The following is a 72,089-nucleotide window of genomic DNA, read 5'->3' as shown; positions in this document are numbered from 1 at the left end:
GTCAGAGTTCCAGAAATTTTCTGCCTGGCCTTCCACAGCAGCCAGGGATGCTTGACATTAAGCTGTTTTGTATTCGTAAACATTTGCACTTGGAATTCAAGTTCTGCTTGAGTTCGTTTCCAAGCCAAAAGGCTCTGCATAATATTTGAAGAGAAAGTTCCTTATTGCCTGTCACTATCCTGTCTGGCAGCATTTCTCAAGATGTGATCAAAGGGTTGTTCTGAAATATGAATCAAATGTTCTCTCTGGAAACAATACACAAAGTTTCGATGTTTCGATTTTCAATATTTCTGTTGATTTCTTGCTGTAAAGCAATCTATTGAAATGTTGTCTATGCTCAATTTATAGGCAACAGTGCAGGCAAAGTAAGTTAACATCTTATAAGCGTTCTGTGTGTTATCGTGGAGTGTATGTTCGTGCTGATAGAAAAATGAGATTTCTTTGCTTATTGAATTTGTTTTGGCTGTTTGGTCATGTGACGGTCATTGGAGATGCTGCAATTCGTGAATCTTAGCGCAGAATATCATGTATGGTGATAAATTGACAGTAAAGGGCCGCTTGCTATATTTCGAAATTCATAAATTGCGTTTTCGTTCAAATGCACACTACTTGTATTTTTGCCGCTCCCTGAAAACGTTTACGGTCACTCATAGGATAGCAAAATATTTCAAGTAGAACCAGAACCCAAGAATTGCATTCAAGATTTTCCGTTCTCAGATGGATCTCTGTGTTATGCATATGAGCCACTTGTGACTCACCTCTTCTTGCAAGATATCATTTGATACATATTGTTCAAACTTCACACACTTTAATTAAAATGGCGGGGGAGAGGAATTGCTCCATGGATGTGACAACTGACGAAAAAATACGAGAAACAGAATGGACGAATCACTGGCATCATGACTCAATATACCTGTACCAGTGTGGCTGAAATAAAAACGGTCAATTGAGAATCATGTGTGCACAACCCTTTTAGTCTCATCTACCCGAAGCATATTGAAGTCCAAACTGTGAATTTTCTCTGACCGTGTAGTGTATCCGGGTACATGCGGACTTGAACAAGCACTTTATATGGTGGATGATCTAACCATGTTATTTGGAGTACAGTTCGCTTCACATTGTTCCTCGTGTGGTCTATTCAAGTCGCATTGAGATGAAACGTGAGCACCTTCCATCGATTAGATTCCACCGCAATCAATTGGATGTCCAACAGAACGTTAAGAGCGGGATGTGGTAATCAGAACTCAGAGTTCAACGCATGGACGGATTGAGGATAGCTGGAAGGAGCACAGTTTGTAACGAGGATCATGCATCTTAAAAAGAAACACGAACTGAAGCAATCGCTGGATTTTGCCATAAGGGGCAAAAACATAATTACCAGGGCTGAGACACGTCAGCAGTTCATGGAAGAAAAATATTTGCTCAAGCAATTGACCAAAGACGTTGGATTTACAACCATCGCAAAGTGGAAAGGAGACTGTACAAAATTACATTTTTTTTCCAACTACTTGTCAGTTTCCACTGGTTAACAAAACTCTGCTCTTTGATATCATACGTGGTTTTAATTAGTGTTTTTTTTCCCGTCTACCAGATTCAAAAAGAAATGATTCATGGGTCTCAGTTTCATTTTCTTGTTTATATTAGATTCCATGAGACTTATATTTTCATTGTAAGTCGGCGTTGTTACAGACGCTTGGAAGTTCAGGTGTGACAACACCACACATTCGAAACATAGACTGCGAGTTTGGCTTTGAGTTTTGACAACTTAGATTAGCATGTTCGATTCTGAGGTTTCAGTATTTGATTGAGTTATGATGACGTGCATCAATTCGGAGAAAGCGAGAACGATTGATATTGGAGATCAGATTCGAAAAGATTGACCCTGAAAAAGCATAGCAGGTCAAACAGCATCTAAGGAAAAGGAGAATCACTGTTTCAGGCCTTAGCCCTTCGTCATGAATGTATGTGGTGAGGATTTGACAGAAATGGGAAGGTGGGTCCAGGGATGGGTGAAGATAGCTGCGATGGCGATAGTGGACGCAGGTGTGGGGTGATAGTTGAAGGTCGGAGGGGAGGGTGGAATGGATAGGTGGGAATGAAGATGGATAGGAAGGCCAGTTGAAGAGGATGGTGCAAACTTGGACGTTTGGGTCTGGGATGCAATAGCCAGAGTCGAGATTAGGAATCGAATGAAGTCGATGTTCAGCAAGCACATGGTATCAACACCGACTACAGTAGTTTCTTACTTTCTCCTCCACCCACCTCATCCCAGATCCTAACCTCCAACTCAGCACTGGCCTCTTCGAGCCTCCTACTTGGCCACCTTCCTTCGCACCTATCCGGTTCACCGTCCCTTCCAACCTTTCACTATTATCACCCACCTCCATCCACTATTGCCATCACAGCTACCTTTCCCCAACATCCACACCCACCGTCCTATTTATCTTTCCGCTCCCTTGCCCCATCGCACACATGCTCAATGAAGGTCTTATGCCCGAAGCGTCGATTTTGCTGCGCCTTTGATGCTGCCAGACCTGCTGCGTTATTTCCAGTGCCAATTTTGCGATGCATTTTAATTTGACATATTTCTGCCAGACCTTAAAAAATAAGAGTTAATCCGATCGAGGCATTCAATGCATTCACAGTAAGAGCTAGTGTAGATGAAGACAAACTGCTTCGACTGATCTAAGATTCTAGAAAAAACAAGTCATACCATTGTCAACAGAATTTTGCGAGACCTTTCAAGAGATATGTCAGAAAGTATGTCAGCACACGAAGGGGAGTAAAGGTTTGGAAGTCTCTTCCACAAATTGCAGCTTATTGTAGCAAAGATGTTCCTTTTAAACATGAAAACACACACAAACACAAATAGAGTCAGCAATACACACACACACACACATAGTCAGCAATACCTCCGTTTGTGCCAGAGATGATGCAATCACAATGTATTCTGTGGAATTTTCACATCGCCAAAATAGCAAGTATTTGTTAAATACAGGCAAATTGGCCTCTGGTTCACTTTTTACAATTGCAGACTTAGATAGTGCTAGGAAAAGAATATTGTTGATATTTTGTTGCTTTGAGTAATCTCACACCAAACAGACCAGGAGTTTCAGCAAAATTCAGTGGAACAATATTCTGTCCTGATTTGCTTGAAGAACGCTATGTGTGAATGTAAATAACATTGTCCACACTCTTGAAGGAAGATGGGATGAACTTCCACAAAGCCACCGAAGTCTGACATGACATTTTTAATGTCTGTCACCCGAAACTTTCAGGAAATTTTTCAATTTCAGGACAACATTAATGATTATTGCGGAGATAGTTAACTGACAAAATATACTTAATGTCGGGACTCAGAAAATATTGCAGCTGTAGAACCTCTTCACAATATATGTTAAAAGTTGATAGCAAATTACTCATAAGTCATTTGTCAAAATGGTATAAGTTTGCCCAGCAAATGGACATTCGTTTAGCAGTACTTGTAAACTCATATATCTTTTTAAAGTGTATAAATACTTCGTGTTTGTTTGGCAGTCCTTGTGAATTTCAGCAAAACATGCTGCAGGTGGTAATCTCTGTTTCCACTGAGCGGCGCTGGTGCAGTGACTGAAAGGTTATGGCAGAACTCTGATTATGCTTGTAATATATCATTCTCCTGGATGGTTGTAAGCCCGTTATTTTTCTATATCAAGCATCTACTTACATACATCTACAAATATCTGTTAATCTATCTATCTATCTATCTATCTATCTATCTATCTATCTATCTATCTATCTATCTATCTATCTATCTATCTATCTATCTATCTATCTATCTATCTATCTATCTATCTATCTAACTATCTATCTACCGATCTATCTATCCTTCGAGCAATCTATCCATCGAGCTATCTCTCTATCGAGCTATCCATTTATCTAGGCAAACGCCAATGGAGAAACTGAGCAGATGTGGCAGAAAGTATGGAGTGCGATAAAGAGAGATTAAAATAACGTGCATGTACAGGCCAATCTGACTTCCATCAGAGTCTCTTCAGAATTTAAAATCGAAACGTGATCATTGTTTCTCTTGCACTTGGGACGCTGCCAAACCATCGTGGGTTTTTCGGGCATTCCGCGAGCTCTCTTTTCACCTAAAGAGCTATCAACACTTCCTATCATAACCGACAGTTGCTCGAGTCCATCAGCAGTGAAGCGCTCTGTGACCATCAGTGACATGAGTAGCAAACTCAATGTTATTTCCACCCTCCACTAAGCACTGTCCAGCCACAATGTGAGGCATGAACAAACAGACGAGTCAGTGGTTATTCATCACACAGATACGGTGGACATTACCTCCATATTCAACATGCGAAGTGGACAGACAACTGACTGTACACATCATTCATAGAGAAATGATGTGGGCTTGTTACAATCTTCTGTCAAGCTGTTTGTGAATGTCACGACACACGTCAATCACTATGGCTGGCCGAGGTCGGAATCAACATTTGAATTCCGGTCTGGAATTCCTACCTCACTGCATTATTGGATCAGTGGAACAGAAGAGACTGATTGAGCATGCAGTCAGAAGCCTTAACATTATGTGTATCACCTTGAACTACTTTCTTTCTCATTCATCAGCGGGGATAAATAAGGGTGGAGTTGGTAACCAGGTGTTCCGAGGGAAAAAAAAATCCATGCAGTCGGAGAAAGGAATGCAGTGATCTTTTAATCTGTTTTACAAACTCTTCCAAATTGCAGAGCCATCTTTCGAGAACCGTGTCCATGAAAAGCAAGGTACCTCTGTTCCTGCTCTGCCCTCAAAGTTGTAATACTGATCCTGAATTGTCTCTACAAAAGAGCAATCACAATTTCAGCATGCATCATATCTCTCATTTTCCTTCCTTATTTTCTTACCTCAATCCTTGGGCATTCAGGGTACTTCGGATAGCCCATTTTCTTTCTCCTCAGTCGGTATGATACTTTCCCAAGGGGCACCTCAATCATTTCCTCTAACCATGCTTTGTTGGGCCTACCCAAGTGCATGCCCTCGAACATACTTGGCAGAACCCCATAAGCCACTAATCAGCCCATCAATTCTATATTAGAGTCGTCGAAATGAGAGAGAGTAGGATCTTAAAGCACGAACGCCTTCAGCTGCTTTCCATAATCCTATTCAGATAAGCAGAAAAATGTGTTGCTGGCAAAGCACAGCAGGCAAGAAGGCATCAAAGGAGCAGGAGAATCGACGTTTCGGGCATAAGCCCTTCTTCAGGAATCAGGATAAAGTGAGGACTGCAGATGCTGGAGATCAGAGCTGAAAAATGTGTTGCTGGAAGAAGGGCTTATACCTTTAATTGCTTTAATTGCTGGCCTCCCTCTGCTAAACCTTCTACCAATTAAAGCCAAAGCACTGTATGTCTTCTTAACATCCCTATCAAACTCGGTGGCAAATTAAAGTGATCTATGCACATGGACACTGAGATCTCTCCATGCATCCACACTACCAAGAATCTTATTGTTATCCCAGTACTCTCTATTCCTGTTAAACCTTACAAAATGAATCACCTCACAATTTTCTGTACTAAACTCCATTTGTCAACTCTCAGTCCAAATCCGCAGCTTATCTATGTCTCTCTGTAACCTGCAATATCCTTCAGCACGAACCACAAATTTACCGACCTTAAAGTCATCTGCAAATTTACGAAACATCCTTATAAGCACTCATACATGTAACTTAACAATATCATGACAAACGGCAGTTGCCCCAAAACAGATACTTGCGGGTCAGCACGAGAAACCGATCTCCAGGATGAATATTTCCCATCAACCACCATTCACTGTCTTTTTTCAGCTCGCCAATTTCTGATCCAAACCGCTAACTCTCCCTCAGTTCCATGTCTCCGTATTTTCTGCAGTAGCCTACTGTGTAGAACGTTATCAAACGCTTGACTGAAATCCGTTTGCGCCTTATCAGTCACTTTACCCTCATCCACCTGTTTGGTCATCCTCTCAAAGTACAGAATATGAAGCACAACCTACTCTTCACAAAACGTTGTAGACCATCCCAACTCAAACCATTCATTTTTATTTTATTCAAAATCCTAATCTTTTCAAACACTTTACCCACCTCTGAAATAAGACACACTGGCGTATAATTACCAGGGTTTTCCTTACTCGTCCTATTGAACGAGCAGGCAACATTTGCTATTCTCTAGTCTTCCAGCACAATTCCTGTAGACAATGAAAACATAAAGATCCAAGCCAAAGATTCTGCAATTTCCTCCCGAGCTTCCCAGTGAAACTGATGATCAATCCCATTCCCCCTGGGATGTATCTATTTTCACAGTTTCCAGAATCGCTAACATCTCTTCCTTATGCATCTCAATCCCATCTCGTCTAACAGCCTCTACATCAGTGATCTCCACGACAATGTCGTCCTTTTCCAGTGTGAATACTGCCAAAAAATATTCATTTAGCTCTTCACCACACAAAATGTCCCACTATTGTCCTTGACTGACCGAATCTTATTTTCGTCATCATTGAAAGCCTGACATACCAGTCGAAAGCTTCAGGGTTTTCTTTGTTTATACCTTCCAACGACTTTTCATGTCCTCTCCTAGCTCTTCTCAGCTCTCTCTTTAGGTTCTTCTGGCTAACTTATAACTCTCATGCGCCCAACTGAGTCTTCACGTCCCATGTTTACATATGCCTTCTTCATTCTCTTCACAAGAGATTCCAGACACAAGTTCCCTCCAATGTCCCTGACCGTCGCAACACTCTCTCTGATCATTCCATTATTCCTTAATTATTTTTATAATGCCTATGGGATTTCCCTAAGCCTTCATGCCAAGGATTTTTTATGCCTCCTCCGAGCTCTCCTCTGTCCATTTTTTTTCATTGCCAGGTGCACTTGGATTGTCCAAAGCTTTGCCAGAACTTTCTTCCTCACCATTAACTAAGCTCTTCATTCGCCTTGACGAGGAGCATCTCTTTTCTCGTCACCCAAGGCTCATTCACCTTCCAATTCCTTGCCTGTTTGTTCAGGAAAATGTAATCCAACATTCGCAACAAGTGTTTCGTAAAATGCCTCCACATTTCTGTTGTGCCTTTCACGGAGAAGAATTGCTCCTAATTTATACTTCACAGTGTCTGTCTAATAAGAGTACAATTGTATTATTTCCAGTACTGTCTGCTCCGAGCCGTCTGCATGGTTATCGTAGAGGGCAGGCCGTTGTAGTCACCGTCAACTAAATTCTCGCCCAACAAGAGACTTGAGACCTGGTCTGGCTCGTTGTCGAGAACCAAATCCAATATGGCGTCTCCCCACTTGTCTGAACGCCACATTGATTCAGGAATCCTTCCTGGACACTGATAGAATTGACTTCATCTCGATCATCTTCACGAAGGAGTTTCTAATCGATATTAGGAAGTTGATGTTCCCATAAAAATAACTGATATGTCTGCAACTTTCCAAGATCAGCTGTCCAATCAGTACTTCCGTCTCTCTTCTGCTATTTTGGGTCTGCAGAAAACACCCATTAAAGTGATTACTACTTTACTGTTACTGATCTCGACCGATACGAATTCATTATACAAAACCTCCTCAAGAAACACCTTTTCTACCGCTATGATGCACACTCTAAGTAAGAATGCTACTCCTCCATCTGATTTACACCTCTCCATGTTCTTTTTAAAATATCTCCTTGAATATACAGCAACCATTCCTGCCCTGTGAAATCCGAGTCGCTGTTATGGCCACAACATCGCAGTTCCAATATTGATCCATGCTCTAAGTTCATCACTGTTATTCCCAACACTCCTTGCATTGAAACATACACACTTCAATCATTTCTTTGTCCTATCAATTCTGAATTCTTCCTGACAGACACTCTGCATTCTATTTCGGCTCGTTCAACAACTACCCTCTCGTCTGATTCATAGCTCCGATTCGCAATCCCAGCTACATTAGCTTAAACCCTCACGAAGTGTTACAGCAAGTCTTCTGCACAGGATATTATTTAGATTCAGTTGCCCTTCAGTTTAAAGGCAAACCATCCTTCGTGGATCGGACTCACCTTTCCCAGAAGGCACTCCCATGAACAACGTAACTCAAGCCCTCCCTCCTGCACCAGCGCTGCAATCATGTTTTTATTTGCACTCGCTCCCTCTTCCTCGCCTTACTAGCACCTGGCTCTGGTAGTTATCCTGTAATGACTATTCTACACATCCTGCTTTTTACCTTCAAAACCAATTCTCCAAAATCACCATTTTGATCCTCATCCCTTTTTGTAGCAATGTCTCTGGTGCCAACGTGCCAAGACATCCCATTTCTTGACATCTAGGAGGCAGCCTTGAGTGACTAATTAACTCAAACTAATTGAGTAAAATTTCACAATCATTCTGAAGAATGTGAACTTTTCTTTGAAATAGACGCAGAAGACATGCAGAAAACGGAGTTTTATTCTACTCGGCACGGTGACCAAAGTGAATCTAGAATCATTGGGTTTGTGACTGTACTGTGAGATTAAGAGAGATACGCTCTTCCCTGTTGCTCTTGCAGAGAGCTCTGAACACAGCAGATTTGGAATGTTTGCTCTCTGATGAAAATAATCTCGATTTCTTCAAACTCTTCATAGCTGACGTCCTCCATACCCAGCAACATCTTGCTAAAACTCCTCTGCACCTTCTCCAAAGCATCCACGTCCTTTGGCAATGTGGCAACCAGAAATGTATATAGGATTTCAAATGTGGTCGAAACAAAGTTTTATATAAGTTAAACATGACTCGCCAACTCTTGTACTCAATGCCCGATCCAATGAAAAACATCATGCCGTATACCATCTTAACTACTCTATAGAACTGAACACACATAAATTCCTCTGCACATCAATATTCCCAACATTTCCCGATTCATTATGTAGTTCATTCTTGAAGTCTGTTGTGAGCGTCTGTCTCTGACACATGGTGGAAGGATTCCATTCTTCCGTAGCTACAAATATTCTTCCAAACTTTGGACACCTCCGGGCGAGAGACACTAAGACAAGCCAGGAAATGGGAATCCTGTGCCAACCGCCTAAGCGCCACATACGAACAACTCTGGTTCCTGCATGAATGCCGAAAGAATCGAATCCTTCCACCATGTGTCAGATACAGCCCACCAGTCAACAATCCACAAGCCAGGGACGCAGCCAGACAGAACGGACTTAGGATGATCCAGGTAATGATTACAGACGCTCACAACAGACTTCACAAATATAAACAAGAAATTGCGCACCAAAAACCGTTAATTTCAAAAACCATCAAACAGGAATGGACCCGGACCATAGAACAGGCCGTTACCATAGGACAGAACAGGACCACACACTGCAAAAAAAGGGACTAAAAGAAAAAAAGGCCAAACTAACACACAACGAAGAGGACACCACAACACACACCTGGGTTAAAAACCACTCCCACAGACAGCTCACAGATACGGAAAGAACAATACTGGCCAAGGGATTCAACTACAACCACAGGGACGCCAAGACAGCAGACTTCCCAGCAGCACTAGAATGCACACTCAGGAACAATGCACTGACAGAAGAGGCACAACAAACAGTGAGACAAAGTAACATACCTCTGATAACAAGGAAAAGACAAACACATAAACTCAACACCAAGGGGAGAGAAGCACTAAAATCCCTAATAAACGGTAAGAACATAATCATACTACCAGCAGACAAAGGCAGAATGACAATCATCCTGGACAAAGCAGAGTAGATCCAAAAAGCGCACAAACTACTTGCATATACCAACACCTACAAAAAGAGGGTGTTTGACCGCACCCCACAGCTCACCAATAGGATAAACAACATACTGAGGACACTACAAAAAACGGACAGATAACCAGGTCTGACCTACAAAGAATGAAACCTGAAAGCAACAACACCCCCAGATTCTATGGACTACCTAAAGTGCACAAACCAGACATCTCACTAATACCAATAGTATCACTACCAGGGACACCATCACACAAACTGGCTAAAGAACTCCAGCATAAACTGAGACACCTGATGAGCGGATCCACACAATCTATACAATCAACACAGGAATTCTTTGACATCCTCAGAAATATACACACAGACAAGGAAGAAACGATGGTCTCATTCGATGTAACGGCACTGTTCACCTCTATCGACAAAACCCTAGCCAGAGAAACAATAGCCAACCTGCTGGACATACAGAAAAGACAACAGGACGTTGAACCTATCAACAAAGACGGCATACTTAAACGACTGGACCTGTACCTCACAACACACTTCACATTGAATAACCAGATATACGAACAAATCAACGGAACACCCATGGGCCCACCGAACTCTGGACTCAGAGCAGAAAGAGTAATGCAAAGGTTAGAACAAACAGTCTTACGGCAAATTCAACCCAAACTCTGGGTCAGATATGTGGATGACACCTTTGTAATTATTAAAAACACAGAAATAGGGAATCCACACCGGATCATCAACGCCACACTCACAGGAACCCGATTCATAAGAGAGGAAGAAAAGGATAACCAACTCCCATTCCTAGACGTGATGGTACAGAGAACACCGAACGGAGAATTCAGCACAAAGCTATACAGGAAAGCCACACACACAGACCAAGTCCTGAACTATGAAAGCAACCTCCCCAACACACACCAAAGTAGTTGCATGAAGACACAATTCAAAAGGGCCACAATACACTGCAGCACGCCAGAACTGCAAAAGGAAGAATAGGAACATATATACAAAATATTCGCCAAAAGCGGATACCCGCGCAATTTCATCAACAGATGCGTGAGGGAAAGACAACAGAACTAGGACATGTCGCAACCCAAAGGACGAGCCACACCACCATACAATAAAACCATTTCTGAACTGACAACCAGACTACTGCGACCACTAGGACTCATAACAGCACACAAACCAACAGCCACTCTCAGACAACAACTCACCAGAATGAAGGACCCGATACCCAACATGAGCAAAACCAATGTAGTGTACAAAATCCCATGCAAGGACTGCACAAAACACTACATAGGACAAACAGCAAGACAGCTAATGATCCGCATCCATGAACACCAAATAGCCACGAAACGACACGAACAGCTATCTGTAGTAGCCACACACGCAGATGACAAGCAACATGAATTTGACTGGGACAACACTACTATTATAGGGCAAGCCAAACAGAGAAGAGCCAGGGAATTCCTACAGGCATGGCACTCATCCACAGATTCCATCAAACACATCGACCTGGACCCAATATACCGGCCACTACAGCGGACAGCTGGAACTGACAACCGGAAGCGGCAGAGAGAAGCCAATATAAATGCCGGAGGAAACATCACAGAAGCGCTTCACAGGAGGCTCCCAAGCACTGAGGATGTCACCTAGACAGGTGACGAAATGTTTGCATCACAAATTCCCAGTTCTCTAAAATGATCCCTAGCTTTTACTTTCACCTCACGTCTTGTGCTTCCGCTTATTTGTCGAAGTTTGGATCAAAGCTGTCATGAATTTAAGGTTAATTACCGAGGCGAGTAATTCTGAATTGATGACAAACTCTTACTTTCAAAATGATATTCCTTCAGAGGGAATATATCACTTCCTGTTTACCTCTGAAGCAAGGGCCCATGACCAAGATTTCCGATCTTGTATATTTTACAGAGAAGATTCACAGTTCAATCAACACCATTTGCATTTCGTGACAAACGTGTAAACAGGGTGGGGGTAGGAAAGACACTGAGAGATAAATAAAAGTTTGGGGTTGGTACTAGGGTAACTAATTTGGAAGGCGACATTTGGATGCAGGTGGGGATTTATTGTGAAATGTCGTTGGAGAGGGTGTAGAGGATAGGTGGGAAGGAAGATGAACAGGAATAACATGTCAAGATGGCAATGCCGAATTGGAGCATTGGTTCCGGGATGAGGTGCAGGGAGGGCAGCTTTGGAAACTAACAAATTCGATGTTGATATTGTGTGGTTGAACGGTCCCAAGGTGGAAGATGAAGCGTTCTTCTTCCAGTTGTCAGGTAGTTTGTATTTCGTGGTGGAAGAGGCCCTGAACGTGCTTGTCCTTGGAGGAGTATGAGGGTGTTTTGATTGGTCGTCCACTGTATGGTGGCATTTTTTCCTGAGATTTTCCCTAAAATGCTCCGGACGTTGGCGTCCTGTCACCAATTTAGTCGAGACCACATAATGAACAATGGACAAAATTGTTGAGGTGGGTGGATCTGCAGGACAATCTCTGCTGGGTGTGAAAAGATGCTTTGGGTCCTTGAACGGAGTTGAGGGGGAAGGATTAACACCTCTTGTGGGGGCACATGAAGGTTCCAGGTGTGGAGGGTGGGTTGGTGGGAGGCGACTCCTTAACTTGGGAGTCACAGAAGAAATCCTCTCGGTGGAACTCAGACAGGGGTTGTGAGGGAAATCTACCTCTGGTGGTGAGGTACGATTAGAGGTGGCAGAGATTTAAAACTGACTTAAGATGGTCGTGTGTGTATGAAATAAGTTGCTAGAGGCAGTGGTGGAGTCTGGTACAATTATAATATTTAAAAGGTATCTTGATGAATACGTGAATAGGAGGAGTTTAAATGCATATGAACCAAATGCTGACAAATCGGACTAGATTAATTTAGGACATCTGGTTGTCATGGGCGAGTTGGAACGAAGGGACATTTTCTTTACAATACATCTTTCTGACTCTCTGACTCGAACTGTGAAGTTTTTGACTTTGGGAGGTACATGCAAGAAGAATTAATACAGTAACGGGCAGGACTCTTAGGAGCATTGATTTGCACACGAAACGTGGGATGCAAATCCATTGCCTGAAATTGGCAGCAAAACAGATAACGTGGTAAAGAACACATGCGAAACGGTTGCCTTCATCAGTCAGGACGTTGAAAGGAAATGTTGGCAAAGTATGCAGCAGCTGTAAAAATAAATTACTTCAGTCACACTTGATGTGATGTGTGCGGCTTTGTTTGCTGCACCACAGGAAAGACATAGTTGTCTTGGAGAGAGCGTACAAAAACTTTACTAGGATGCTGCCTGGATTAGGGTGCATTTGCCATGAGTAGAAGATAAAAAAAACTAAGGCCGTTTTCACGTGAGTGTTAGAGGCTAAGTAGTGACTTGATCGAGGTCGATGAAATTAAGAATGGCATGAACAGAGTAAATTTTACGGTCTTTTTCACGGGGTAGAAATATCAGAAACCAGGCTTAAGATGAGAAGGGTAAACTTAAAGTGGGATATGTGAAGCAAGTTTCTATTTTATATAAAGAATGATAAATGCCTTTAACACGTTGCCAGCTGGTGAGGAGGTGTTAGAAACAGACCCGTTAGCAACGTTTCAGACAATTTGGACAGAGACATGAGTACACAGGATGAATGGGATCATTTCTGAAACGCATTACATGTCTGCACAGATACGAAGGGCCCATGGGTCTGTTCCTTTGCAGTACTGCTTTGTGTTTGAAATCATAATGGAGGAACATGTAGATGTGACTGGGAAAGCGAGAATTGAAGCAGTCGATTCGAGTCTGAGATGGAGAGGGAGAGGAAGAAGAGACAAGTGGAAACGTGAAGAAAGACAGAGAGAGAGAGAGGAGAGCTAACGGATGTGTGAGACGAAGTGATGAGAGGAGAGATGAATGATCGGTGGACCCTTTGCCAACATCTTTTACAGCTCCAGCATCTTTCAGAGTGCTGAACACAGAATGGACTGTTGGTTAAAGTGTATTTATAGCTCTTCTGAAAGCGTCATGACCAGATATTTGTTCATCATAAGGATGGATCAGTCTTTTATTAAATATTATAAAAAAATCCTCTCTCAACTTGTCTGGATGAGGGTGAGATTCAAAATCGAAACAGTATTGTTAGTCAAAACAACAAATTGGGTCCCCATAAAGTTGGGGTGGGATATTGGAGTTACCCTCCTCCGATCATTTATTTATCTGAACCTCACTGTTCGATGTGATCAGCCATTTACATTGGCCCAAGCAGATTCCGACCTGTGCCGTGCACTCCCCTCAGAGCATCCTCTGTTGGTCAATTTCCAGGAGGTCGGATTGGTTGGCCGAGGGAGGGTACTCGGTAGAATGTAAGCAAGGGATCCCCCGTTCCCAGGTCTGTGCGTACTTAGTGAAATCTTGCAGAGATGGAGTCAACAGCGAGTACATCCACGGCCAGTCCTTTCGGACCGTGGACACCACTGCACCATCATCACTGGAGTTTGTGTCCTTCTAGTGGGACAGGGATAGACCTTGAAATGCTTCTAATCGAAGCTTGGACTTGGCGGTAAGCAATGGTTCTGAATGCTGTCTGTGTTACAGCTAAAGATGTCAGTACACTCCTGCCATTTCCTAAAATCCCTCCTCTGCCTTTCTGTCAGCATGAACAAACACACTGAAAAAAGAGTAACAACCAAGGATCTGCAATCAATGTTTTAATTTTCTTACCGCCTTCAGAATGTAATCATTTAGAGGTGATTAAATTGATGCAGTGGATCTGAACCTGAACAACAGGGAATACAGTTAGTATTAGTCGCAGGCTCAGAGTGGCATAAATGTGGGACAATTCTCAATGTCTCCATCATTACATTTTACAGCAAACCAAATTGTTGCTGCAAGCCACACGGATGCGAAATTCTTCTGGAGCACAGGTATTCCGTCTGCATGTTCCGTTTATTATTGTACAAAAGGAGCTCAAATCTGGGCAACAGAAAGTGAGACATTATTGACGCATCCGTCGAGACGATCAATCCTGATGCCTGCTATCACTGATATATATGCAAATCAGAATGCTTTACAATATTCCCATTGTCTTGCTACCCAGCGATAAGAAGAAGAGAATAATTGGATCACAGTAAAGTAATGGCACAAGCAGAAAGAACTTTCATTCCAAAAGCACTGTGCTGGCCGAAAGATTAAGTCTCCCATTCTAGCTCAACAGTCCAGGACCTGATGTGTATTATTGCAGTTTCCAGAGTTCCCCATTCAGAATCAAATTCACTTCGTGTGCATCTCTTCTGGAGGGTTTTCGCTCTCCCAAACTTTGACGCATTGATTTTCTGACTCCCTCCACACTCTGAATGAAAACGTTTTTCCTCACATCTACTTTAAAATTGCTGCCCGTTACCGATATCTTATGCTTTCGAATCATTGTTCCACCAATGAAGCAAATAACCTGTCTACCCTATCTCTGCCTCTCATAACTTTATACATCTCAATCACATCCGCTCTCAATCTCCTTCTCTGAAAGGAAAAAAAAAGCTGAGACTGTCAAAAAGGTATGGGGTGGCATGGCGACTCAGTGGTTAGCATGCTGTCCCACAGCACCCGGGACCTGGGTTCGATTCCAGCCTCGGGGTGACTGTGTGTGTGGAGTTTGCACATTCTCCCCATGTCTGCGTGGGTTTCCTCCGGGGTGCTCCGGTTTCCTCTCACAATCCAAAGATGTGCAGGTCAGGTGAATTCACCATGCTAAATTTCCCATAGTATTTGGTGTATTAGTTCAGGGTAAACATTGGGAAATGGATCCGGGTGGGGTACTGTTCGGAGGGTCGGTGTTGAATTGTTGGGCTGAAGGGCCTGTTTCGATACTGTAGGTAATCTAACAATACCCAGCCCTGGCAAATCCCCACAACCGCTCCCCACCCACTTTAGTAAAATTACAAATCTCATATGACGTATATTCTAGAACTGCACACGATATAATCACTCTGGACTGAACAATATTTTATGCTGTTTCAGCATCACTTTTCTTGAAGTTTGCAACTCAGCTAATAAAGGCAAGTATCATATGAACCTTCTTAAAGGTTTGATCTGCCTGTCCGGATATCTTATGACGTCCGTGAATATGTACACCAGTTTCCTTGTGATCATCAATGATTTCCCAGTGGCCTTGCAATCTATATCTCTTGCTTTGCTGGGCCTGCCCAAGTGCATCCTTTTGCACTGGTCTGATAGAGTCCCATTTGTTACTAATTAGCCCATCATATCCATGTTACAGTCATCGATATGAAAGGGCATAGGTCTTTAAGAACGGAATGGCCTTTACTTGCTCTTCCGTATGACTATTGTGATAAGCACTCACCTGGAAAGAAACCCTTCGCAATCACTGAAGCAGAAGCAGTCATCGGCTCAGCCAGAATCAGAAAACACATGAGAATAACCATTGCTCTTTGCATTTTCTCTCTGAGCTCCTCAAAGTCGCAATGAGCTGACTGGAGCACGGGTACTCTTTTCATGGAGTCAGCGGCCAATCCGCATTTACTAATCATTTACAGACAAAAGGGATTAACTTCACGCCTGCATGTTAAGGTGAACGCGTGTTAAGCAAATTCATAACCACTCGTCTATCCGTGACATCACTTTCATGGAACTGTGTCCCTGAACTTGTTCGACAACAACCCTAGATGTCCCACCACCAGTGTAGTTCCTGCCCTAACTTGGCTTACAGAAATACAATTAATTGCTTTTCCGAAATTGAGCTCCACCTGCCAAAAGTAAAACTCCAAAGACTTGAAGCCGCTCTGGACCGAGTATGTGTTTATGGCTTTTTATGGATTTGTTTGTCTTTGTTCATTGTACACCTGCTGCACAATGTACACTGCACTGTTTGAAGAACCAATTTGATGAGATTTTGACGTTGAATATCAATGAGTTTGACGACGGTCCCCACCAAAAGAAAGTGACGTGTTGGCTAATGCCCAAGGACAACTCAGCTACCACAGCTCACTGAAGAATGGCAGACAGGATGGAGACTAGCAGCAAGGCTGTTCCTCTTTCGAGGTGAATGTTTAACGAAAGTGTCCGTCCTCTCGGTTTTGCTGTCAGTTTAGGTAAAAGAAATACCTTACACGTACATCAATTTATCGATGGTAGAAATCTCTTGCTGTTCACATATGGATAGTTTGTCTCACCACAGCAGTCACTAAGACTCCGAGACGTTCAGAGCGGAGATTGAGAAACACATTGCCTCCTCTCTTTGGTTTCCTGGTAATGTTACAGGCCATCATTGATAAGGATACAGGAGAGATTGAATCTCACTGCTTTAAAGCTCAGGCTATACCCAATTAGAAATCGTTCTTTGAAGCAACATCCCGCCATTCTCTCTGTAAATCTGTAAAATATGGTGCTGGCGAAAGGCTCAGCAGGTCATGTAGGTCTGAGGTACAAGAGAGCCGATATTATCAGTAGGATCTTATGCAGGAACCTTCAATCTGTCTCTTCGGTCTATCCTGATTCTATATCAGATACTGGCGGCTATGTGTCGTAGCATCGTGCTTGTGTGATGATCCAAAACCCTTCCAAACGCAAAGGTGTCACTCTCATGTTCGAACCTATTCTGAAGTTGCGTCTATGCAGTTTAACATCTTCTTTCATGGTTTACTCAAAGTATGAAACTCCTACACACCTCGCCCCGAAAGTGTCTATCCTTTGTCAATTCTATTTCACATCTTCATGGAACCCCTCGCTGACATATGATCATATATCATTTCCAATTCCGCCACGGTCTCGTCCGGTTTAATCTCGTTCAGTTGGTGATTCCTAAGAAATACCTGGGGTCCTTTAATTTGTTGGCCTCCTGAATCACTGTAACATAATGCAGAATATAAAAAGAAAGGAAAATTGAAGCCTGGCTTTTGCTGCAAACGGACTGAATTATATAAAGATAAATTGTCATTACAATTATAAAGATTTCGTGAGACCACAGTTGGACTTGTGTGTCCAAGTTCGCAACGTTTTCTTGAGGGAAGATGTGGTGGGACTGGAGGCAGTTTAGAGGCGATTCACCAAGTTGCTTCTACACATGAAAAGGCTGTAAGAAATGGAGTGTAAGTAGCCTGGGCTTGAACTAGAACCTCATGATGGAGTTCAGAAGAATGAGTTGTAATCTGATTGAGATACTTATATTACAATGGGAACTGATAAAGTGGACAGTGAACAGATGATTCCTTCTTCGTGGGGTAATTTCGACCAAGAGGGCTGGCACACAGAGTCAAAAGAGGTAGTTTAAAAACTGAGATGAGAAATAATTGCTTCTCTCAAAGGATTGTGATTCTGATGAGCTCACTTCCCCCAACGCAGTTGGGAGAAAATAGAATTAGAAAGTATACTCGATTTATAATTAGAAATTGTTGTCAAGTGTGTTCATAGAGAAACAAAGTGAGAAGTGTATAATGTCACCATTCCCAGCGCCATCTTAGATACAGTGGTGTCTAATTAGAACATCTTATATATAAAGAAGAAAATAAGGAAATATAATTAAAAGTTTATTACGAACACCTTTCTTACAACAAAACAGCAAAATTAACAAATAATGTCGGAAGTTCAACATTGAACTTCAAGGAGCAGTGATTACATTGTCTCTGTTTAAAGGTCAGAATTGTAGCACTGGAAAATTACAGGAGGTCAGGCAGTATCAGAGGAGTAGGAGTGACGATATTCAGGGATAAACCCTTGATCACAATTGAGATATTCCTGACGAAGGACTTATGCCTGAAACGCCGACATCTCTGTTCTTCGTTTACAGCCTCATAGCTGTGCTTTTGCAGGACTTCACTACTTGACACTGATCTCCAGAATGTGCACTCCTAACTTTCTTATTGGAGGAGCTTATTTCCTGGCATTTGTGCAGGTCGATTTTGCCTTGCCTCCTGTCAGCTCAAGCCTGTGTACGGTCCAGATCTTTTTGCTTTAAATGTGGACTGCATCACTAACTGAGTAGTCAGGGCTGGTGCTGAACATCGTAAAATCATTGGCTAATACCAGCACGTCCGACCTCATGACGAGCCCCAACCAGATCACAAGATTGGATCACTGTCCCCTCTTACGAAGAGGAGTTGCGTTTGGTCCTGAACTCGTTGCAGTTTTTAAGAATACAATGGCACTTTCTTGAAACATGAAAGGTTCTGACGGACTTGAAAGGGTAAAAGTGGAGAGGCTAAGTTGGTTTGGGCCTGTGTTTAATAGCAATTAGGTGAATGAGATGAAGCCTTCTTGTAAAATGCAAGACTCTCAGGAGACTTGATAAGGTACATGTAGAGAGGTTATTTCACTTGTGGGAGAATCTGAATGGTCATCATTTCAGAATAAGGACCTGATGGGCTGAAGAGCATCTTTCGTTGCTTCTGAATATGTGAGTTTCTCCATGAGATACGATAATAGAACAGAAATCCCGATGAATGCAAGGAGTTTCATTCACACCAATACAGAAAACTGAGTTCAAGTCTCTCATTGGCAGCGACACAATCGAGGAGAAATTGCATTTCGCTGCAAGCACAATCTCCTGCTGGTCACTTTTCCCAGTTGGATGTCACGAGTATTGGAAGCACTTCCCGTTGCATCAACCTAATTCTCTGTACACGCTCTCAGTTTGGTGCTTCTGTTGTCAATGCCACAGTATAAGGGTAGACATAGGATAAGAGAGAGAATAATAGTTAGAATGACAGAATGTTGTGCCATAGATAGAGGCCGATTGGCCACTTGTGCCCGCATTCCAATTCGATTCACATGAATGATTGTCCTGCCTTTCCCTCCCAGTCCTGCCTGCAGAGTCAATCCTAATAATCGTCCATTCATCCTCCTGAATGCATCCTTCAATGCTGCACAGAACTTTACTTCTGAAACAGTCAGTCACAGTGATCTAAGCTACACGGAGTGGCAGGAGTGTGGGACATTCTCCTTCAACTTGACTCACCTCCACCGCCCTGGAAACCACAGTACTGCCACGTAACAATGAAATACATGCCACACAGACACTCGCATGGAGGCAGAACAAAGATTCACTTGCGCTGATCCCAGGTAGAGGGGGACTGTCAAATAAGATGAGGTTGAGTTGTGTTCAGCCTGGTGTCATTGGAGTTTAGACTCTTAGTGACTCACAATTGAAACGCACAAGATTCCTCCTTGACTTGACAATGTAAAAGTGCAGTGGTTGTTCCCCCTTTGAGGAGAGTTTGGGTTAGAGGGTATCATCATTGGGTAAGGAATTCATTAATTTGAGAGAGTTATGGAGGGATATTTTCAGTCAGAAGTGAATGCAGTGTTCATTACCGCGGAAGACTATGCAGCTGGTTCATTTAAGTAGGCGTTCAATTAATAAGGAGACTAAGAATCTTGGGTAAAGGAAAGGAAGTAGTGCTAAGGATGACCAGATCAAATACGACCTATTTAAATGTTGGAGAACACTCGATCGGCTCAATGGTCTAATTCTCCCTCTGCCTCTTCTGGTCTTATAGACAGAAACTGAAAAACAAAATGTCCTGCTATTGCTCACATATTAAATACAGAAAAGAAATTTGACTAGTCAATGATAAATATTCAGATTTTGAACTCAAGGGCACAGAGCCATGTCAAGTGTGGTTTGAAGTACAGCAGGAAAGATGATAGGAAGAATTCAGCATGGAATTTGACTGCTGAGAGCAAATCCACTTACGAAAGCTCCCATCATGTTCAGGAACTCCAGAACCTGAGGAGCAGACATGTCTACATGTGTTTTGATGTAGCGACCGATGCTAGAGGTACAGAGGGTCTGATGAAATGAAGAGATATCAGACAGTGATGCAATAAAGCCTACTAACAGAAGCAAGCATTATGGAATAACAGTCTCATTCTTTCTCCATCCCTTCCATTTTCGTCGATTCCTTGCATATATCAATACACTAAAGTCTGGATATTTTTGGTACCTATTTTGGAGATGTGAAGCAAACGCCAATGGAGAAACTGGGCAGCTCTGGCAGAATCTATGGTGAGAGATCAAGAGAGATAAAAGCTGTGTTCATTTTTCATACTAACCTGTCTTCCGTGTGAGTTACTTCAGAAATGGACCTCGAAATGTGATGTGTTTCTCTTTCACCTGGGACGCTGCCAGACCGGCTTAGGTTTTTTTCTAGTATTCTTTGCATTCGCTTTTCACATTGCAGTGTATTCTCACCTCATACCGTCATACATAGTTGCTTGAGTCTATCAACAATGAAGCCCTCTGTGATCATCAATAACATGAATAGCAAAATAAATGTTATTACCAGCCTCCACCGATCTCTACCCAGTATAAATGTGAGGCACAGGACTTCGAGAGTGGGTATTACATGAACAAACAAAAGATTCAATGTTTTATTATACCTCAGTTACGGTGGGCATTGACTCCACCTTCAGCATGCTAAAGGACCAGGCAACCGACGGTGCCAGTTGTGAATAGAGAAATGATAAATCTTTGCTACCATCTTCTTACAAGTTATTTGTGGATGCCCCACCAAATGTCACTCACCATTACTGGCGAAGGTTGGAATCAAACTCTGAGTTCTTGTCCTGCAATTCTGCCTCACTGCATTGCAGGATCATTGGAACAGAAGATACCCCCCTGACCATGTAGTCAGCAGCCTTAACCTTGAGTACCACCTCGAACTCCTTTTGTTAAATTGTTCCTATTTTCTTTCTCATTCATTAGCAGGTAGGGTTGGGCTAATCGCCATGTGCTCTGAGAGAAACAAAACAACAATCCGTACAGTGAGAGAAAGGAATGCAGTGATATTTTAATCCGTCATACGAACACTTCCAGATTGCTGGGCCATTTTTGTAGAAGCATGTCCACGAACGGCGAGGTCCCTGTGTTCCTTTACTGCCCTCAACGTTGTAAATGTGAGCATGATTGTTCTCTCCATCTTTCTTCCAGCAAAGTATATTACCTCAAATTTCTCTGCACTCAAATTCATTCGCCATGTCTCTGCCTATTTGAACAACATAACAATGTCTGTCAAATGCATAGTCATAATTCACTATTCGCCTCTTGCTTATTATCATTTCAAAAGTTCAAAATTTTGCCATCTCACAGATCTTCAAATCGTTTATTTTAATCAGAAAGTGCTAGGATCCTAACACTTATCTCTGAGGAGCAATCATTTTCAAACTCTGTCCAATATGAGAAACGTCGTCTATAAAGTGCTCGAAACTACTTACAAAACTACGTTTCATAATCTAGGTGAGTACTGAGGGATGACTGCATTCCCGGGGATAGTCCTAAAGAAGAATGATGCCACCACATGGTCAAACGCAAGGTAGAGGATATTGTCAGTGTGTAAGTGCTGAGGAAGCATCACGTGTTCCGTACAATATGAGGCACTTATTGTCATAGCGTCACTATTCAGGGGCCATCACACTTCAATTTGTTACCGCAGGAGAGGTATGTTCAATCTGGGGCTTGGTGTTGAGGGATCCCTGCATTGTCAGAGGGTCAGTCCTTCAGGAGCGGATGTTCTTTGACGGTCAGTGCTCAGGGAGTCCCAAACGTATGGAGAGTCAGCGCTCGTCAAGCGCCATCCAGGCAGAATTGCCTCAAGGAGGACTACACTGTAGGAGGGTCAGTACTGAGGGAATGCCACATTGTAGAATGAGTCAATACTGTGGTGGCTCCACAGTATCTGGGTTAAGCATTGATGGAGCACCGCAAAAACTCCACATTGAAAGATCCTTAAATGTCAATTCTGATAAAATGTAATGTAGCAGATGTTTGCAAAGCTAGTACGACTCCGCCTTGGAATTTATCATTCGGTGTTGGTCTTTCCAGTCATTATAGAAAGGAATATTTATGAGCATCAGCAAAGCCTGAGTGGTTTCATTTCGCAAGTGCAGTTAGAAACGTTGGTGAACCACAGAGCTTTTAATTAGAAAATTTGTACTGAACGACTCAATGTCCAAATGCAGCAACAACCAAACATATTTGAGATTTCGTCTGACGAATGGCATAGGCATTTTTTTGTGCCTTGCCAACTTCCGAGAAAATTGCATCTCTGAACAAAATTTAATCAAATCACTACCCATAAGAGTTTAATGATGTTTTGATCGCTTAATGCCGCATTATCAACAGCTGGGAGGTGAGAATTAAGTTTGAGCTATCAGCAAGTCACAATCTAAATTCACGGACATTCCATTGTCAAAAGAGGGTCTGTGTAATGGCAAAGCAGGACAATTCCCACAGCAACATACAGTAGTATCACACGGTCATTCCTTTGTCAAAATAAGCTGCTTTCGCATTCTACCTGCTTCTCATATTCATTTCCACTTTATTCACTTGGTCGTTGTCCTATCGAATTAACTGTTAACAATTAATCATTATTGATCTGTGGATGTAGGTTTGGTCGCTGAGAGAGAAGGTTCATTTTCAAATGTTTCATCACCATTTGAGGTCATATCATCAGTGAGCCTCCGGATGAAGCACTGGTGGTGCAGCTCGATTTCTATATACATATTTGAGTTCCCTTGGGTTGGTGATGCCATTTCAACAGAGACTGTCAGTAATGGGGTGCCAGACATCCTGTGCTACTTGTAAATCAATAAACAAACTTCATCCCAAAAAGGAAGCTCGAGACCGAACTCGTCTGATCCTATAATCCAAATTTACTGAATTGCTTGCCCAATTTTCTCATAGTTCATAACAGCTACGCTTGTTTCATCTGTGTGTAGCAGTCCGGCCTACATGAGAATTCTTCTTTTTATTTGTAAGTTTTAAACCAATGATTTATTATTGGTTTCCTGTAATTAGATTCGATTTACCATTAAGTACATTTTTCAGGAACATGAACCTCCTCCGTTTTGTCTGTCACCTTGGATCCAAACAGCACGATATTATGGGAATGTTTTTAAAGATCATTACCGTTTGTGGCGCACTCGGGAATGGCAGGGCTGGATTTCTCGGTCAGTACCTCAATGAAGTTTTCAAATAACTATCGAGAAAGTGGAATCTGAGGAAGGGAGAGAGGCAATGAAAAAGGAGCAAGGGGTCGGAAATTATTTGACTGAGATGAAAACTTTGAATGTATGTTCTTTTAAATGCAGGCGTGTGCAGATCAGGAAAGTTTGCAACAATTCAGAAAGTAACTTGTGATGTTTGCTGTACCTAAGATGCTGAAGTTGAAGCATGGATCAGGATTGTATGATGTGAATGTTTGGGGGTGGGCCAGTGTGCTATTGCAATAAAGAACAGAAAAATCCAACAACGTTTCAATTGGCGATTTCGACAGGAATTTGGCGATAAAAGAGGTGAATATGGACATTGTTACAGAAGATTTATTAGGTACGTTAAAAACGAGACGTCGTTGCCAGCAATTTGTAAAGGCCTAAAAGGCATAGTGAGGAAGAAAACAGCATGGATTAGCCAGAGATAATGAAGAGGTGGAAAGATGCAGAAGGATGTTAGGGATTAGACTTTGTGCAGTACAGCATTGAAATTTTGAAACTTCCAAATTTCAGTAGGAGTATTACAGGCTTGATAATAAGACTGTATTAACAAAAAATTGCTGGGTGTCACGAAAATTCGTATCCACAATCTATGCGTAGTTGAAGCAAGTAAATCATGAGAGCATTCAATTTGTGATCAGAGTCAGTATCTTCAAACAAATATTTAATCAAAAATAAGAAAATCCAGAAAGAAAGGAATGTATGTGTGAAAAATATTTAAGGGAATTGGACGCAATGCAATTCAGAAAGACTGACAGAAAGGGAGAGAAAGAAAGAGCGAGGTCAGAGGAAAGTAAACTTGCAGAGGAATTAACACCACTTCGCGCAAAGTGCAGATTCGTGATTTCAATGAGAGTGTGCCATCATGGGTTGATCCGAGCATAACGGTAGGATCCTATATTCGACAAGGACTGCATATCCATCAGTAACACATCAAGGTGATACAATAGCGCATTGTGTGAATTCGAGAGTGACTGATCAGTTTTGATGATCTTCATTTGATAGAAACTGGTATCTTCAGTGTGGCCAAGAGAGAAGTGAAGCAACATTTGCCAAAGACCCCCAAGGTGTTTTACCCTACAGTAGGTTAAAGGCGAGCAGGAGATGGGCACTGTCGTGGAGGTAACTGAGAGCTGGATTGGTTCAGTCATGGTCTTGGCTCGGGACTCAGTCAAGTATCAGTGGGAATGATGAGATTATATATAGTCTTGATCAGGCAAACACCTAGTGAGCAGGATCATGATATAGTAAACAGGCTGCGTGCTGGCCACAGCACAGACATTTCATAGTTGTACTCAAATGCTTCCCCAAAGCACACTAACCCCAGTCAGATGCGACTGTAAATGACAAGAGTTTTCTTGCAGTGAAGCACGGTTTTCTCATTGATTGAGAAACCTACCCAGGATCCGAGTAATAGCAAGAGCGGGATATTAATTTTTTGTAGCATGTGACCCACCTAATATAGCCACAAGTTTAAATGCACCCTTGTATGATTCTCACAAATGTAGTTAAGGTCATAGCAAAAAAAATCGCTTTTCCAATGTTGACACATTGGAAATTGTTGTTCAGAAATCCTGATCGATTCCCAAAGGAATCTTTGACATACCAATTGGGCCTCGCCATCTGCCGTGAGCCATGGAATGCTGCCAGTTTAGTAGGTGACTCAGACCTCCCTGTGACGTAATGACAAGACGTTTGGGAGTTATGTCCTGATTGAGAGAAATAGCGAAGGCATTGGTGACATAATATGACAGCACACAGAGGCCGCTATTGACCCTCTACCTCAGGGGGAGCAGTCATTTCTACGCAACAACAAAAGCACTTCTGACCCAACATTTATAACAATGCACTCGGAATTCATGAAGATGTGGGATCTTGCTGCTATAGCTGAACGGAAGTGCGATCATCTAGGGAGGTCAGCAAGTGATCACACAACCGTTGGCATCCATTAAGCATTTGCAGTCCATCCACATTGAAGAGAGTTTTTATGCTATCAGATTAACCATTAACAGTTGTGACATTTCGCCAAACATGCAGGTCACAGACAATATCCCTGATCGGTACATCAGCGCTGGAGCCCAGGATAAAGCTGCATGCACAGTGTTCAGTAGTTAGTGTCCACACGATGATCCATCGGAGACTCCTGAGTTGCTAACATAAGAATTTGTATACTTATCGTCAATTTTCTTCATATCATTTGAGATCAGCAAACCACTGAAGACAGTGACAATTGGCAATCTTTGTCACAGTATCCTAAATCTAATACTTGAAACTCGTGCCTGTATCGGTTCAGTACAGTCCTTGCACCCTACACATTAACACTGGCAGAGACACAATCTCTGGAATACATCGTGTGGGGCCAGATCAGAATAAATCAAAGAAAAATTATAACCACTTTACATCAATTCCCATCTCTCACTTGGCGGCTCTCCTTCCCGAACAAACAGATGCAAACTGTCATTGGTCAAGCCATTAATCCCATGCAGATACTCGTCATTAATGGTCGGATAATATCCAGACGGAGCTTGCAGATCCACCTGCAATTGGAAAACGTTGTCTGAAGATGAAGAGAATTGCACTGGAGAGATGAGTTGAGATTGAACACATATCATGGAAGTTAAGCTTGTGTCTCAGAATGACGTCAGTCATTGCTGGTCAGTGGAAATCCTTTGAAGACTCTACGCTGGCTGGAAGTTCAAAGAATGTAGTCACGTTCCGTTAAAGCCAATCATCTCCCACCTCTATTGACATTGTCCACAAATGTAAAATCATTGAAACTGTAGGCAGAAGCAGGCTACTCAAACCTTCCAGAAGTTTCAAGATTCAATTAGACCATGGCTATCAATCCATCTCAATCTCCTTTTCCGACTATCTCACCTAAGCCCTTTGATCTCAATCTCCTAAAATAGGTTACCTAAATCATTTTTTAAGTTAACAAAAGTTTAATATTTCGGCTTCTAATGCTTTCTGTGACAGGGAATTCCACAAGCTGACCACATTCTTATTCAAAATATTTCTCATTATTTCAGTGCCAAATACTTAGCCAAATATCCTTCGACATTTACTTCCTGATTTTAGACTGTTCATCATTCATAACACACTTGCTGTCCTCTGCTGTGTCCCAATAAAATTTCATAAGATTCGGTTAGATCATTCCTATGAAAGCCGGTGAACCGAGTCCTAACCTGTCAAATATCTCTTCCCTTATCAGTTCTGCCATACAATGAGTCATTCTGGTAACCCTTCGTGGTACTGGTTAATTTGCCATAACATCCTTCTCCAGTCCTGGAAGAAACAACCACACATAGCTTTCTGGAAAGGATCTCACCAAGTGTATTATGGTTGGAGTGTTTCTCAATAGACAATAGACAACAGGTGCAGGAGTCGGCCATTCAGCCCTTCTAGCCTGCACCTCCATTCAATATGATCATGGCTGATCATTCCTAATCAGTATCCTCTTCCTGCCTTATCTCCATAACCCTTGATTCCACTATCTTTGAGAGCTCTATCCAACTCTTTCTGAAATGAATCCAGGGACTGGGCCTCTACTACTCTCTGGGGCAGAGCATTCCACACAGCCACTACTCTCTGGGTGAAGAAGTTTCACTTGGAGGGTAACTGCTTAGAAAGCTTGGGGGTTTGGAAGTGGCAGTGCTGTGGGGTAACTGCATTGTTGGAAGATCAGTTTTGATGTAGAGCTGCACTGTCAGAGAGTGAGTGATAAGGGAGCACTGCACTGTCGGGGGCGGGGGAGCGGGTCAGTGCTGCGGGATCGACACAATTTCCAAAGGTGAAGCAAAACAATTTTGCAAAACGGGAAAGGGCAATAAAATCGATCAAACATATGACGATATTAGATAATTCCTTTGGAAGAATTCGAAAATTCAATTCCTGCGGTAATGGCAGCTCATGCGGAATAGCAAAAAGTTAAATAAAAACGAAGGTTAACAGGTGAAATGGCAGATGATTCTGAGCTGGATCAAACATCAAATTTTGACTTCCAACAAAAAAATCAGTCCGTGAGGAATAGAAATTTGGGAAAAGAGAAATCCTCACGTGGTAAGGGAACAGTAGATTTCGGTTAAGATCCTCAAGATAGCTCGCAACCAAGTGGGATGGAAACCCATGTCGGGGAAATTGAAGGTAAAAAGCTCCGGAGTTTTCAGTGCAATAAAGTCGTCGACATTATGTCAGGACGAAGTGCCAGATCTTCGAACATCATTTATCTGCGAAGGTAACGTTTACTCACATAAGTCAGGAACAACAGACAAAGAAGTAACAGTATTAAGAGATCCGTCATTAGGTTAATATTTCACATTGCGAGGTGCGGAGGTTTGTAACACAGTATGATTATTGTCTGAAAACGTCACAGTATGTGGAATTCATGGTGAGACAAAATGTGTTCCATGATGGCCGATGAGGGTGGATTGTCCAGTTAAAAATGGAGCACTGGCAGCAGGCTACTGGAAAAACTCTTGACACCAGATATACAATTTATCCTTGGTAATGATATAACATAGTCACAGGAGGAGTGTTGCTTTCCGTTTTTGAAACACGAGTGTAAAATTCGGGATCCGGTTTATTGCAGGAATTATTCTCGGAGAATTATCCTGACTGTGTGGTAAAAGTCACAAAGTCATCAGTTGAAAAAGGAGGAGAAATCAAACAATACAGTTAAAAATGTTGAAATAGAATTGACAAACACAACGTGCAATCAAATGTTTGAGACAAAAGTGAGCCTGTGGATGACAAAGTGCATATCGTTAGCTGAGAAAATGTAACTGATGAAAGCAAAGGAAGGATAGAAATTTGAGTCAATTATCTGAAAAGTGTGAACTGAAAAATAATCTGAATGCATCCCTGAAAGTTACTATTTTAAAATGATGCCTTAATGAGAAAATGAAGACCATCAAATATCAGGCATATTATAAATGGGCGGAAATGCATCAAGTTGTATTACCAGTCGGTTATAGGAAGGAGGTGTTGAGGGTAACGCATCAATTGCCAGTAGAAATTCATTTTGGGATAAGGAAACTCAAGCTCAAATACAAAAACATTTCTACTGTCCTGGATGGCAGAAGAATGCAGTTGAGACTTTGCCATACATTTGAAAAGTGAAAATAGTAATAATGCCAGCTTCTTTTTAAATCCCCACGCCTGCAGTCCTACCCATTTAAAGAATATTTAACAACAGTCTTAATTGAATGTGTAAGATCCCTGCGTACAGCAAAACGTGGGAATCAGTATTTGTTATCAATACGGACTCACAGCAGAAGCGGTAATGCAAAGGTTAGAACAAACAGTCGAACCGTAAATTCAACCCAAACTCTGGGTCAGATATGTGGGTGATACCATTTAAAACACAGAAATAGAGAACACATACCGGAGCATCAATGCCACACTCCCAGGAATCCGATTCACTAGAGAAGAAGAAAAGGAAAACCAACTCCCATTCCTCGACGTGATGGTACAGAGAACACCGAACGGACAATACACCACAAAGGTATACAGGCACAGACCAAGTCCTAAACTACGAAAGCAACCACCCCAACACAAACCAAAGAAGTTGCATCAAGACACTGTTCAAAAGGGCCACAACACACTGCAGCACACCGTAACTGCAAAAAGAGGAAGAAGAATACCTATATAATGTATTCGCCAAAAAAACGGACACCCACGCAATTTCATCAACAGATGTCTAAGGGAAAGACACCGGAATGAGAACATGCCACAACCCAAAGGACTAGTCACACTACCAGACATCTAGAACATTTCTGAACCGACAGCCAGACTACTGCGACCACGAGGACTCATAACAGCACCAACAGCCACTCTCAGACAACAACTCACCAGGACGAAGGACCCGTTACTCAGCATGGGCAAAACCAATGTAGTGTACAAAATCCCATGCAAGGACTGCACAAAACACTACATAGGACAAAATGGAAGACAGCTATCGGTCCGCATCCATGAACACCAACTAGCCACAAAACGACATGACCAGCTATCCTTAGTAGCCACATACTCAGATGACAATCAACATGATTTCCACTGGGAAAACACAACTATTATAGGACAAGCCAAACAGAGAACAGCCAGGGATTCCTAGAGGCATGGCACTCACCCACAGATTCAATCAATAAGCACATCGAACTGGACCCAATATTCTGGCCACTGCAGTGGACAGCTGGAACTGACAAACAGAAGCGGCAGATACAAATCACTATAAACGCCGCAGGAAACATGACAGAAGCGCTTCACAGGAGGCTCCCAAGGACTGAGCATGTAACCTAGACAGGGGAAAAAACGTCTGCAACACAGATTCTCATCTCGGTGAACAGAACCACAATAAACTGTACAGCAGAATCCTTATTAAATGCGGAGGGATCGAGACAGGCAGGTGCACAGTTCTTTGAATTTGGCAGCACAAATTGATAAGGTAGACAAGAGGGTATGCAGCATCATTACTTCATCAGTCCAGGCATCGAGTATATAATTAGCAAATCATGTTGGAACTGCATGCAATATTAGTTTGGCGATATTTAGAAGACGCCTTGGAAAGAGGAAAGAAACATTCTATCAGGATGTTGTCTGGTCGGCAGGTATTCGTAATGAAGGAAGATTGGACAGCTTTGGTTTGTTTCTCTTGAATGTCGAACGATGAATGGCAAACTGAAAGAAGACAGCATAATTATTAGTTACGCGAAGGGAATCGGTAGTCAGTGATTTTCTTAAACACAGGTTAGCAACGTCATTTACTAGCTGGACAGGTTTAAGGAAAAAACTGGTAAATTTAAACCACAATTGAGAGGCTTTTTTGTTTTACATAGACGGATGTGGAGGCAGATACAAACGCAAAGATCCCGAGGTACATTGATAGATATATGGGCAGCGGAGAATCGAGGGATACTGACCACATAGAAGCGAAACGATGTAATTTGAAAAAGAGTATTATGCTTCTATGTAGTTTTCCTACGTGCACACGTCTTTTCTTTATGGACCGTTCCATGGTAATGACAGAATGAGGAAAAAGATCTCTGAATGTAAAACATTTTTTTTTGCGTTTTGCTGAAGGAAATGATGGTCAAGAACACAGGATGTAGAACATAGCACAGCACAGCACAGGCTCTTTGGCCCACGATGTTGCGCTGTAATTTAAGATCAAATGAAACTACACGCCCCCGATTTACTTCCATCAATGTGCTTGGGCAGCAGTTGCCTAAATATTCCGACTGTTTCTGACTCTGCTACCACCGCTGGCAATCCATTCCATGCACCAAAATTTCACTGAAGAAAGAAGCAACATCTGACATCTCCCTGATAGCTTGTTCATATCTCCTTCGAAATATGACAGCACGTGGCAGCCATTTCTGTCCTCAGGACAAGTCTCGAGCTTTCCACTCTAAGTATTCCTCTCATTAGATTGCACACCTCTATCAATTCACGTCTCTTCCTTCTTCACTCAATAGTGAAAAGCCCAAGATCACTCAACCTCCCTCCATAAGACAAGCCCTTCAATTCAGGCAGCAGCCTGGTAAATCTCCGCTGCACACTCTCGATACAATTTACATTCTTCCGATGATGAGGTGACCAGAACTGAACACAACATTCTTAATGTGGTCTAATGAACCTTTTATAGTGCTGCAGCAAAGCCTTGCTGCTCTGAAATTCAATCCCCCTGTTAATGAAAGCCAAAACACCATAAGCCTTCTTAACGAACCTATCTGCTTGTACAGCAACATGTGTCCGTGGACCCCAAGATTCCGCTGTTCCACCACACGGCCAAAGATTCAGTATTTCACCCGCATTCAGCATTCAAATTCGATGTTCCAAAATGAAACACTTGACCGTCATTCCGTTGAACTCCATCTGCCACTTCTCAGCCCAGCTCTGCATCCGGCGAGTGTCTTGTTGTCGCCTGCAACAGCCTTCAACATTATCTACAACACCACCAACGTTTGTATCATCAGCAAACTAACTCACCCATCCTTCCACTTCCTCATCCGAGTCATCTATAAAAATGACAAAGAGCAGAAGTCACCAACATCCATGCAGAATACCTGCCATCTACTACCAGTCGCTGCCTTCTTTTGGCCAGCCAATTCTGTATCCAGACAGCCACGCTTCCGTTTATCCCATACTTCATAACTTTCTGAATCAGCCTAACGTGGGGAACCTTATCAAATGCCGACTGAAATACATATGCATGGCATACACTGCTTGACATTTGTGAACTTGTCTCATCACATTCTCAAAGAAATCCGTAAGGCTTCTGAAGCATCATCTGCCCCTCACACACCGTTTTGACTGTCTATAATCAAGCTATGTTTTTCCAAATAGTCATAAACCCTATCACACAGAATCTTATCCAGTAAACTATTTATCAGCGACGTAAGACTGATTGGTGTGTAATTCGCAGGGATTTTCCCATTCCCTTTCTTGAATAGAAGAACAAATTTGCCTCCCCCCAAACATCTGGTACGATTCCCGTGGACACTGAGGATGCAAAGGTCATTACCAATGTCACCACAATCTCATTGTACACTAACCTTGGATCTACTAGGTCCGGCTCTGGGGATTACTCTACCTATATGCTTCCCAGAATATACAGCGTATTCACTTTCTTATTATCAAGCCTTTTCTAACCTTCAAGCCTTCAAGCCTTGCTCCTTCCAAAGTGAATCACCTCACACTTTTCTGTCTTAAACTCTATTTTACACGGCTTAGTCCAGATCTACGTTTTATCTAGGTCCCTCTGTAACCTGCAGTACCCTTCACCACTATTCACCTTATCCAACGCTTTACTGAAATCTAGATACACAGCATCAATCGTTTTATCCTTACACAATTGTTTGGTCACCTTCTCAAAGAAGGCAATAAGATTTGTGAGGCACTATCTACACTTCACAAAACCTTGTTGACGATCCGTAATCCAAATTATTCCTTTCTGGATTATTATAAATCCTATCTGTAATAATCCTTTTCAACATTTTTCACGCAAATGAAGTAAGGCTCACTGGTCGATGATTATGAAGGTTGTTTCTACGCCCCTTCTTGAACAGGTGACCATGTCTGCTAATTTTCAGTCTTCTGGCACCCTTCGAGTCGAAAACGATAATGTAAATATCGTAGCCGAAGATTCTGCAATCTCTTCCCGTTCTTCCCAGAAAATCCTCACATTAATACCGTCCCGCCCAGGAGACTTATTTACTTTCACACTTTCCAGAATTGGTAACACCTCCTCCTTATGAACATCAATTCCAACTTGTCGAAGAGCTTGTATGTCAGCGTTCTCCTCGACAGCATTGTCATGTTCCAGTGTAAATACTGACGAAAGCTATTCATTTATTGCTTCTGCTATCTCCTCACACTCCACGCTCAACTTTCCACTAGCGTCTCTGACTGCCCCCCAGGTTAATGTAGCCATTCTTTTATTTCTGGACTATCTCTTGCAATCGTTAGTGTTTTCCTTGATTCTACCAGCCAAATATTCCTCATGTCCCCTCCAGGCCCTTCCTAACTATCAGTTTTTGTACTTGCTGGCTAACATGTTACTCTGAAGCGCCGCAAAAAGCCTTCACGTCTCATCTCTCGAGAAGCCTTCGGCTTCATCATGACAACACAATCCAGGCACAATTTCTCTCCACAATACCTGATAGGCCTGACATTCTCTCTGGTCTTTCTGGTATTCCTCACGTGAGTGTAGAGTGACATTGCATGTTCCCGCAATTTTCCCACCAACACTTGCCCGTGCCTCCGCTTCGCTCACCTGTTTCCATTTTTGAGTTCATTGCGAGATACCCTGTAATCCTTTTAAGCTTTGCCAGTGCCTTCTTCCTCAATATTAAGTAAGCTTCCTCCTTCCTCTTAATGAGAAGCTCCTCTTCACGTGCCAACCAAAGCTGAGTCACCTTACCATTCTTTGCCTGTCTCAGAGGGACAATGTTATCCAACACTCACAATAAGGGTTCCTTAAACAGCCTCCACATTTCTGTTTTGTATATCACATAGAATGTTCCTAATTTGTATTCCACAGCTCCTGTCTTGTAAAAGAACAATTTCGCATCCCCCATTAAATTCTTCCCATACTGTCTGCTCCTAGCCCACTCCACAGTTATTGTAAAGGTGAGTCATTTGTGGCCACTTTTACGGAAATGCTCTGCCAACGAGAGATCTGAGACCTGGCTGGCTCGTTGCCAAGAACCACATCCAATATGGCCACCCCTTGTCCACATATCGACCCGTTGCTCACCTGCAAAAATCGGTTCCATCGAGACCATCAGCACGAAGGAGATTCCAAGCAATATTTGCGAAGTTGAAGTCACTCATAACAACAAGTCTGTTACATCTGCATCTTTCCAGTATCTGCTATCCAATCCGTTCTTTCATCTCTCTGGTCCTATTGGGAGGGTCTGTAAAAACATCACACAGCAAAGTGACTGCTCCTTTCTTGTTACTGTAGTCCACCCATACTGATTCATTCGACAAACCCACCCACCCCCCCCACAGCATTCTCATCTTCAATTAACAATGCTACTTCCCTCCCATTTTACACCACTCCTTGATTTTTTTGAAAAAATCTAAACCGTGGAACATCCAGCAATCATTCCCTCCCCCCACTCACCACCCCCACCCCCGTGAAATCCATGTCTCTGTAATGGCGACAACATCGTAGTTCCAAGTAATGCTCCATGCTATATTTTCATCACTCTTTTTCCTGACACTCCTTGAATCGAAGCAGGCGCACTTTAACCGAACTTTTTTTTCCCTATCAGTTGTGTATCCTTCCTAACAGACTCTCTGCATTCTATTTCTGCCCGTTCAACAACTATCCTCTCCTCTGATATGTTGCTATGATTATCATCTGCCTGCCAAACGAGTTTCAACTTTCCAGACGCTCTATAGTAAATCTCCTACTCAAGGTATTGGTGTCCCTCCAGTTTAAGGGCAACACGTCCTTGATGTACAGGTCTAACCTTACCCAGAAGCTACTACAATTACCTACCGATCTGAAGACCTCCTTCCTGCACCAGCCCTGTAACCACTGTTCAGCTGCAGTTGCTCCCTGTTACTCACCTCACTAACACGTGATATTGGTAATAATCATGAGATCACCTTCCTGCTCGTCCTGCCTTTTAGCTTCAAACCTAACTCCCTGAAATCACTTTTTAGATCTTCATCCTTTTTCCTAGCTATGTCACTGGTGCCATTGTGCACCACGACTTCTGCCTGCTCAACCTCCCCGTTCACATTCTTCACGACTCGATCAGAGACATCCAATTTCATGGCTATTGGGAGGTAGTCGACAGTGAGTAATTACCGCAAACTAATAGACAGAAATGCCACAATCATTGTGGAAAAGCAGAACGTTTCTTTGACACAGACATGGAATACATGCTGAAAGGTGGAGTTTTATTTTACTAGGCACAGTGATCAAAGTGCCCCGACGATGTTTGTTTCTGTGACAGTCCTGTGATTTTAAGAGAGATATATTCTTTCCTGTTGCTATTGCCGCGAGGTCTTGATACAGTCGTGCTCGTTTATTTGCTTCAGACCGTCAGTTCGTAAACGGCCTGGAGATATCCCTTGGCATTCTTTGTTTTTAAGGTTAGACAAATGGAGCAAGAGTATGAAGGGAGTGTGGACAACCTTGGTTGATCTTCTCTTGAACGTCAAAGATGGCTGGCAAACTGACAGAAGACTCAACATTACTAGCTGTGTGAATGGAACGGATGGTCAGAGTTTCTTTTTACACCCCCATGTTCAGTTTCGAGTTGGCTTCAGTTATTGTGAAGGTTTATGCTGCTTCACAACTGAAAGCTGGCGTTCTCTGCTGGAGGACTGTCTTAGATAGCGAGGCGTCTTCTTAACAAGTTAAAGGGGCTGATAGTTTCTTTCTTCTGGACTGGAGAGACAGCACGTGGCCAACTGTGTATTTATGAGATGTTATCGAAATTGTAAAGTTGATGATTAGTCTTTGAAAAATGCATTATTTGTTTCGTATTGGAATTGAGTTAAATGTATGTCATTCATTTATTTTTCTTGAATCGTTTATGTGTATCAAGAATTAAGGCTGTTTTAATAACAGCCTACCGTTAGTCAAATCGAATCGCCTTTAAAAAAAATATAAAATTTTACGATCGATACTTTCGGAATGGGGTAGGCCAGAACTCCACTAAACATTTCAAGCAAGTGGTAGGACGCTAACATTTTTAGTGCTTTTAAATAGGCGTACGGTGAACATTGCAGTTAGTCAAACCTCTCAGTTATAAGCAGAACATAATTTATTTACAGTGTTCCAAATGAAACGCAAGCAAATGAAAACAAAGTTTAGAAAGACAACTATTTGCCAGGCAGATCACCATGATATACCTTATAACTTAACAAAGAACCAATCTGATTTCCTGCAAAATCCGATCAACACATGCTTTGGCAAAAAAAATTAAAATAATACACAGATTCTTACAGGAGTGAGAGTTCGCAGAGAGGATCAAACAGGAACCATTAGCTGAAATATTGAGTCTCCTTTTTTTTCCAGCGGCTTGTTGTGGTCCCCAGCAAAAACTAAACTAAACTAGAAAAAAAAGTAGAGCTGAAAATGTGTTGCTGGAAAAGCACAGCAGGTCAGGCAGCATACAAGGGGCAGGAGAATCGACGTTTCGGGCATGAGACCTTCTTCAGGAATTGTACCCTCATGCCCGAAACGTCGATTCTCCTACTCCTTGGATGCTGCCTGACCTGCTGCGCTTTTCCAGCAACACATTTTCAGCTCTGTTATCCAGCATCTGCAGTCATGGTGCCACAGTGGTAAGCACTGCTGCCTCACCGTGCCAGAGACCCGCGTTCAATTCCCGGCTCAGGCTACTGACTGCGTGGAGTTTGCACATTCTCCCCGTGTCTGCGTTGGTTTCCTCCGGGTGCTCCGGTTTCCTCCCACAGACCAAAAGATGTGCAGATCAGTTGAATTGGCCATACTAACTTGCCCGTAGTGTTAGGTGAAGGGGTAAATGTAGGGGAATGGGTGTGTTGCGGGTCGGTGTGGACATGTTGGGCCGAAGGGCCTGTTTCCACACTGTAAGTAATCTAATCTAATCAGTCCTCACTTTCTCCTAGAAAAAAGAAGTATCCAAACCGGGAGGTTTGATTTTCATTGGAAAAGCTTTGGTCTTTTTTAGAAAACGTTACAAGCATTTTCTCTTATCGTTTCCATGCACAGTATCTGTTAGGCATATTCAACTACGTATAATCTTTGATTCCCTTCACAGTCAAGAAATTGCCAGCCTCTCTCTTAACTGAATACAACGACGTGGTCTCCACGGCCTTCTGTATCTATGAATCCCATTGATTCACCAGGCTCTCCTTATATCCCATCTGAACGGTCTTTCTTTACTCTCAGGCTGTGCGCTCGGGTCCTCGTGTCTCCCGCAAATGGGAACATCCTCCCTCCATCTACTCTTTTCAAGGCCTTCAGTATTCTATAAATTTTATCTTGATCCATGCTCATCCATTCAGTTTTAACCCAGAGTCGTCAAACGTGATGAAATATGTTAAGTCTTTCATTCCAGGGATCATTCTTGTAAACCTCATCTTGATATACATCAGGGCCAATACATCGTTCCTTGCATATGAGTCGCAAAATTGCTCACAATATTCTGAAAGTGGTCGGGCTAGTGCCTTTTAAAGCACGAGCAGTACATCTCTGTTTTGAGATTTGAGTCATTTCGAAATAGATCTAAATTGTATTTTGCTACATAACCAGCCACTCAAATTTCAAGCTTACTTTCAGAGAAACCGCAAGAACTGCGTTCACTGTAAACAAGAAGCAAAAATAGCCATTGCTGGAAAAACTCAGTAGGTATGGCAGCATCTGTGAAGACACATCAGAATGAACATTTTGTGTCCGGCGATGATGCACAGAACTGATGGTAGCTTGGAAAACATAGGATAGGGTGGTATCCCGAGCAAAGAGTTAAAATTAGAGGGGACCACAGCCCACAGAGGGAGAACAGCATTTGGACAGAGAAAGGAGTAGATAACGATCTTGCCAAGGACATTGCCAGTGACATGTCGTGTGGAATGGCAGAATATATGATACCAAGGCCTGTTGTTTGGGAGAGGGAGCAATGACATGGTAGAGTTCAGACCCTAAAATTATTGAATTTCGACATTGAGACTGGAGCGCTGCAAGGTCCCGAGCAGACAAATGAGGTATTTGTCTTCCATTTTGCGCTGATGTTCTCTGGAACACTACAGCAGGCCTGAGTCAGGGAACAGGGTCATGCATTGAAGTGGTAGGCTATTGGAAGCTCAGGGTCCTTTCTTTATGGGCAGAATGTCAGTGTTCTGTGAAACAGTCACTTAGTCTCTGTTCCATTTTCCTAATCGCTAGGGAACCACATTGTGAGTAGTGAGTTTGGTAAACTGGAGTAGATCTAATTTCAACCGGTCTACCTCTGACCCCTCCCCTCTCTTCTTGGCAATCTCTGTTTCCATTTCGAAGGTTAACTGTCTCCTGATACGCAGCGACTCCAACAGCTACCTGGACTGTACATGTTCACACCTTGCTTTCTGCAAAGTCTCCACTCCATTCTCTCAATTCCTCTGTCTCCATCACATTTGTTCCGGTGAAGTCAACTTCGGCAAGTGAGCTTCCCAAATGTTGACCTTCTTCCTCAAAAGAAGACTTGTTTGACATCGGCATTCAACCGGATCGAGGCCATCTTCTACACTTTTGCCCTCACCCATTCTCTTCGCTACGACAACAGGGACATGAACGTAACTATCATCCAACCAGTATCCTCAATCAGCCTCCATTTCCACTACCTCCAGTGAGATACTAACACCAGATGCATGTTCGACACACCTCCTTTCCCCATCTACTGCAGTGACCGTTCCCTTTTGGACACGCTGGTCCAGTCTTCCTTCACTCCCAACATTCTCAACACAGGGTGGTAACACCAGCCTATTTACCTCATGCTTCCTATCCTTCCAAGGGACAAAATTTACTGCCCAGGTGAAACCGCAATTCACCTGCACTTCAAGCAATTTAAATTACTGAATTCCACATTGGAAAATCAAAGAACAGACTGGGCGACGTCTTTGCAGACCATCCACGTTCGGCCCGCAAGAAAAATCACCCTGTCTTCCAGTTTCTTGCCACATTAACACAGGTCGCTGTTCCCTGACGAGCATCTCGGTCTTCAGTCTTTCACAGTGTTCCAGTGAAGCTCAATGCCAGATGATAGAACAACACCACTTTTGGGAGCGCTGCTGTGCTCCAGACTCAATACGGATTCCAATAATGATAGTGACTGAACATAGCCCCCTAATCCACACTTCAGGACTTGCAACCCGATAGTCTGCCATTGCAAACTACATTTTGTTAGCTACTAAATGTCTCCATTAACTGCTTTTTACTCCCCTTTGCCGAATCGATAGCTACCTCTTTGTTAGCCGCACTGCTCTTCTCTCTCTTTGGGTTCTGTCGCCATGTATTGTTTACTACATACACCCTTTCTCCACATTACCATCTGCATATAAACTGACATTTAGCCTGTTGCCATCAGTTTTGAGAATCGGTCACCGGACCCAAAACGATAACACTGATTCAATTTCAGAATGCTGTCAGGAGTGACGAGCTTTTCCTGCAACGTCTTTTTTAGCACCTTGGGAGAATCCTGAACTAGTTCCTTTGCACTCAGATTTCTGAATTGTGGCCCATTTAGAAATTATTTGATGCCTGCACTCTTCCTACCGAAGTACATGATCTCACAATTTCCCATGATGTCATCCATCTGCCATTCCAAACCTGTCTAAATCCTTCTCCAGACTCCCCGGATTCTCAATACTACCTGCCTCTCCACCTATCTCTGCATCATCTGAAACTTGAGCCAGAATGCCCACAGTTCCTTAATTGCGATCACTAATGTAGGCAATGAAAGCTCGTGTACCCAACATTGACCCTTGCAGTACCCCACCAGTCGGCGTTTGCCACGCTGAGAAGGATCCATTCATTCCCAACTCTGCCTTCTGCCAATAATCTGCCCATGATAGTGCATTGCCTGTCACCTGATGTGCTATTGTCTCACTCAACAGCTTTCTGTGTGGTAAATTGTCAAAGTGTTTCTGGACGCTCGAGTAGATAAGAGTCATTAGCTCTCCTTTGTCTAATCTGCTCGTTATCTCCTCAATGAATTCTAGCAGAATTCTTGATCATAACCTTCCCTTGATGAAAACATGCTGACTGTTTCCTAATTACCATGCACTTCCAGATATTGAGACATTTCGACCTTCACAGTGGACTCCAAAATCTTACCAACGACAAGGCTCAGGCCAAACGGCCTTATATTGCCATCTTTTGCCCTATGCCCTTCTTAATCATGTGCATGCATTAACTATTTTGCAGTTCCCTGGGACATCGCTAAATGCAGTGACGCCTGCAAGATTACCACTAACACCGTTTCCACAGCCACCTGATGAAGGAACAGTGCTTCAAAGGTTCGTGAAACCAAATAAACCTTCTGGACTGTAACCTGGTGTTGTTTGGTTTTTCAACTTTTCCAACCCAATCCAAGAACGGCTGCTCCAAACCTTCACTTAAACCTCCATTAGCTGTTAAGGTATCTTGTTCAGACTCAGTGGGATAGTTCAGTTGGGCAGAAGGTTTGGCCATATTTCGACCTTTCAGTTTTTCTGGGAACTGCTACTTGATAATAGCCACTTTTTCCACCACTGCCACCGGCCTACTGGGAGTTTTGGAACGTTACTCTATTCTTCCAAGGCGAAGACTGACGCAAAGAAGTTGTTCAGTTCCTCCACAATTTCTTTGAACCACGACACCAATTCTGTAATGTCTTTTCCCCGCCGTTCAAAGTCCATTTCTTTCATATTATTGGCTAACCTACCCATATATTTAGTCTTCTCCCTGCGCATTCCATTTATATTTATCCTGTGGTGGTCTTTGTAGGCTTCCCAACGCCCTTACTGGAGCTGGAGAATCGACGTTCCAGGAATTATCAATTCTTTAGGAACCTGAAGAAGGTCTCATTGCCCGAAACGTCGATTCTCCTGCTCCTTGGATGCTGGCTGACCTGCTGCGCTTTTCCAGCAACACATTTTCAGCTCCGATCTTCAGCATCTGCAGTCCTCACTTTCGCCCACTGCCCTTCACTGCATGGTCTGCTTTGCCTTTTGCTTTTCTGCTATTTCTGAATTTTCTTGTCAGGCACCGTTGCATCGAACTCCATTTAGGATGCTTCTTTTTCCAAGGCATGAATGTTTGCTGTGACTCCCACAATGCTTCTCTCATTAGTGTATCATTGTCATTCCTGAAAAGGCAAATGCGCCTTAAAATGGCTCAGCTAAAGGTAACAGGTCAGTGTCGTGATGAGGTCAGTGATGAAAATCAAACCGATCATTGCCGAAGGCCTGGTGGGAATCTGTTTAAATACATTCAAACGTTGCCGAGCTTCGAAGAAATTGGTCGAGTTACTAAAGAGCCTAAACAACTGACATGGCTAATGTGGTCAATGCTCATTCAAGCGAAGTTATTATGTCGTGCACATGAACTAGTGCCAGAAGCTCACAGACTACGTTCAAGAGAATCGGAAGAAGTAACTTGATAAAATATGCACAAAATTAGACCACTTAAAGTTACTTCGATGGTTTTATAAATGCATTGAATATTGTGTTAACATATGAAGCTCAGAGAGAAGCTATTATTTTGGAGGAGTGAAAAATTCACTTCTTGAAGTCATCAGCACTCATCTGGTGGAACAGAGTTTTGTAACTGCAATGTCAACAGCACAAATGGCAGCTAATTATGAGTCAGTTAATTTATCAAATTTCGGCTTCGAGCATCATTTGCAATATGTGAAGGCGAAACTTTATGGAAAATAAGCATCCTAAGTTGGTAAGGGCAGGTATGATCATGTGGAAGATATTAAAAATATCTTGTTACAAGTTAAGAAAAAAACCCTAAAGTGATAAAGAGAAAATAAACAATACCAGATATTTTCACTATAATAAAAAAAAACACTGGGAAGGCAGATGTGATAAAACAGGACAAGTAAGTCGGTGGTCAAAGAAAGCATAGATAACGCAACAGAATCACAACCTAGTCAGATGGTGTTTCAGAAGAAAGTGGCATACCTCTTTAAAGAATTTAGCTGTGTGGGTTTGTTTTAAACATTTGAGCTGGGAGGATTGGGTTAAAAAAACAGTGAAATGGGAGCAAGTCAATATTTGACAGTGAGAAATGAAGAGAGATGCAAGTCAGAAAAAAAAGTTACCAGAAAAAAAGTGTACTATGTGGAATTGTGGTGAGAGAGAGGAAGCTTTCATTGAATAAAGCAAGTTAGGAAAATAAGATGAAAAGTACTGATGAAATTGTGAGAATGATAAATAAATTCTATGTTCAAGACATAGAATTTAACGCCGATAATGACATAGCTAGATCACAGGTGGGAATGATGCCGGTTGTGATTGAAAAGCCAATGGAAAAATGGACAACTGAGAAGTTAGAGGAAGTATACCCTGAAACTTTCCCTGACTGCTTGTCAGCAGAGTTGCGAAACCATATGTTGAAATGGAAAGGGAAATAAAAGAATAAAGACAAGACAGTTAACGTTCAATTATCAGCAGCTCTGTCTGATCAAACAGTTGAGAAGAAACAACAAGAACAAGTGGAGGTCAAAGCGGACCTTTTTAGTTCGGAGATGTTAACTGAACTACGACGGACGAAGCACCAGATGAAGCATTTGATTCTTAAAGCAGACTGAGAAGAAAACTCTGAGTTTATCTCAGAATTTTATTATCGTAAAAATGAAGTCTTGAGGCAATGGGGATCATTACATATTCAGGTGGATGAAAAAATGAGCAGAGATTCTGCAAGTTGTATTCCCGTGGGTTACAGAAAGGAGATGTTGTTCTCAGCAGATGACTTAGCAGTAATAGGTCATTTGGGAGTAAGGAAAGCACAAGCCAAACTTGAAAAAATAAACGGAGTTTTATTGGAATGAACTGAACATAGCTGTTCTAGAATTTTGCCGGCGACGTCACCTGTGTCAAGTAATGAAAACATTTGAGTTAGTGAGATGACCAACACCCTGAATACTAATTCCAGCATTTCACCAACCTTTTACAAGATTGTTAATGAATTGCGTAGGAAATTTCCCTAAAACGCGAAGAAGGAATAAATAATTATTCGCCGTATTAAATATGTTGACTGGATTATGATGTCATTCCATTATGCATTTTCAAAGCTAAAAGGATGGCAGAGGAGGTACCTTTCTTTAATTAGATACGGGCAACTCATCGAAAGACAATACGATCAATACTCTAATTTTACACTAAAAGTATTTAAGAAATTTATGGATAACTCAGAATTAATGCTACTTAAATCAAATGCTTCCCATTCAGAACCCAGGACACATTAACTCTGTGACATCAATCTTCAAAGAAAATGTGGAATGTCTATAGTCAAGAGTATCCAGAGGATTGCTATAAAATATTTCCATTTATATTTTTTTAAATTTAGCGATGTACCGAACGAAACAACTAAATTCAGTCCATTGAAAATAGTTTGGGGCCATGAGGTGAAAGTGCTACTTAAATTACTGAAATAAAAGTTGGTGAATCCTCATACAGAGCCTACATTTTTGGAGTTTGTGTCTGATCTCTGGAAGAAACCGAATTTAACGGATGAGTTGGAAAGATAGTATTTAAAGTTTTGCAACATATAATGAAACAACAAGCAGGCATAAGATCAAAGATTCGAAGATTGGCCAGTGATAATAAAGTGTTAGAATTGCTTCCCACGGAAGGCAAAATTTTAAAAACAAAATATAGAGGACCGAATCAAATTCTTCGATAGGAACATTAGCAGACGTAAGACTCATAAGGTGTTTTATTTGAATTTGTTCAAAGAGTATTTTGATAGGGAAGAATAGCAAAAGGAGAACGTGTTACTTGTTACTACTCAGCCTAAAGATCTAAGTTCAGACGATTCTGAAGTTGACCTCCCTGAATTGAATTTAACAATGAGGAAGTTTTCAGAAACAGGAATAAATCTTTCTGAGGAAAATCAAAATGAGCTAAAAAAAATTACAATCATATGGAAATAATTCTGGGGTACGCTAACAAGTACTTGAATGATTCATGCACACTGTAGGTATAGAAAATGACCTTCCAATTCAGCAACATCATCGTGGTTTGAACCCTCTCAAACTGGTGTTAGTTCTAAAGAGATTAACAGGATGCTGAGAGACGACACAATTTACCTGAGTTGCAGCAGATGGAGCTCCATCATCGCGATGTTAGTAAAACTAGATGGTAACTAAAGGCTATGTGTGGATTATCAAAAAGTCACTGCAGTTACAAAATTTGATTAGTACTCTATTGCAAAAACGGAAAATATAATGTGTAAATGGCACAAGCAACTTACATATTTAAGCTAATATTCTCATACAATAATGGCATGTACCTTTATCGGAAAGAGTGAAGGAAATTTCGGCGTTCGTGAACCCAAATGGACTTTCCCAATTTAAAGTCATGCTGTATGTATGAAGACCTCACCAATCACATTTCAAAGATTAACCAATCATGTTAATTCGGCAATACACAATTGTAAATATAGATGGAAAATCTGGTGATTTTCCTCACACACGGAAGAAACTTCTGGAGCATGTATTGAAACTATGTAATGAACTTGACACGACGATCTTGGTGATAACCATAAGAGTGAATTCACAAAAACGTATGATCCTAGATCGTTTGATTAAACATGCACAAATGATCCCCTGGAATTTGAAAATAACAGTAATTGGTAAACTTCCTATACCATTAACACAGAGCGAGTTAGTGCAATTCCTGGACCTAAATCCTTTTCACTGATCATTCATACCAATTTTAGCAGCATTGTTGTTCAACTGACAGACTTGTTGAACACATGCAGAAAATGTCAGTGGACTAAAGAGTGTCAGATGACATTTGAATACCAAAAGCTGTGTTGACCCCCTGCCTGGTATTTGCAAAAAGTAATTGCTCAAAGTCAGTGAAAGTGCTAAATGTTTGGAATGATGTGGGTGTGGTGTTTGTGGGGTGCACTCACAAGAAGACAACTATTGTATTGAGAGACCTTTGGAATATATTCCAGAAATTTGAATATTCATCAAAATAAATATTCCATCATTGAAAACGGGGCGTTGAGTTAGGTGCTGCCATTACAAGAGGGTGGTACGTCTATGGAATGAGCTGCCAGAGGAAGTGGTGGAAGCGGGTCCAATTGCAACATTTAAAAGGCATTTTGATGCGTATACGAATAGGAAGGGTTTGAAGAGATATGGGCCAGTTACTGGCAGGTGGGACGAGATTGGGTTGGTATATCTTGTCGGCGTAGACGGGTTGGACCTAAGTGTCTGTTTCCGTGCTGTACAGCATTATGACTCTATGAATCTTTATAACACAGATGAGTGTGTGTACTGATGAGAGCCCCCTAAGTTTTACAGACAAATTTAAGGGTAAACACCAGATTGTTGAGATGAGTTATTTTATTACATCTATTCAATTTTTAATTTATATAGCTGGCAGGTTTGTCGATACTTCGTCAATACTACATTAGTGAAGGAAAATGGAAGTGTTCTAGGTGGAAGAGGCAAACTGAAATGAATTGTATTATTGACTGTGTTTGTATTATTGACTATTTAAAGTACTATTTACGTGCAGATTTAATACTAGATAGACACACGCGCGCGTGAACACACACATTTATATAATGTAGAATACTCATAGTGTGGGAGTAATCTCTTTGAAAATGTGGCCAACTTTGTATGTTGATGTATGTGGTTTTTTTAAAGGGATATGTACCAGTAGTGCATCTTTAAGAGCAATGTGTTGTGTCCTGTTTCTTTTGCAAATTTGCATTGCCACACTGGTGCCAGAATATCTGCTTCACGCAGGCAGTTGTTAAACAGGTTGCAATTATTCCCGGTGTGTTTTCATTAAAATTTAACAAAAGAAGCATGAACTTGCGGGGTCAGGATCCATGCAGACCTTTGAAGGCTTTTTGCATTGCTTGCACTTCATGAGAAACTTTCTGCTACTGCACAGCTAAAAGCTAGAGTCTCGACTGGAGGGAGGGCTTAGGTAGCGAGACTTCCTCTTATAACCAAAAAGGGGCAGCTTGTTTCTTTTTTTCTGTGCTGCAGAGAGAATCATGCCTATCTTACTACATTGTCATGTTACAGGTGTCTTCATAGAACTTTGTCTCCAATTGGAACACGTGATGATTCGTGATTTAGTAACACCGTGATTTTTAAAAAGAATTTCAACAGTGTGAATGTTATTGCGGATTACTTTTTTCGTGTACTTTAACTTTGTCGTATCAATAAAGTGTGTTTTCATTACAGCCTAATGGTGGACCAGTTGAAACGCTTCTGGATCATAGCATCTTAAACTCGACTTTAAATAATTTCAAAATCCTTTTTTTGAAGCTAAGTACTTGCAATGCATTACCGTGGTGGGGGAGGTGGGAAAGGTTAGATGGTAATGGCAGAGAAGCGGAAGGTCTGGTCTGATCCATTACTTTTCCCAAAAAAGGAAAGATGCAGGAACAGCAAACAGTTAAGAAAGAAGCTGGTACATAGGTCTCACCAGTAATATCTTTTCATTGCAAGAGCAACAATGGCATTTTTAAAAAAAATAACACGAACATGGTGAGAACGTATCAATGGTATTGTGTGTAGATCTCATCACGTTCCCTGGGAAAGGATGGATATCCACAGAAGGAGTTCAGTAAATGTTTGCAAAGTTCATTGTTGGTACATTACTTTTCTTCTGTGAGAAATAGGAGTTGAGGAGAGCTGCAGTGATTTCACTGAAACTCATAATGGGATTTTTAATGGGATTGGACACATGGAATCATTAATGACGTTCCGCAGAGTGTTGTTCAGACCTGGAAGTCACAGACGCAGGACACCTGCTGGACGCTTAAGAATAAAGTATGCACTTGGGGGATGATTGTCGTCTCCATTTTGACAGTAGTAGTGAAAAGACGAGCCTGATCTCACTGAAAGGAACAATGTTGAACGGGAGCTAGACCATTATACGAAAAAAGGTGTCAAACAGAAATTGTGCTAGCTCAATAGAACATAGAACGATCAAGAACAAGGAACAGACCCTCTAGGGCACCACGGCTGTGCGAACCAGGATGTCATAGATTAATGCAACCAACCTGCGTATTGTCCACATCTCTCCTTTGAAAGTCGGTTCATGCGCGTTGCTAACTGCTTCTGAAAATTTGGCCATGTATTTGCTTTCAGTATCTCCTCTGACAGTGAGTTCTAAGCACCTGTCACCATCCATAAAAAAAACACTTTCAACATTCTCCCTTTCATCTTAAACATATGCCATATAACATTTTTTTCCCATTTTAATTCTGGGAAAACTGCTCCAACCAGCCAACCAAACCATTTGTTTGACTTTTAAAATACTTCTATCAGGTCACCCCGAGCCTCGCAACACACAGAAAACAGTTAACGTTTGTCCACTCTCTCCTTTTGTTTGTCAAACTGAGGCAACATCCTGGGAAATCTATTGTGGCTCTGCCAGATGCATCCCCAAACGTTCCCTAGTATGGCGAGGAGAAATGAGCACTGTCGTCAAATACAGCCAAAATAAGGTATTATACAGCTGAAACATGACAACGCAAAATTTGCTACTCTACCGATGAAGACAATCATGTTGCACACATTCGTTAACATCTTATTCGCTTCCATTGATATTTACAGGGAGCTATGAACCTGCAGTTCAGCACATCTCTGTACAGCAATGTTCCTAAGCATCACGTCTTGCACTGCATGCTTTCCACTTCCAATTAACCTCTCAAAATGTACGACCACACGTTGGTTCGAAATAAACTCAATCTGCCATTTCCATGCCCAACTTTTCTAGGGATCTACGTCTGTTTTATAACTTGACAACCTTCCACACTCTCAACAACTGCACCAAGCTTCTTGGTGTCTGCATAATTACAGATTATACAGCTAATAGTTTCTTACAAATCATTTACAACAATATCAAAACGCTGATTCTTCCAGTACACGATTGTATCCCCGGAGGTTATATCGGGAATGCGTGAGTTTACTGAATAAAGAAAGGAGGACGAAAAGGGAAGAAGAGGCAGATTTGTCTGAGATGATTAGGGTGAATCTAAAGAGATTCTTTAAGTATATGAAAGGGAAAGGGATAACTCAAGAGACAGTAGAAACTCAGAAGACCCAAAGCGGACATGCGTCATCCAACTGCAGAAGAAGGGCGAGGTCCTCAATGAATACTTCGCCTTGGTCTTTACCTTGGAGAAAGACATGAAGACCTAGGAAATTTGGAAAGCTAGTGTTGTTATCGTGCGGACAGTGCACATCAAGACAGAGGAGTGTTTGGTCGTGTGAATGAATGAATTTGAATAAATCTCTTTGTTCAGAGCTGATATGTCCAAGAACCCTGGAAGAGGGCATTGAAGAAATTGCAGGGGGTGTGGCAGATGTATTTGCTTCACTGTTAGCTACGGGTGAGGTCCTTGTACACTGGACAGCAGTGAATTTTGTGCCATTATTCAAGAAGGGTTGGAAAGAAAAAAAATGTAGGAACTGCTGCGAAAGATGGGGAGGTATGAGATGCAGGAAAATTTGGCTGTCTGCATGCATAATTGGCTGGCCAAAAAATGACAGCGAGTGATAGTGGTTGGGAAGTATTCTGCCTAGAGTACGGTGACCATTGGTTTCCCACTTGGATGTACTTAATGCACTCTGCTCTTTTTAGTGTTATTTTGATAAAATAACGTGATGAAGAAGATGGTTTAGTAAGTTTATGGATGACACAAAGTTCGGTAGGACTGTAGATAGTCTACTGGTTGTTTCAGGTGACAACCCAACATTGACAGAATACAAAGTTGGACTGCGAATTGGCAGATGAAGTTCAACCGAGGTAAATGCGAAATGATTCATTTTGGAAGATGTATTTCAATGCTGAATATAGTGTTTAATGAAGGATTCATGGCAGTGTGGAGAAACCATGGGATCTTGGCGACCATGTGCACCGAACTCTCAAATTTGCCACCCAAGTTGATAGGCTTGTGACGAAGGCATATCATGCGTTGGCTTGCAATAATAGGAAGACTTAGTAAAAGAGTCACGGTGTTTTGCTCCAGCTGTATCAAACCCTGGTTAAACCGCACTTGGTACATTGTGTCCTATTGTGGTCGTCTCATTCTAGAAAGAATTCAGATGCTTTTGAATTGGGTGGAGAGGCGATTTACTCCGACAGATCATAGAACATAGAACATTACAGCGCACAAAAGGCCCTTCAGCCGTCGATATTCCTCCGTTTTGTGAAAGCAATCCGAAGCCCATCTCCCTACACTATTCCATTTTTGTCTATATGTCTATCCTATGGTCATTTACATGCCCTTAAAGTTAACGAGTCTACTCCTGTTGCAGTCAGTGTCTTTCAAACCTTTACAACTCTGAGTAAAGTAACTACCTCTGACATCTGTCCTATATCTATTATCCCTCAATTTAATTCTATGTGTCCTCGTGCTGGCCATCACCATCTGAGTAAAAACGCTCTCACTAACCACCCTATTGAACACCCTGATTATTTTGCATGCCACAGTTAAGTCACCTCTCAACCTTTTTCTCCCTCACGAAATCAGTCTCAGGTCCCTCTGCTTTCCCTGGTAAGAGCATCCTTCCGTCCCAGACGACATCCTCATAAGTCCCCTAAGACATCTTTCCAACGTTTCCACATCTTTCCTATACTGCAGAGATCAGAAATGTCAGCAATACTCCAAGTGCACCCACACCAGTGTATTGTACAGCTGAAACCTAATCTCAAGGTTCCGAAACACAATCCCTCTACTCATCAAAGCTAACACAATGTATGTCATCTTCACAACCCTATCAACCAAGGTGGTAACTTTCAGGGATCAATGCACATAGGCAGCGAGATGTCCGTGTTCATCGACCGTACCATCGACGTTAATTTTCAGGTAATTACCCAGTACACTGCATTTATGTTATTCCTTCCAAACTGAATCACCTCACACATTTCCGCATTAAACTAATTTCCAAATCTCATCCCAGCTCTGCAGCTTATCTATGTCCCTCTGTAACCTACAACATCTTTCAGCACCATGCACAATTCTACCACCTTGGTGTCATCCGCAAATTTACTAACCAATCCTTCCACGCCCTCATCCATGTCATTTATAAAAACAACAAACAACAGTAAACCCAAAATAGATTCTTGCAATACACCACTAGAAACTACCTTCCAGGATGACCTTGTCCCATGAAACAACACACTCTGTATTCTTTCAGCTCGCCAATTTCTTCACCAAAGCATTAAATCACGATCAATCCCAGGCTTCTGTATTTGGTGCTTTAGCCCACTGTGTGGAACCTTATCGTACGCCCTACTGAAATTCATATACACCACGTCAACCACGTTACCTTCATCCAACTGTTTGGTCATCTTCACAAAGAACTCAATAAGCTTTCTGAGACACGAACTCACCTTCACAAAAAACGTGTTGACTATCCCTAATCAACTTATGCCTTTAAAATAATTATAAATCATATATCTTAGAATATTTTACAACACTTTACCCGCAACAAAAGTAAGGGTCATAGGTCTATATTTATCAGATTTGTCACTACTCCCCAGATGTCTCGACTCCTCAAATCCAGGATGGTGCCTGGATTGGAGGGCTTGCCTTATGAAAAGGTATTGAGCGATCTCGGCCTTTTCACACTGGAAAGAAGGAAGAGAAGTGAATTGATAGAGATTTCCAAGCTAATAAGAGGCATAGAGAAAATAGCCAGAGACTTTTCCCTGGGGTAGAAATGGCTGTCACTAGGGGTCATAAATTTCAGCTGATAGGAGAGACGCACAGGGGAGATGTCAGATGTAAATTCTTTATGCAATGAGTGGTGAGTGCATGGAATGCACTGCTAGCGGTGGTAGCAGAGTCAGAGACATTAGGGACATTTAAGCGACAACACGACAACGTTTACTGATCAACCCATCAAGCACTTTGGACGCTTACATAAAATTCGCAGCCACAATTCTGTGGCGAGACTTTGCCCTTGCACAGCCATACTAACTATCACTGAGTCATTCATGGTTTTTGCGAAATATGACTTACTGCATGGTCATAAACTAGTCAGCACAATTTTGCCGAACTGGACTGAATAAGCGAATGTCACGTGGAAAAGCTAACCGTGAGTTAGCTCACTGTTCCTGTCCAGCACAGTTCTGTCTGTTCTCCTTCTCCAGTATACACTGAATTTACAATTACTGAACTGGATGCTTGAACATTTGTTACTTTTGGAGAACTACATCTCTGTCTAATGAACAAAATTGCCCTGATGCAACAGAATTTATCTGCATGAAGTTAATTATAGACGATGGTAACTAGTCAAACAAAATTTACACAGCATGAAGGAAAGTTTCCTGAAACTGATATGAGGCTAAATTAATCACCTGGATACATGCAAAGGATACGTATCTTACTTTGCGTTATCAGAGAATTTGACAATGTGTTACCAGGAAAATGGGCACCTCCGAGAAAAATTGTCTCAGCCGTAGACTGAAACTTCTTATTGTTCTTTAGGGAAAAAAAATAATGTGATCCTTATTCGGTCTCATAGACTTCTTTCATAGAATCCCTGCAGTGCAGAATCAGGCTATTTGGCCCAACAAGTCCACATAGACACTCCGAAAAGTATCCCACAAAGATCTATTCCCCTAGTTACAAAAATCTAACACTGACTAATGCAACTCGCTGACACTTCCTTGAACACAATCGACAATTTCGCATGGCCAATCCACCTAACCTTCACATCTTTGGACTTTGTGACAAAACCAGAGCAACCAGAGGAAACCCATGCAGGCACAGTGAAAATGTGAAAACTCCATAAAGACAGTATCCAGAGGCTGGAATTGAATCCAGGTCGCTAGCGCTGGGAAATAGCAGTGTTAACCACCGAGCCACGTGTGGCCAGCTTCCATAGCATAGGGATTCAAATTTTTTTTTTACAGTCCATGAGACTGAATGAGGATCACAGTAACGTTTCTCTATTTTCCTCAGACCAGGCTGAAATAGCACAATTAAACCAATTATCAGCTGCACTAATTTGTTTTCTTTTTGAATAAATGCGCAGTGTTTCAAAGTTCAGACATGTAATTAAATCTCAGGAGTCTGGCATCGCACATAAATTGAGAATTTTCCACTCCATTTCTGAATCGCTGCAGAACATCTGTTCGAAATGCATGAGGTACTAAGAGGTCTGCTGTTTGCCATTTCTTACATAGTTTTTGCTGCTGTCGGAGTTTCAGGTAGACCAGTGTGTTTATTTTTGTAGTGCATGAATCGTTGCCCAGATGTATCAATTCTCTATTTTTCCAGTGGTAGTTATCACCATTTCCAACATTCTTTTCCCCCTTCAAAAGGGAGAAACTACATCTATTAATTGCGATCTTCCTTGCATATAACGAACATAATATTTTATCCATTTAATACTATATTTGAGACCCAATATAAACTAACGATATTTTCAGTTTATTGGCATGATTACGTGAAATGTATAAGTTCTCCCCTCACAGAAAGGTTATTTCAGAATTTTCCAGTACGAGGAATAAGTGGGTTGACATATTCAGAAGCAGGAGATAGTCTGGCACGTATCATTGAAGGTTGGTAAAGTCAGCAGTGACATGATTAAAATAAGTAGAATCCTGTGTGGATTTGTCTGTGTGGCTGTTGAAAGAACTCAACTATGATTATATAGTTTCTTTCATATTGGTAAAATTGTAATTAGGAGTCATAACACAAAAAATAGCACAGTGGTTAGTATCCCTACTGTATGGAAACAGGCTCTTCGGCAATTTAAAGCCACACCGATCCTCTGAAGAGAAACCCACCAGGATCCGTTCCCTTAACTAAGGCACCAAACACTATGGACAATTTAGCGTGACCAATTCACCTGACTTGCACATCTTTGGATTGTATGAGGAAACTGAAGTACCCGGAAGGTGTCCGTGCAAACGCAAGGAGAATGTGCAAACCCCACACAGACTGTTGCATTAGGCAGGAATTGAACGCGTTACCTTAGGACAGTGAGGCAGCAGTGACGACCACTGAGCCACTGTACGCCACAGGGCGTGTCTATGACAGATATGCAGTGGAATATTTTCCTGTAACCATTGCGAGTCTTCGCAATTCCCCATGTAAACAGCCTGTTGATGCAGAGTATTAATGGAAAATAGGCAGATGCGGGAATGTAAAGTTGCAGTAAAAATCAAATGAACTGCCAATTTATTTGGTGTTGGAACAGTTTCACAAGGCTAGGTAACCGATGCTTGTTCCTTTATCTTATGTTTGCATATCTTCTGGTTGTGTGGCACTTTTCATGCGAATGTGATGCTGTCATGTTGAACTCTATGTTTTGCATTTTGTTTCACGCATACTATTCTCAGTTCAGACTCATAAGACTAATTATCTTGTTATGTTACTGACAATCATTTATGTTTTACACAAAGGATTGTATATTAGCCATATGAATTGTCCCTCGAATAATAGATTGCTTCACAAATAAGATCATGTCTTTAAGCATCGTCAACCATATAATGTCATGTAAAACAAAGAGAGTGACAGCAGTAAAAACTTTGTCTTGCTCTTTATTTCTGTTACAGCTAACTTGGCAATAATTATCATACTATTGCGAAGAAGATGCGGTCTCTCACGATGTATGATTTATTATCTAATGTCTATGGCGGCGACTGATCTCCTGGTTTTAGTCACGATTGTGATATTAAATAGGATCGCTGGAATTTATTTCCCATTCAGCTTCCTCTCTATCACACCCATCTGCAGTTTTCGTGCAGCTGTAAATTTTGCAGCCATTGACAGTTCTGTCTGGTTAAACGTGGCTTTCACCTTTGATCGTTTTGTTGCCATTTGTTGCCAGAAGCTGAAAATTAAATATTGCACTGTGAAGATGGCAGCATGGGTGATAGGAATTGTCTCAGCACTGTCTTGTGTAAAAAATATCGCCACATATTTTATGTATGAACCTGCATACATTATTAATAATCGACCCTGGTTCTGTGCTGTAAAAGCAATATATTACAAATCCTTGGAATGGGCTGCATACGACTGGATTCGATCAATTTTAACACCTTGTCTCCCATTCATTCTGATTTTGCTTCTCAATGCTTTCACCGTCAGACACATTCTTGCAGCCAATGCATCTCGCAGGAGGCTGCGGTCCCAGAGCAATAGAGAGAATCAGGGTGACCCAGAAATGGAAAAGCGAAGGAAATCCATTGTTTTACTGTTTACCATCTCGGGCAGTTTCATTCTGCTATATTTGGTGTTTGTTGTAATAATCCTCCATGTCCGAATAGCGAATGTCACATATTCCTCAGGTTCAGATGCAAATGATCCCATCTTTATTCTTCAACAATGCGGATACATGCTTCAGTTATTGAGTTCCTGCATAAACCCTTTTATTTATGCAGGAACACAGAGTAAAATAAGAGCTGAGTTGCAGAGTTGGTTGAAATATCCACTGGGTCCATTGGAAAAACTAGTTAAAATGTGGAAACGAGATAATTCAAAGTGAACTCCAGCTTATATTGCAGCATCGACACTTCGTAGGTACATCAAACACTGTGCCACGTGAAATGGAGCACTTCTTTAAAAATCCATGGAGAAAGTGTTAATATAAGAATGCTTAACGAAGCTAAAATTGCCCTTATTCAGTCATATATTATTGTCAGTTATTTTCTACTTTTGTTCCATCTTGCACTGTTTAGCCTTTGTTATATCTATCGCTGCTGCATAGTGCTTTAACTGATTCGGGATCAGCTTATCATATGTCAGGCCGGCAGCGGTATTATTCATATAATATACTTTACGTAGATATGTGTGTAATATCATTGCTTGTGCACGTGTATAAAATCCATTTCATTAATGAATTGTCAACTTCATTGACAAAAAAAATAAAATGTTGCAAAAGCGGATAATTCGTCCAGAAGCAGTAAACTGGCTGAACTTATTTCATGGTGGAATTCACCCTGGTGTGCTCTGTCTCAAAAAAAAACAAAACTGATAGCTCCACTATTATGTTATTCAATGAATCGTAGCACGTGAGTGTCCACAAGTCTCATTGTCTCGTTTTGTTCCCTTTATGTGTGTCAATATAAACTTGACTCGACTTTGACATTTGTCGTATTCCAAAGATATTTGCCAAAAACGTCAACAAAAAGATTGTGTTCCAATATTCATATTATCTGCAGTGAAAGAACCACATTATTGCTTCAGAGTTGAAGGGATATTGTACAGACTCCCGATAGAGCGGATGATACTGTGCAAAAAAGGAGCGATGACAATGTGTCCTCTGATTTCCAACGATTTAGAGGACCATGGTACACACATAAACAGTAACATTTGTCCTGCGTTCCGTGTCATGCGTCTTCCATTCGGTAATTCCATTAGGTAAATCTCGTCATGAGCGTTTCCTTTCTCTGCCTCCATATCTCACAGCTTCAGGGCATCTGGATACAAACAAGTAAAGAAAACCATTTGTGACCTCTTTCCTGCAAGATGTTCCTTACATCGTGTTCTGGCTGTATGTTTCACAAACAAATACATAATAGTCAATGAAATGGGCTGGGAAAAGCACAGCAGTTCAGGCAACATTCAAGGAGGAGGAATGTCGATGTTTCATGCAGTCTCCTTCATCAGGACTGTGAAGAGGGGAGGGGGTGCGACGTATTGACGGTGGAGGGGGTGAGGCTGGAGGAAATGTAGCTTTGAAAGCAATAGGTGGATGGAGGTATGAGGTGATGCTGTTAGGTCAGTGGGAATGGTGGAGTGGATATTTCGAATGGGTGGTGGGCAGGTTAAGTTAGCTCAGTTCAAGTCGGTGGTGCCGAGTTGGAGGATTGGATTTGAGATGCGTTGCATCGGTAAAATTATTTGAAAACTGTTGAATTTAAAGTTGAGGCTATGAGGGTGAAGGCTATCAAACAGAAGATTAGGTGTTCCTCCTTGAGTTCGGGGTGGCCTTTGCAGAGAAGTTGGGGGACTAGAATGGGCATATAATCGGGGTCGGGGGAGGGGAATTTGACATATTTGGTCATGAGAAGGTTGAATGGTTGGTTTGTACACACCAGAGATGTTCCCAACAACATTCTGCAAGTTTGCCTTCGGTGTCTCTGATGTAGAGGAGACCACAGGGAGAGGAATGGATGCGTCAAATGAGGATCGAGGATATGCATGTGGATCTCAGACCGTCTGTGTTTGGACGATACCAAGGCAATATCAACCTACAGCCCCAGCAAAACCTCCACAAAGAGTTCTGGCTATGTATCCTTAGCTTCAGTCTGATAATTGCCAAATAGAATTGACCAATTAGTTTGGAAAGGCAGTGATTAAATAAGGATAGTCAGCATGGATTCGGCGGAGGGAAATCCTGTGTAATGAATTAAAATGTTATTTTTTTAAACAGGTGACGAAATTCATTGATGAGGACTTTATCATTGTCATACGTGGAATGTTGGCCCAAACTATAAGAACCCATGGGATACAATGCAAGTTGGAAAACTGGATCTAAATTGTCTTGCACGTAGGAGGGAAAAGGAAATGATGGATATGGAAGCTTGCGATCAGTGGTGTACGTTTGCGACACTTGCTTTTTTTTGACATAAGTTAATGATTCGGATGTGCATGCTGAAGGAGTAATTCGTAAGTTTGCAGATAACAGAAAATTTATGGTGTTTTTGAAACTGACAAAGGTGGTCTCAGGCAGCAGTATGACATCGATCAACTGTTGAATTCAGATTAGTAGATTTAGGTGGAATTAAATGCTGGAGCATCTGAGGCGCTGTATGCTCCACATGGAACATGTCGGAGCTCATGGATGCAGAAAATCAGCGTCAAATTATGAAACTTGAACGAGGTGGGGAGACACCGAGGTGCATGTATTAGATCTAGAATTATGTGGACAGGGCGTATATGGTGATGGTTACTTCACGGTGTTAAAGTTTCAAGACTATGGGGTGTAGGTGACTGTCACATGCAAGCATGTGGTGAGGCAAGTAGAGCAGGATTCCCTTAGGCCATACAAGTAGCCAACGAATACTCTGTGTTGAATTCCTGTGACGGAGTTAATGCCTGAGGAAATTGCAGTCAAAGTAAAGCGTATAGCATTCCGGAACGATCAATTGCACAGTATGGGCAGAAGTCAGCAGTTAGATCTGCAGTGATAGGAGAGTCAATCCTTAGAGAATGTGAGAGGTTCTTCGGTGGCCACACTAATCAACACAGGATGGTGTGATGCCTAGATAGTGCAAAGTTCCTGCGAGTTACCGATTGACTTCAGGGGATTTGCGGGGCGGGGAGGGAACCAGACCGTTGTCCCTGGTACCAACGACATAAATAACACGAGTGATGAGGTCCTGAAGGATGACGTTATGATGGTAGGAGCCAAATTGAAAGCCAGAACGTCAAAGGTAATAATATTCGCCTTACTACTTTTGCCAAGTGCTATGGAGGCTAGGAATTGGCAGTTCAGACACTTTAATGCCTGTTTGGTGTAGATATTCATGAGGGAGACTTTAGATTTCTGAATAATTTGACTTATCTTTGGGGAAAGTGGGACCTGTCCAAGAGGAATGATCTTCACCCAAAGATTGATCCAATATACTTGCGGGTGGTTTTGCCTGTACAGTTGGGAGGACTGTACACTAGTTTGGCAAAGGGATTGAAACCTAAGGGAAGCTCTGATTTGGCTAGGTGAGTGCTCAAAGGAAAAAGGGAATCAAGATTGAAATTTTAAAAAAGCAAGAAGCAGCCCTGTGTAGCACGAAACTGAGTGGAACAAAGATTGTGAAAGAACAACAGATAGGGGCCTTTGCACAGACGTCGTTGGAGAGTATTCAGTGTTGGGAGTTAAATATCCAGGGATAAAAAATTATTTGGAAGGACAGACTGGAAGGAACTTGAGGTCGTTTATGTTTGATAGTTAAGGATGACATAGAAGGGTAGTGAGACACGGCATGGGTTCAGTGAAGAAAGAGGTTGAATAAGTGTGGAGGGAAATAATATATATTAAGTGAGGAAAGTCGCTGATAGGCGAGTCCATAGACCACTAAATAATAACATCATGGTGGGATCAGGCAATAAACGATTACATAAAGCATAGATGTAAAATATGTTGCGGCAATTATCATGGGGATTTAGATGGATACATTGCTTGGTCGAACCAAGTCGGTCATGGAAGCTTTGAGGAGGATTTCACTGAATCCATACAATACAGTACACAATGAAACCTTCAAGAAAACAAGGTTCCTAACATCTTATTCTGCGTAATGATAAATGGATAATTAATATTCTCAACGTTAGGGACCTCTCGGATGGTGTGATCATATTATAGATTCGAAACATTTTGCACTGGAAAAAGCACAGCAGTTCAGACAGTATCCTAGGACCAGGACAGTCGACGTTTCAGGCATAAGCCCTTCATCATTTCTGTGATCTGTGACCATAGTACAATAGAGTTTACACCACAATGGAGGATGAGAAGGGGCAATCAAATACCAATACCTTTTACGTAGAAAGATGAGATCACACTGGGATAAGAGACGAGATGGCGAAGGTCAAGTTGGAGCAAAAACGACATGATCGAACAACTGAGGTAACAGTGGAGGATTTTCAAAGCAATGTTCCACAGTGTTGAACAAATATATATACCGCTCAAGCGTAAGAACTGTAAGTAAAGGAATAATCATCCATAGATAACAGGATTAAAAACAAAGTATCAACTGGAATGAAAATGCATACATCCTCGCACAGATTCGTGGGAAACTGTAAAATTGCTAAATCCGTAAAGGTCCACCGATTTGCAAGGAATACATTATTGTTTAAAAAAGTACAATAGAAAATGAGAGTAAACCAGATCAGAATACAAGAGCGAAAGCAAACGTTTCTGCAAATATACTGTGAAAGCCATTTTCTACGCTATGGATTCTATCCTGGATAAGGTATCATTTTGTTGCAGGTGCACCTCACCCAGTAGATTAATAGTATTTGGTATTTAGCTGCGAGAGGCTGTATCGCATCGAGCTTAGATCCTCTGTCACTACTGATGTATTGCTGGTATGTGTAGCCTAATTGTGCAAAGGCATCTCCCTTTTTCAATCAGTTTCTCTCTCTCCACGATATATTGCTCATGTGTTGTTCCTCTAATTCAGGATATCTCTCCTGCTTTTGCGGCGTATCTCTGCAAACAGCATGTTAGGTAATAATTTTGTGTCCTGTTTAATTGTGGCATGTGTAGCATCTTCATTGCTGACCTTGAAACCGAACCCTTGATTCAGTACTTCGTCATACCATCCTGATAATTTGTACTTAATGGTCAGCCTTTGTTTCAGCCTTGTCTTATTTTCTATGTGACCTTGCAAATTTCTGCTGTACTTCGGAATCCTACCAAGGCACTGATAGGACGGTGGATATCCCCATGATACATAAAGTGGTTAATTCTCAAGGTCTGCCTCTCGTGGATTTCTTCAACATATATAAAAGGAAAAGGTAAATATCGGTCCTTGGGCGGATGTACTCGGAGATAAGGAAATGATCAAAGCATTGAAGAGGGATTTTATGCCGATTTCATGGTGGATGACATGGATGACAAAGAGTCTATAGTAGGTGAGGATCTAGAATGGAACATTATGATTGAATTATCCAGAGGTTCATGAGCTGACAGGGAGCTGGACCATAAGTTGTCGTCGACCAGGGTCTAGTGGGATTGCCAGTGGTCGTTAGACCTGAGCAGAGGAGGACTGCCAGATGTTATAGAGTCGGAGTAGAGCAGCCTGCGGGCTGGGGACTCTGAGTGTTTTGTCATCAGACTGGGAACTGGAGCAATCAGCCTTAACAGATTTCACGTCTGGCAGTGAAGGCAGAATGAGACCAAGCCTGGAAAGCCAACAGCGTGAAGAGATTTCAGGCGACAGGAGGACTGTCATGTTTCCTTTATACTTTTATCTTTATCTTCCTAATTTATGTTGCGCAGAACTGTAATGTAAAACTCGTTGCTTTTTTCTTTATTTCCCTATTTTGTGCCTTAAATATTCTATTACTAAGGGTCTGTTTCCGTGCTGTACATATCTCTGACTATGGTTCTATCTGTACCTAGATACTTTGTACGTCAGATGTCGCTGTCTGTGGCAACATTGTGCAAATTTCACTATGTATGATGTAGTTTGCACTTGAGATCACACGACATTTACACAAATTGGATTAAATTCAATAAAGAGATAATGGTATGAAAGATAATGCATATAAATATACACACGCCACTTCACCCAGATGGAATGCATCTCAAGGTACGAAAAGAGATGGTGGAAGAAATAGCCAAAGTGTTCCTGTTAATTTACCAAAATTCTCCTGACTCTGTGGTAATTGTGGCAGATTGGAAAACAACAAATGTAATGCCACTGTTTAAAAAGAATGTGGATAAAAGCCCGGTAATTATAAGCTCAGTGACTTAACTTCTATCGGGCGGAATGTACTTTAGCCGACTATCAAGTAAGAAATAACAAAACATTTGCATATCAATTGTTCCTTCCGGAAGATGCAGCGTGGACTCATGTTTAATTAATTAACTGAAATTCTGTGAGACATTCGCGGGGGGCAAGTGGGCATCAATGGATTGGTGCATTTGGAATTCCAGAAGGCAGTCAACACGGTGCTGCGTAAAGACCTACTGCGGAAGTGAAAAGTGCCACATGTTATGGATAATACATATCAGATCAGATACAGGATTGATTAACTAACAGCAAGTAAAGAGTGAGGATAAATGGGTGCTTTACTTGTTCGCAACCAGTGCCCAGATGTGTCTTAGGGATCAATGTTCAGATAGCAGTTGTTTATAATTTACGGAAATTATTTGGAGTTGAGTATCAGTTGTTGCATGTCCACGTACGCAGATGACAGTCAGCTGGGTGACAGAGTAAACTGTGCCGTGGAGATTGAATGATTGCAAAGGAATACAACTGGTTTATGAGAGTTAGCAAGAGTCTAGCAGATGGAGTACAATGTTGGTAAATTTGATATCATCCATTTTGGTATGATTAACAACAAACTCGACCACTTTTAAAATGGTAAATAATAATTGTTGCATGCTACTTGCGGAGAAACCTGGGTATCTTTGTGCATAAGTCACAGAGTATTGTTTTGTAGGTGCATCAGGCAATTAAGAATGAAAATAAAATACTGTACAAAGAAGGGCGGTGATTCTGCAGTATTTACCGTTCTGCTGAAGCCACAATTGCGCAGTTTCTGTCTCCGTAATGGAGAAATGATGTACTGACATTGGAGCGGGAGTGAAGGATGGTCACAGGGCATATTCCGGACGCATGCCTGTGCCCCTGACTGCAGAGTCCCCTAGCATTGTTGCTCGCTTGCACTTCAAAACCTCCTGCTGTACCAGTGTCTGCAGTGGTCTCACCGACATGGTGCTACTGCTTTCACCGAGAGGCCATGCTGTCCAAACGACAGTATCCAAAGTGGTGTACGTGTGTGAGAATCCTGGTCTGCCTGCCCATACATACCCGTCTTCCTGGCGTTACTGAACGCCTCTATCTGTGTATCCATTGTCACAATCCTTCTTACAAGGTTACTATGCCCTTGCATTTTTTCTAGAATTGGGTTAATTGGCCAGTGTCCAAAGAGACTGAGATTGAAAGTTTTATTTGGGCACCTTTTCTTTACCCATAACAGATAATATCTCCTGTCTCAGGCATTCATGCCTTGCAAACTGGTAATATAAAAACGTAAGTAGCCAGCTAGCTTGGCTGCTAGCCTTCATGTAGATGAGAGTTTTTGATTCAGTTCAGTGACCGTGTGTTTGAAGAAAAGCTGCACTTGCCCCTCGAGACTGGTTCCTCATTCTGTCCAACTTCAAGCCTATAAGGTGGGTGGTTTCATTTTTGCTCTGAGTGCTAATTGATGTGTTGATCGGAACTGTTGTAATTTTCATTTGGACCAGCGCCATTAAGTTGGGCCAGCTTCTCGGTTTCGATTGGATAAGTTAATTGCGTATTCGATCTTTGTTTCGTTGTGTTGCATTCCGTAATTTTCTAAACACATTCTGTTTGCTTAAAACTTGGCAGCTGGACCGGTTAAATCACATTGGAAATATCTAAAATAGGCACTTACCTTAAACCAATAACAAAGTTACAGGCTGGGCTACCTGCTTCACTTCTTTCTTTGCGTCGGCCATAGTCCATAACAGATCGTGGTCTCTTTGTAGTCAGTGTTAGTGTGTTTTCTTTCCGGAGTTGATTTGATTGGTTTAAACAGCGCTTAGATAGCAATGCCTCTGCGTGAAAAAGTTGCCCCTTAGGTCTCTTTTATATCTTTCACCTCTCACCCTATAACTATGCCTTTAGTTCTGGACTCCTCAATACCAGGGAAAATACTTTGTCTATTTACCCTCTCCATGCGCCTCATAATTTTGTAAATCTCTCTAAGGCCACCCCTCAGCCTCCAACGCTCCAGGGAAAACAACCCCAGCCTGTTCAGCCTCTCCCTGTAGCTCAGATTCTCCACCCCTGGCAACATCCTTGTAAATCTTGTTTGAACACTTTCAGATTTCACAAGATCTTTCCGATAGGAAGGAGACCAGGATTGCACGCAATATTCCAACAGTGGCCTAACCATTGTCCTGTACAGCCGCAACATGACCGCCCAACTTCTGTACTCAGTACTCTGACCAATAAAGGAAAGCATACCATACGCCTTCTTCACTATCGTATGTACCTGCGAATCCACTTCCAAGGAGCTATGAAACTACACTCCAAGGTCTCTTTGTTAAGCAACAGTCCCTAGGACCTTACCATTAAGTGTATAAGTCCTGCTAAGATTTGCTTTCCCAAAATGCAGCACCTCGCACTTATCTGAATTAAACTCCATCTGCCACTTCTCAGCCCATTGGCCCATCTGGTCCAGATCCTGTTGTAATCTGAGGTAACCCTTTTCGCTGTCCACTGCATCTCCAATTTTGATTGCAAACTTACTAACTGTACCTCTTATGCTCCAATCCAAATCATTTATGCAAATCACAAAAAGTAGGAGGCCCAGCATCGATCCTTGTGGCACTCCACTGGTCACAGGCCTCCAGTCGGAAAACCAACCCTCAACCACCACCCTCTGTCTTTTACCTTTGAGCCAGTTCTGTATCCAAATGTCCAGTTCTCCCTGTATTCCATGAGATCTAACCTTGCTTATCAGCTTCCCATGGGAAACCTTGTTGAACGCCTTACTGAAATCCATATAGATCACATCTATTGCTCTGCTAACATCAATCTTCTTTGTTACTTCAACAAAAAACTCAATCAACTTTGTGAGGCATGATTTCCCACACACAGAGCCATGTTGAATGTCCCGCATCAGTCCTCGCCTTTCCAAATATATGCACATCCTGTCCCTCAGTGTTCCCTACAACAACTTGCCCACCACCGAGTTCAGCCTCACCAGTCTGTAGTTCCCTGTCTTCACCGCCCTGCTTAAACATTGGCGCCATGTTTGCCAACCTCCCGTCTTCTGGCACTTCACCTGTGACTATCGATGATACAAATATCTCAGCAAGAGGCCCAGCAATCACTTCTCTCGCTTCTAACAGAGTTCTCTCGTACACCTGATCAGGTCCTGGGAATTTATCCACTTTTTACCGTTTCAAGATGTTCAGCACTTCCTCCTCTGTAATCTGGACATTTTGCAAGATGTCACCATCTATTTCCCTACAGTCTATATCTTCCATATTCTTTTCCACAGTAAATGCTGATGCAATATATTAATTTAGTATCTCCCCCATTATCTGTGGCTCATCACAAAAGCTGCCTTGCTGATCTTTGAGGGGCCCTATCATTTCCCTAGTTACCCTTTTGTCCTTAATATATTAGTAAAACCCCTTTGGATTCTCCTTTAATTCTATTTGCCAAAGCTATCTCATGTCCCCGTTTTGCCCTCCTGATTTCCCTCTTAAGCGTACTCCTACTTTCTTTATACTCTTCTAAGGATTCGATCGATCTGTCCTGTCTATACCTGACATGTGCTTCCTTATTTTTCTTAACCAAACCCACAATTTCTTTAGTCATCCAGCCTTCCCTATACCCACCAGCCTTCCCTTTCACCCTGACAGGAATATACTTTCTCTGGATTCTTGTTATCTCATTTCTGAAGGCTTCCTTTTTTCCAGCCGTCCCTTTACGTGCGAACATTTGCCTGCAATCAGCTTTCGAAAGTTCTTGCCTAATACCGTCAAAATTGGCCTTTCTCCAATTTAGGACTTTAACTTATAGATCTGGTCTATCCTTTTCCATCACTATTTTAAAATTAATAGAATTATAGTCGCTGGTGCCAAAGTGCTCCCCCACTGACACCTCAGTCACCTGCCACGCCTTATTTCCCAAGAGTAGGTCAAGTTTTGCACCTTCTCTCGGAGGTACATTCACATACTGAATCAGAAAATTGTCTTTTACACACTTCAGAAATTCTTCTCCATCTAAACGTTTAACACTATGGCAATCCCAGTCGATGTTTGGAAAGTTAAAATCCCCTACCCCAACTACCCTATTATTCTTACAGACAGCTGAGATCTCCTTGCAAGTTTGTTTCTCAATTTCCCTCTGACTATAATACAATCCCAATAAGGTGATCATCCCTTTCTTATTTCTCAGTTCCACGCAAATAGCTTCCCTGCATGTATTTCCGGGAGAGAAGCCCAGACGCATTCTCCTACATTTATCCGGACTAATAACCTATATTTCGAAGAATTTAACATCGCCAACTCACCTAACCAGCATGTCTTTGGATTGGGGAAGAAGACTGGGCTACGCAGCGGAAATCCTCATGACATGGGGAGAATGCGCAAACTCCACACAGACCGTCGCCCGTGGCTGGAATCTTACCCTGGTCCACTGAGCCACCATGTCTTCCTGCAAGGCGAAACGAGACCGAGCTGCAGGAATTCGGAGATAAGCTGGAGTTGAAGTTGCCTCCTAACGTGAGAAAATGTGAGATGATTACAGCAGTATCTCAGGATTTAAATTTGTTGAAAGCCCGATCAAGATCCATAAAAATAAGTAAAGTTCAATAGGAAATGAACAAAAAAATGCAGTTAGAAGTAGAAATGAATTAGTTTGAGTTACGATTAAAACAGGTATAGAAGGAAAATAGAACGAATGGCTTTAGCAGAGGAGGACGAAGGAGAGAGAGTTTGAACTTCAGAAAATGAGACTTTGAAAGGAAATACGGCTTTAAAGGATGGAGATGAAGTTTGAAGGTAGTCTTAGTGAGGAAGAGCATCAAGATGACCAAGCCTCTGTTATTATTTAGATTAGACTACTTACAGTGTAGAAACAGATCCTCCGGCACAACAGGTCCACACCAACCCGCCGAAGCGCAACGCACCCAGACCCATTCCCCTCCATTTACCCCTTCACCAAACACAGCAGCCAATTTAGCATGGCCAATTTACCTAACCTGCACATTTTTGGATTGTGGGAGGAAACCGGAGCACCCAGAGGAAACCCACCAGACACGGGGAGAATGTGCAAATCCACACAGAGAGTCGCCTGAGGCGGGAATTGAACACGGGTCTCTGGAGCTGTCAGGCACCAGTGCCAGCATGCCGCCCCCAAAGGCCTGTTGAGAAACTGTTTAAGTATTTTCAAACATTGACTAGATTTGATGAGAAGGATGTGGAAGCTTTTTTCATCTCTTTTGAAAAAGTGGCGAAACCAATGTAGTGGCCAGAGTCCATGTGGGTGTTGTTGAAGTTCGACCTCATGAAGCATTCGCATCACTATCGGGGAGGAACCGCGGGAGTATGAGGAAGTGAAAAAAACTATCTCAAGTCCATATGACCTTGTAATAGAAACCTGCCGACATCGTTTCAGCAACTTAAGAAAGGATTATTGGCCAAAACTACATTAAGTTTGAAAGGAGCAACGAAAGTTATTTTGACAGGTGGATAAAAGCATTTAAAATAGAGCAAAGTAACGATGCTCTTCCGGAGACAATTAGTTTGAAGGAGTTCAAACATTCACTGCCTGACATATTGCGTACTCATGTAGAGGTGCAGAGAGATAAAACGGCAAAGTTAGCACCTAAAGTGGCTGATGATCATCAGCTGGTCCATAAAACCTGATTTGGCTTCCAGAATCAATTTCAGTCCATGAGGGACAGAAATTGGGACAAAGAAAAATCCTCACGCCGAAAGGACAAGATATATTTCGGTGAAGACCAGAAGGATAACTCACCACAATGTAAAGAACAAAGTCTTGAGGGGTTAAAGAAGGTAAAAAGCTTCGGTGTTTTTATTGTAATGAAGTAGGCCACATGAAATCACATTGTTGTTGGGCGAGAAAAAAAAAACAGATGTATGAAAACAGGACAAGACTGGGAGTTTTGTTGGAGAGGAAACAGAAATCACAATGGAAGCTGAAAAGCTGGATCAGAGTGTACAAACTGATCGAAAGTTGATTAAGGAGTAAGTGACGGATCTACTTAGAAAATATACCTGCAAATGTAAACTTTATTAAAATTGGACAGGAATAGCAGGTGGACATGTTACAATATTAAGGGACACAGGATCCTCTCAGTCTGTGATGCTGAAGCTTGAAGAGTTGAGTATTTATGAAGGTCAACTGTCAAAGAAATTAGTGGTACTGGGAATTCACGGTGAGACAAAAGCTCTGTTATGTAAAGTGAGGCGAGAGAGTTCAGAGAAAAGTGGAGAAATTGCAGTAGGAGTACTGGACACATTCTCAGCTCCAGGAATATAATTTGTCTTTTCTCATGATCTTGCTGATTCACCTGTGCCATCTACTGTGTTTGAAAAGCCACTGTAGACTCAGACAACTGAAGCAATGCAGGGGTTTTACCGTGGAACCTTCCCCGAGTGTGGAGTAACAAGTTCACAGAATGACCAGTTGAAACCAGAGAGATCAAATGTCAGAGATAAGGTTTCTGAAGTGTCAGTGTCAGAGATAATGGTCGATCAGTTAGTTGACAGAAAACAGGTGCAAACAGGTAATCATGCAAATATCTTTAGCTCTGCAAAACTCACTGAGTTGCAGCAAAAAATGAAAATGTAAAGCAGTTGTATCAAAATACATATTTTGAGTGGAATCTGAATGCATCCGTGACAGTTACTATTTGTTAAAATGATGTCTTAGTGACGAAATGGCGACCATCACACATTCAAACTCTTGAGAAATGGGCAGAATTGAATCGAAATGTCTTCCCAGTGTGACATAGAATGGAGATGTTGCGAGTGTCGTATGATCGACCACTTGGGATCATTTAGGAGTGAGGGAAAAAGACTAAAATACCAAATATTTCTTTTTAGATTCAATTGTCTGCAACGTGGAAACACCCCTTCCGCCCAACACGTCCACACCGCCCCTCCGCAGAGAAACCCACACAAACACATTCCCCACTAACTAACGCACCTAATACTCTGGACAATTTCACATGCTCAATTCACCTGACCTGCACATCTTTGGACAGTGGGAAGAAACCAAAGCACCCGGAGAAAACCCACGCACACACGGGGAGAATGTGTGAACTCCACACAGACAGGGGAGGAAGCGAACGCCAGACGATGGTGCTGTGAGACAGCAGTGCTAACCACTGAGCCAGCGTCCCGCCCATTTCTACTGGCCTGGATTGCACGAGGATATAGCTGAATGTTGCCTGATGTGTCATACATGTCAGGTATTTGGAAAACAACAGGCAGAAATAAAACCTGTAACTTAAATAGTTATTCCAGCATTTGAGGTAACTTTTACAAGAGTCTTGACTAATTGTGTATGTCCCTTTGTCAAGTAACACGTTAGAATCAGTATTTGCAAGCAATAATGGATTTACCGACTAGATTTTCAAAGGCCATCCCATTGTGCAAAATCACTGTCAGAAGGTTTGTCGAGAGCTATTCATTTTTTTAACTAGATGCGGACTCCCAAAGTGTCAAACGTCATATCCAAACTATTCAAGAAAATTATGGACAGATTATGAATGAAAGAATTCAAATCTACTGTGTGGATCCAGTTTCACAGGGAGCGCAAGGACGGTTGTATCAAAAGCTAACTGCCATGTTGAGAATAAGGGAATTCCGTTCGTGCGTTTACTGACAGAGTTGCAAAAACTCAATGGACCAAATTCAGCTAATTTGAATTAGTCTTTGGGCATCAAGTTAGTTGACCATTGAGATTGATTAAGGAGAAGTAAGTATGTCAGAATTCAGAGACCACGCATTTGTACTGTGTGTCAAATTTTAGAGAACGAGTAAACGAAGCTGGGGAATTGGCTCGATCGCATTTAGAAATATTGCAGCAGGTTATGAACAAGAAGTAGAGAAAACATCACAAAATTGCAAGGTTTCTATCAGGATAAATTAACAGTGTTGCTTACAGTCATGGGTGATCCTTTAAAAGCAATGTTTAGTGGACCTAATCAGATCGACGGGAAATTGATTGAGGTGTACTACTTGATAGAGATTCTAGACAGGAACATATCTCCTATATGTGTGACATGAACATGCCCAGATGGTATTTTTACAGAGTAGGTGAAAGTGCTAATGATCACAACAGAAAGAGAAGAACCAATTTCAGAGGATTCTGAATTTGACATTCCTCAAATTAAATTGCACAATGAGGAAGTTGTCAGAAATTATGATAACCTTTTGGGTTTCCTTCCTGAGAAAAATCGATATGACCTGAAAGAGTTATTACTGTAACATGCGGAAATATGCGGGAAAGACAAAATCGGAAGCCCTCACCTAATTGTGAATGCTGTTGATATAGAAGATGCTGTTCCGAATAAGCAATATCCTTATAGGCATAAGTCTCATTATTTGGCACAGGTTAAGAAGGAGATTGCTCCAAGAGAACATAATCGAAGTCATTTACAGTAACTGGAGCTCACCCATCGTAATGTGCCAAAGCAAGATGGTACCCAATTGCGTGGACGCAAAACCAATGCAGTTCCAAAGACTAATACATATCCTATTGTGGGATTGGAAGATTGTGTTGAAAAGGTGGGACAAGATACTTATATTTTAAGTTGAACTTGTTCAGAGCCTACTGGCAGATAATTTTGTTCGAATGAGGAAAGGACATTTCAGCTTTTGTAACGCCAAATGAACTGATCAGTTACAGTCAGCCATTTGGTATGAAACACTATCTGGCCACATTTCAGAGACCAACCAATAAGGTAACTGCCGGATGACATCTGTGTTGTGTACATCGATTACATCCTTTGTGATTTTTAGTCTCTCATGGAAAGACCATTTACAGCATTTAACCGACTTGTTCAATCAACTTTGGATGGCTGGTTTGGTGGTAAACATGGCGAAAAATGAATTTGCCAAAGCCCAAGTCACTTTCCTGGTCCCTGGCCCACTGGCTGAGAGGACGAAAGTAATTGAGGAATTTTCTATACCATCGACCAAAAGAGCAGTAATACGGTTCCTAAGATTAAGTTCATTTTATCAAAAAAGTGTCGAATTTTAGCAGTGTGGCTGTTCCACTCAGTGAATACAAAATAAAAGGCAAGATGTTTCAGTTGACCGCAGACAGCCAGGAGGCGTTTGACAGCCTGAAAACAGTGTTAACCATTCCTCTACTGAGAGACACATCTGATTACTTGAAGCCTTTCAAGGTGACTATCGATGCAATTTATGTGGGTGTCTGTGCTGTGCTCCTGCAGGAAGACGGCGAGAAGATAGAAAGACCCATCAAGTATTTCTTCAGGAAGTTGAACGTTCATCAGCAGACATGAGACTGCTGAGAAAGAAACTTTGAACTTGGTGTTGGTATTACAACATTTCGGCGTTTATATTACCAGAAACGTATCTAAGACAATCATATACACTGATCATAATCCATTGAAATTTGAGGAGAAAGTTAGGGACAAAAATACTGGCCTGTTTAGATGGAGACTGTTGTTACAGTCATTCATTTTGAAAATTGCGCATGTCTGAATGTTAGTTTGCTCGCTGAGCTGGGAGGTTCATTTTCAGAAGTTTCGTCACCATTCAAGGTTGTAAAATCTGTGAGACTCCAGATGAAACACTGGTGATATGAGCCCGCTTCCTATTTATGTTTTTAGATTTCCTTGGGTTGGTGATGTCAACTTCTGCACTTTTTCTCAGGGTCTGGAAAATATTTTTTATTGGTAGAGTTCCGGTTCGAATCCCATGCATCTAGGAATTGTCGTGCTTGCTTCTGTTTGGCTTTCCTCGTATGAATGTGTTGTGCCAGTTGAATTGGTGTCCTTCCTCGCCAGTATGTGAGGATAATAGTGACAGTGTTTCATGTCGTTTTCTGGCTAGTTGATGTTCATGTATGTTGGTGGCTAGCTTTCTGCCTGTTTTTAATGGAATGTTTGTTACAGTGATTGCAAGGTATTTTGTATGTGATACTAATTTGGCTTGTTGTCTATATAGGGTCTTTGAATTCATTATCTTATGTTTTAGTGTGTTCGTAGGTTCGTTGGCTACCATGATGCCAATGGGTCGGAGTAGTCTGTCAGACATTTCGGAGATGTGTTTGATGTGTGGGAGAGTGGCTATGGTTTCTGGATGCGTTTTGTCTGCTTGTTTGGGTTTGTTGCTGAGAAATCGGCAGACTGCATTCATTGGGAATCCATTGTTTTTAATACACTCCATCGGTGATTTTCCTCTGCTTTACGTATTTCCTCTGTGCTACTGTGTGGGGTGGCTCATTGAAATAATGTTCTGATGCAGCTTCATTTGAAGATGTTGGAATTATTAGTTGTGTAGTTCAATATTGTTCTGTATGTGTTGTTTTCCTGTAGACGCTGGTTTGAAGCTCCCCATTAGCTGTTCGCTCTATGCGACAAGCTTTGATTATCTAGAGTGTGGAAACAGGTCCTTCGGCCCAACACGTCCACACAGACGCTCCGAAGAGTAACCCACCAAGATCCATTTCCCTGTGACTAATGTAGCTAACACTATTGGCAATTTCACATGGCCAGTTCAATTGACCTGCACATCTTTGGCATGAGGGTAGAAACGGGAGAATCTGGAGGAAACCCACGCAGACATGGGAAGATTATGCAAACTCCAACAGATAGTCACTCGAGGCTGGGACTCTGATGCTGTGAGGCAGCAGTGCTAACCACTGACCCACCGTTCCGCCCATACAGGAATGGCTGAATGGTGCGAAAATTCCTAAAGCATGGCATTCCAATCGGAATTCTATCAACAAACACTTTGACATGGATCCCATTTGCCACCTCCTAAGGAAAGGATCAGGAAATGATGTCACGACAGGAAATGACATTACCAGCCCAAGGAAACTTAAACATATAAATAGAAAGCAGGCTACACCACCAGTGTTTCATTCACAGGTTCACTGAAGTGGTTACCTAGTATGGTGATGGACAATCTGAAAACGAACCTTCAATCTCAGCGTGCAAACCTTCTTCAAATGTTGATATTCTTGCGCATGTCGATATTATCAAAGGAGTCGTTTGAGTGCCTTGAAAAACTTTAAGTACGAATGGCATCTAAGCCAGAATCTGAGGGAGATAAGGGAGAACATTGCTGAGATATTGACGGAGATTTTTTACTTATTTTAAACACAGGCGATGTCCCAGAAGAATGGAAAATAGCCAATGCTATTCTTCAAAAACAGGAACAGGAATACTCAGGAATCTCAAATCCTCTTCATTTTGTCGGAAGCATTTTGGAGTGGGTGGAGCAACTCGCGAGGACCAGAGGCCCAACGGGAATAACAATTTAAAATATATAAAAACTTACCACTGGAGATTCAGAGTTCTTCATTTTGTTAGGCAGCAATAAGATTTGAAGGAGTGACAGGGAGGACCAGAGGGCGAGCGAGAAATTAATTTTATAATATAAAAAAAGCTTACCTCATGTATAGGCGGAGCACTCACTGAGCAGGAGCCGACTCGGGACTGCTGTGTCAGTTAGGCTTTACATTTGGGTGGTTGCTTGGAGACTCCATAGGTAGGTGAACAGAAAGGAGGTTCTGTGGAAACGAGACTGACTCACTGTTGGTGTGGTGCCTCCCAGATACCAGGGTTCGTCTTGTCTCTGATTGTGTTTTCATAATCGTTGATTGGGAGGGAAGTAGCTCCAAGTCGCCCATGTGGGCACCAACGATATAGGTAGGAAGTGAGATGGGGATTTAAGGCAGAAATTAAGGTAGCAAGAGCGGCAGTTTAGA

The sequence above is a fragment of the Chiloscyllium punctatum genome, chromosome 51, assembly GCF_047496795.1.
Source record: "Chiloscyllium punctatum isolate Juve2018m chromosome 51, sChiPun1.3, whole genome shotgun sequence".
Classification (NCBI taxonomy): domain Eukaryota; kingdom Metazoa; phylum Chordata; class Chondrichthyes; order Orectolobiformes; family Hemiscylliidae; genus Chiloscyllium; species Chiloscyllium punctatum.
Note: the sequence above shows the minus strand (reverse complement) of the source record.